The sequence below is a fragment of the Triturus cristatus genome, chromosome 10 (assembly GCF_964204655.1).
Source record: "Triturus cristatus chromosome 10, aTriCri1.1, whole genome shotgun sequence".
Classification (NCBI taxonomy): Eukaryota; Metazoa; Chordata; class Amphibia; order Caudata; family Salamandridae; genus Triturus; species Triturus cristatus.
The window spans coordinates 496,165,395-496,237,483 of NC_140593.1; the positions used below are offsets into that span (position 1 = coordinate 496,165,395).

A 72,089-nucleotide genomic window follows, 5' to 3' on the forward strand; every position below is an offset into this window, starting at 1 on the left:
CTCTTTGCCTGGGCCGGTTTTCGGACGATTTTGCCTGTAACAAAATTAGCCCCCAGGGGCCCAAAACCGGCCCCCACCCGTGCAGCGCACGGGGGATTGCCCGGTGCCCGCTACGGCCAGTCCGTCTCTTCCGACCTCCCAACTTTACTGCAATAGCGAATTTCAAATAAAAACGTCTGCAACCCACTACAACTTTGGGCTACATAAGATTAAAAATGTTACATTTGTAAAAGCATATTTAGCAAGCAGAGAGCTAGTGTGACACAAAGCATGCTTGCTCCAGTTTCATAAGTCGAAGATATTAATGGACATGATTTTATTTAAAATATTCGATTACACACATGAAATTATTTACAGGTAAATAAGTATCCGTATATTTTATGCAGGGTTTTTGCACTGGGGAGAGTCTTTCTGTGAAAGGGACCAGATTAAAACAGTGTGATATGTTGCTGCATCCCGTACTAACGAACAAGGAACGGTCCAAGTTCAAAGGATTTTGTTTACCTCTGGGACCAGGTGAGTGTCTGGACGACCTGTGGGGAATTGGACATGGCCCGTAAGTTATGTAGGGACATTGGAGACATCTGGGAGAGTTCTAAGCTCTCGGAGTTTCGGGCAGTCAATCAGGGGACTCCATTCTTTGAAAGTTGTTCGTGAGCTCAAGTCTGCTTAATGGGGATTTAAGCAAAGGTATGTGTCGTTTCCTGTCTCTTCGTGGGCTGGTCTAGGTTGCATGAAAGTCAAACAAAGGCACTCAATTGGTGTTTGACCGAATTCGGTTTGCTAATGCCTACCACAGTATATGGTATAAAAGGACCCCCCCACCCCCTTTTTGATCCAGGTGCCATCTTTACGTAACGTCCAATATATGAGGTGAACAAGGAGTCCCTGTGGACCCTGGGCCACTGTAGTAAATGTCAATAATTTGATTTCAGATTATTTCTTTTTGGTATGTACAATATTCCAATAAAATGTAATCACTGGTCAAATAAACCGCTGACCAATTCTTAAAACGTATGATTTGTCAATTTAGTGATGGTGCCAGGAGTTTCACTATATAACTTGTTAAAACATCACTTTTCAGATGAATGTATACACAAAAATGAATATAGCCACTACAACAGCGGGCACTAGTACCAGTACCATAAATGACCGGACTAAATATTGTGCTTCATATTCCTTAAAAAAAAGACCTATAGTATTCCTCGTTGTGACTGTTACATTGCTGTTGGAGATAATTCATTCGTTTTTAACAAAAAAGGAAGAATTCAACCATTTTCGAAATGGTTCATGTCAAGTCTAAGTATTCTTGAAGAAACTAGGAATTTTAGAGCAGAGTTGAAGTTGAGGTCATTACATAAACAAAGTACTCAATGGCATTCTTCATTGAAACACGAAGACATTACTCATAGCTGTGCCTCAAATAGCACTAAGGGGGAGTAAAAGGAAGGCAAGTGGGAGGGCCGACAATTACTCGGACAAGGATTAGTTGAATTATTTAACACGTAAACAAGACGGACTGTCGAGTAACATTTTGCCATACATTTTGCTGTATGCAGCATGTGTAGAATATTTACCACTGTCATCACACTACCATAGAGAATGCTCTGGAGAGAATCATTGGCAGATTGTTTACTGGTGGATAGTCGAGAAACAGTTTTCTTGTAAATGTATCAGTCATCCATTAAATGCTTATATTTTTGGAATAAATCGAATATAAAATGTACATTTTGCAATGTTTAGCCCCTGTAACATCTGTGGAAAGAGGGTTCTAATCCTAAACAGATTATAGCCTCATTTAACGTTTGGTGGATGCGGGGCATCTGCCAAAGATTGGGAAAATGCTTTCGTCACCATATTTAGAGACAAGCCATATGTATACACTTTAAATAGGACATACAATATACGTGCCAAATTCTAAATACTACTAAAAATGATAAATGTACTTTGCTCTTATAATCAAATGCATAGTAAAAGCAATCGATTAGGCCCATGAAGAATTGTTATTATGCTTGTAAAATTTGCAAATTTTTCATTATGTGGGACTCAAGATTTTGCATTACGCGTCTCAGGGAGTCATTACGATGACGGACGGACTTCAGTTCGTCCGCCATCGTATCATATTTGGGACCACCCGCCTACAAGGCGGCGGTCCCACAGGGCAAATTAATATGCGACCACCACCGTGGCGATCGCATTGCCCATGTTTTGTATTGAGACTGGTGCTATCCTCTGCAGAACCCGGTGCAAGACAAAACAGACACCCACACATATCCCTGCACTACGTGGCAGTCTCCATGCGGTGCCTGCCACATGGTACCGGGATATGTAGGGGGCACCATAGGTGCCCCCCAGGGCCCATTTACTAGCCCCATGGGGTAAGGGGTGCCCGCTACGGCCCCCCAAACCAGTTTCTGCCAGCGGTTTCACAGTGGGTTGACCGCCACAGAACAACTGGTGGAAAGGGATATTGTGATCCCCGTGGCGGTGCTGCCATTATGGGGATGGAGGGTGGTCATCCAGGCGGTCGGAATGCTTCCGACCATCGGGACCGTGTATGACACTCTTTCCGACCATCAACACACCACCCGCCATTGTAATGTGGCAGGTGGTGATTCAGTCACCGATGGCTCTTAGTGTCATTTTTTGCTCGCAGCACACTGGCTTGATCACAAAGCCTATTCGAGTAGAAAATATAAATCCACGAGTTATTTTCTACTCATACCAATTTCCAGTCAGCATCTTGAGTGGCAATTTTATGTAAGTTATGTCCTCATGATAAAATATGTTGCAATACACCAGCAACCAATATTGTGTGCAATTCAGGTAATTTTCACAAAATTTCACGAAAAAACATGCATTTTAGAGCATCCCACATTTTATCCAGACTAGTTTTCAAATATTCTTATTTGCTAATTGAGTGATCAGGTCATTGTAAAACTTGCTTGTAGGACATCTTTCACGTACTTCTGCATTTAATTAAAGTGGATGACACACCTAGAGCCTTCAAGGTTCGCATTTTCTACACAGCTACTGTTTGGACTTGTTTATAATGATCCAAGTAATTAGTGATACTTACTGGTAAATTTACATCCTCTGCCTCTCCCGGGTGCAGCACAGTACTTGAATTAAAAGATGCGTCCTAATATCTTTTAGGTACCTTGTTGCCCAGAGAATAAAAAACTGCTACTTTACGTATTAACTTTCTTTAGAGGTTTGCTATCTTTTTAGATTTCTGGATTTCTCTTAACTCTTGGATTTCCACAGGGTACCAAAATCCTACATGCAGTTTTCTATTATCCATTAAGTTCTCACCATCCTACTCATAGGATTAGTCTCTGCTCTGTGAGCCTCGGGATGTCATTTCTGTATTAGGACCCAGGCTACCTTAACTTTACCAGCTATCATTGTGCAGCCTTTTATTTCTGGCACTATGCCCCACGGTACTTTCAAGCCCTATAATGTTGCTCTACTACCAGGATGCTATCATTTTCAAAAAAAGGTCCCGCTGTGTGCCTGTTGTGCTAGGCTGACATCTATCTATCTATCTATCTATCTATCTATCTATCTATCTATCTATCTATCTATCTATCTATCTATCTATCTATCTATCTATCTATCTATCTATCTATCTATCTATCTATCTATCTATCTATCTATCTATCTATCTATCTATCTATCTATCTATCTATCTATCTATCTATCTCTCTCTCTATCTATCTATCTATCCACATTTCCTTGTTACATGCATAAGCTTTCTTATTGAGTGTATACAGTGGTTTTAAATCTCATATTTCACAGAAAAGGTGTCTAACTATGAATCATTTCCTGTGTTCTCTTAATTGACACTGCTGAATTCATAAGCAGGATAATTAGCTTCCTTACACAAATAAAAAAGTTAAGCACAGCATATCATCTTTCTTTTAGTGCTGGTGGAAAAATAGCTTTCACAACAATGACAATGCTGCTCTTGAACCATTCATGAGTACACCTGAAAAACTCATCCATGCAAACCCTTTCTTGATGCAAGCATCTACCAAATAATTCTTCCCAGTCTGTGAAAATAAACATTGTAAACGCTGCAAAAGTTATACTGTCCCACATTGCACTTTATTTCCTTTGTATATATACATTTACTCTATAATGTCAATGTACTACTAAAGAAAACCTTGTTTTAGAATGCCTGTTTTTAATTGTCTTACAATGCGCTTTACATTTAAAATGTGATTCATTACACATTGCTGCATGAAATACATTTGAAATGTTAGCACATTATCCCCAACAAAAACACACATTTTTCAATCCATTGACAGGCATACATGCAGTCTGAGGAAAACAATGATTACTGAACGGATGATGCTCAAGTTATTTCTAAGGAGTACTGAAAGTGGTCAGGACCTGCAGCTAACCCACACTGTGCAGTACCTTTGACTATGTGCAGTGTAGATGGTGGCAGTTCCGCAGCAGGTTGGTTGCCGGGTCTGGCCAGGCCCTTCTCATAGGCTCTGCTGCGCTCAACTGAAGGACATGCTCATCAGGTATTAGTCACTCATAGAGGGTTGGGCTCAAATGCTGCAGCCAACTCCCTTCTCAGCACAGCTTTGGCTGCTCCCCAGTGGGTATTGTGGAGGGTCCGCTGCAGGCCAGGTCCTATTGCTAACCCCTGCTGCATGTTGGGAGCAAGGTTGTGTTGTAGGAACAAACATAAAAATATCAAAGCTGTTCCTTAAGTGAGTGAGACGGACCATGTGGTGTTCAAAAAAGTTTGTTTGGATATAGGAACCCTCACACAACCATCAGGATGTCGTGCTTCACGCACCCATCAGGATGTAGTGCTTCATCATCGGGCTGCTCCACGTCGAGTCGGCTGGTGCAATACCCGACGGGCTCTTTGTTAGCAAGCATTCTTATGGAGATCTTTTTATCCAATACAGCCGTTAGGTGAGGTGGGAGTGAGGGGCTCTATTGTAATGTAGATGAAGGAGAGTAGTTGCTAGTTAAAATAGGGAAGGGAGTGCTTTCTCAATCAGTTTATTATGAAGCCTCCTTACCTAATTAAAAACTATGAGGTTGAGTGTTAGTAACGTAGGTTAATGTGCTAGGTTATAGACACTGCCTCATCGGGGTCAACATGTTTCTCGCTCTGACTGAGGATTACTCTAGCGATTCTTCAGGACCTAGTGTATTCTATCTACATTTGAACTTAAACTGTATATCCAATTGACAGTAAGCATTCTCCTTTGTAGCTGGTATTTTACCTGCAACTCGGTCTACCCTATAAACTCCATAGGATAGCACACTGCAGTTCCTGGTAGGCTACGCAAGGAGTTCCTCGCGTTAGACACTCCGAGTCTGTGTCTCCAGTCGACCTACCCCGCTCTACCAGGACTGGTAGAACAAACAACATAATCTTTTTAAAGCAGTAGTGGTTGATCTTTTAAGAACCCCTTTTCGGAAAAAAAAAACACGTTTTGCAAGCAGCCTAATTAGCTACCACCTGGTTCTTCTGAGCAGTGACAATGATTCTTTATTTGTATGATTAATAAAAACCAATACAAAAGGACGGTGAATATAAAAGAAATAGTTAAAATAGAATAATATATATACACGTCTTATACCTAAAAACCACCATTTGGTGTTTTTGTTTTATAAAATACAATTGGTATTAGTCCTTTAGATGCGTCAAAGCAAACTTTCAGTGGGAGCCAGATTGCGTGGGTCCCTCATCCAGATAGATCCCGAGCGGTGCCAAGGTTGACCTGTCCATAAGAGCTTGGCAGGCGTGATAGATGAACTTAGCAAAATTGGCCATGTGCTTCACTGTGTCCAGCAAATATAACTGTTGAACAGCCTCATTAGCCGTCCGCATGCTCAGTCGGAGAAAAATGGGCCTTAGATAAATTTGCCGGACTGGCAACAGAGCAGGACAGCATAGCAAGATGTGGGCCAGTGATTCACCCTTGTAATAGCAGAGGCGACACTCCGTAATAGATAGTCTTACTTTCACTGAAGGATACAGATATTTTAGAGGGAGCGAATGTAGTCTGGCTGCGAGAATCCTGTGGAGGGCGTGCCTCCCCACCTGCTGTGTAAGATGCGGTTTGAGGCCATGTGATGTGTGAGGGAAGCTTTGGGTCTTGTGAAAGCCTCTGGCTGTCAGAGCTTCAATGTCCAATATACGAGAGCATGATCTTACTTGCTTTTTTATTGATGTCTTAATGGTGGTATACTTAATTGTTTTGGGATCCCAATTCTCTGTGGCTAGTTTCAAAAGTTCTTTGGCTGAGGCAAGGCCAGTTGACCATGGGTTGCCAGGTTGTTGGAAAATGTTGTTTTTAGCAGTCTTCATTGAATTCTCTGGAGCCACAGTTGTTAGATAAAAGTATTTTGCCAAGCTCGCCAATTCTTCCAAGGATTGTCGATTGAGGTTGAAGTCCAGGCAAATTAAAGTATTCCTAGTGCATGCTGGAAGGCAAAATAGTTTTTGTAAGCTGCACAGTGGATCTTTTCAAGGTCCTGCGCAAATTTGCCTGGAAACGGCTGTATCGCATAATTGAGGGAAGGCAATAATTTTACCCTCAGGACTCGCTGAATGGCCGTTGTTGTTGATCTTTCTAAAACAGCGTGAAGTTTACAGATGGCGTACGTAACCATTTTTCCTTTCTGCTGGAGCTTATGGCGGTGGGCCTGTGAATGGCCAGTTTCACTGAACCAAACCCCGAGATAGTTGTATGTTTGAGTTCTGTTCAATATTAGTGGGCCAAAACTCCATTTCATCAATTTCTTTTTCGGATGGCGTCCAAAGATCTCTATCTTGGATTTAGTTGGATTTGCAACCAGCTTGTTTTTTACATTATACTTTGAGAGTGCAGTTAAGGCTTTTTGGAGGCCGACTTTAGTGTGGTCCAGAAGGACCAAGTCATCCGCATATTGTATCAGCTGGATCTTAGTTCTCCCAATCCTAGGAGTCGCTAAGGTGGCTCCGTGCAAAGCGCTACCCAAGTCTGCTGTGTATAAATTAAAGAGCAACGGGGCGAGATCTGTGATGATTTTTGCTGTGGCAGATTCAAACGAGAGTTTGACTCTTACCCAAGTTTGTGAATACAACGATCTGATGGCTTGTAACAGTTTCGGGCAGATGTTCCAACAGGCCAATTTCTTCCACAGGATGTTGCGATCTACCCCATCAAATGCTGCTGTATAGTCGATGAAACAAGCAAAAAGTGGCTGATTGCCGTGAGCCCTCGTTTGGTGTACTAAGTATGAAAGGGCAATGATGTTATCCAAGGTGGAGGCTCCTGATCGGAACCCGCTCTGGTAGAAAGGGAGCAGATCTTCCTTGCTGACCCAGGCTACTAGTTCCTTCAAAAGAGTGCTTGCATAAGTCTTACCCTCAATGTCCATTAAGGCGATCATATGATAATTCCTAGGGTCCGTTCTTGGCCCTGTTGTGTAAATTGGATGTAGTAGTGATCACCTCCAGGAATCTTCTGGGCAGTGGCACTCTGCTCACTGACATATACCACCTTGACACAGTCAAGAAAAACAGTGCCATCAAATACTGACAACATACAGATCAGAGTCCTGCTGTTGGGCTGCATAGACATCCAGGGGAAGTGATCCTCCAGGAGGCATCATGTGCTGGAGGGCAGTGGCAGATGTAGATGCCCCCTGGTCTTATTGTCTGTCTTTTCACAGTTCCTCTGCTGGACCCCTGGTTACAGATGTTTCATAATGACTTTTCCGCAGAAACCTTCTGCCCCAGCTTTCCTTCTTCACATATTCAGGGTCTTGATGTTCTGGGGTGTATCTTCCTGATGCCATTGTACTAATCATCTTTGGTCTAATCCTCAAAAAACAGAAGCAACCCCCAAAAAACACAAGGACAGAATGCACAAAGTGTAGACCAAGTGATATCAAAATCCCTAATGTAGGAATTGGGGCTTGAATTTGTAAAAATACAGTGACAGTAACCAATCAGATGTAGTTTTACTGTGAGCCCTTGGTACTGCTGTACCTTTTTTGTATAACGGTACCACAACACACTGGGCCTGCAAGGAAACCACTTTTCTCAAACTTGTAAAAAAAAGAAAATGCCCACTTCATAGTACACTTAACTTTATCTAAAACCTTTTTTGGTACTGCAAGACTGGAAAAGGAAATAAAGGCCTCACAAGAGTTCCACTATACTCTATCATTGCCTCTATGTGTATCGTTGGAGTTCTATGGTACCAATAGAACATATAAAAAATGAAAGCAGCCATCTCATTGTCCACACAGACTTCACCACTCAAAATGTAAGACCACAGGCTTCAAAAATAAACAGAAAGCAATTGCTTGAAAACCAGTTACACATTATTGTTTTGCAGAGGGAGATCGCTGTCCACACAATCCATCTGTACTACAACTTCAGGACAACCTCCAGAGCAGGAGCCACCTATCACTCCACCCAAAAGCCCTACCCCTGCTGGGCAATCACAGGATGATGATGTTATAGTGCTGCCATCAACATCTACATTGTCAGCTGTTACTCGTCCCTAAAGGGAATCTGTAGAATGGAAATTCTTCTCATTACCAGCTGGGCAAAAGAAAATCAATAGCCGAAATATTACTTTCACCCTGTGCAATCTGATGCTTCACAGAGGTCAGCTTGGATAGTGCTCATTAGGTACCGGTGGTATGTGGAAACACCATCCACCCTCGCCATATTGCCTGGGCAGAGATGAAAGACAAAACCAGGGAGAAGAAGAACAGTGAGAAACTACACCATCTCAAGTACTGCAAGAACAGAAGCCGGAAGAAGATCCTGACTTGTAGTTCTTCGCAACATACTGTAAAGAATGGATGCAGGTTGTGTCATCTGGATGAAAAAAATAAGAGTTTTCACTTCAGCATGAAAACTTATCTTAAAGAAATTCCCAAAGCTTTGTATAAACAGTTAAAAAACCATACCCAAGGTCATGTTTGTAAAAAAAAATGATAAGAAATGTTTTTTTTTTAAAGTTTGAGAACGTTTCAAGTAAAATGAACCTTTATAAAAAAAATGTAGTTCACTTCAAAGTATAGCCTGTGGCCAGGAACTGTACACAACATGAATCTGAGTAACCAAAGAATATGTGCTTTACACATTTCATGCCCAGAAAAAACAAGAGGTACCAATTTTGCCTAATGTAAACATTTGTAGCCATTTGGAATACACCAAGTACAAGATATTTATTTCACATTTCAGCACTGCACTTAAGTATCATTAGGCAATTTGTAATATGTGTGACATGGTTAAACATGATGTAAATTTTAAATACAGGAGGACTTCCAAAAATAATACAAAATATGATTTTAAAAAACTCAGAAATTCACTTAAAAAACAATGGGTAAAGTGACTTACTATTTAGGTATATTAAAAATATCTTAATGTATATTTAAAAAATAGAACTTAAAATACACAGAAAATGCTAAGGTTAAAACCCCTGTCATGTGTTGTGTTGTGAACTCGTGCCTTTTGGTGAGCTCATCGTGTTCTTACTCTCGAGTTCCCTCGAGCTGTGGAATACGGTGAGGTCAGCAGAAGCGAGAGCACCGGGTCGTGAGGAGCTTTTCTGTTGGGCTTCTCGACGCCGTACTAGGATTCAAGTTAATAAAGAATTGAAGTTACAACTCTCTGTCTCCGTGTAATCAACTTCGCAACAATGGTGACGAGCGACTTGAATCCTGTCGGACCCACTTAATTCAACCGACCATCTTACTTTCGTCAATTATTGAGTCCAAAAAAGCATTCGAGGTGATCCGTGATCAATTAGTGATGCGTTGCAACAACTCTCACCTACAAGATAAATTGTGGATCAATTGCGATGCCAGTTTACGTGAAATTACCACTATCATCTCTAAAGCACAACTTACTACACGATTAGTTAAAATAGTTTGCTTCAAGTAAGCTTGATCCTGGTGATGAAATGGTCAAAATGGTGAAAGGGAGCCACTCTCGCATTAACGAGCAAGGGAAAAAGAAGACTGAAAAGGTCTAGGGAAGAGAGCAGGGGGGATCCATGCCTAACATAAGAGACAAGTTAGTAGACTTAAAAGGAAAATGCTATAGGTGTGGTAGCTCATCCCATCTGACACATGACAAAAGACGCATTGGGACAGAAATGTGCCAAATGTAAGATAACTGGACATTACACACGTGTGTGTCGCAAAACCAATTCTGTGAAATGTATTGTTGAGGATTTAGAGCACGGGGAGGAGAGTTTGGAGTCCGATGTAGAGGACTCACAGATTATGTGTATATGAAAAGAAGAATATGGAGCTGAAGGTAAACTGAGGAAAAAACGGGTTTGCAAGGACATGGCTGGGGGGTGTGTCTGTTACTCTAATGGCTGACTCTGGTTCAACCTATAGCATTATCAATCAGAATACGTGGGTGGATTCGTTTAAGGAGCAATTGGGGCATGGGTTAGAAGTTCCGGATATCCATCCTGTTAGCTACACAGGAGAATCTATTGATTTATTGGGATTTCGCAAACTTCCTTCTGAGTTTAAGGGTAGATGTGCTGAGTGCAAACTTTATGTGACAGCCTCTGGTCCATGTGTCTTGGGGTGATGGGATCAAGGGGAACTTGGTATCTTACTTTTTTTTAAAAACTTTGTTTATTGGCATTTTGTCAGTATAACAATACAACAATTACAGAAAGCGGTAGACACTACATTGATTGTCAATGAATATTTCCTTTCAGTGCATATCTGGTATGAAAAGTACATCAGTCTCAGTAAATTACAATCATCAGTGTCATGACTAGAAGGAATGATATCACAACACACTCCTGATTGGGTAATCATTTTCCCATGTGATCCGACCATATTCGATATAGTAGTAGCCTAATATTTATAGGGGGGGTGTTACTACATTCGTAGTTCTTGTGCGCACCTGTCCGGCGCATGGCCGAGGCCTGGCATTCATCAGGACTGTGAGAAGTGGGGGAGATGTCTCAGTGGTCTCAGTTAGTGCCTGTCTATTGGCAATAGTGCCACTTAAGATGTAATTCAATCACCCTCCAAACCCCATGTGTGGTGTACTCCAGATGCATTGCTCAGCTATCTGCGGAATTATAAATATCATTAATCCCATGTGTCTCTTTTTTTTGGAATTTTTTTTTGGAATTTTTTTTTATTAGCCAATGTAAAAAAAAAAGATACATAAAGCATTTCAATAGAGCAACCACCCCCCCATCCCTCAGTGAGAGAAGAAACTGCGTATAGTTTAGAGATGAGATAAAAACACAGTAAACCAAGAAGCACATACATTTAAGAAGAGAAAGAACAAAATATGAAATACGTGAAAAACCACGAGGCCTAGGAGTCAGATAAAAAAAAAAAAAAGAAAAGAAGGAAAACCAAGATTTACTTTACACAGCACTTGGGAGGAGAAGCCGGACGAAGTGAAAGTTATCCTGACTGTGCCAGCCAAAAAGTCAATTTTTCCCACACCTCCAGTCCCTTTTTCCGTCCTTTCCTTCCTTTCTTTGCATACACAGCGATTTCTAGATGATACGTAGCGATAAATCTGGCTAGCCAATGTGAAAACGATGGGGGCTCCGGGTCAAGCCAGGCAGAGGCCACACAGAGCCGCCAAACAGTCATCGCGATGAAAATTAAACCATCTCTTTTCAACTGAGAGGTCTCGGTCTGCGTTCCTAGCAGAATAATAGTTGGATTCAGTGTTATAGGCTGAGTTGTGACTTCCCTTAAAAATTCCTGTATTCGGTTTAAAGTGATGGAGAGTTTTAAGCATGTGGAGAAAATATGGATAGAGTTGGCCCCATATTCCAAACATCTAGGACATAGGGTACCTTGGCCGGTCCCCCACTTTACAATTTTACTAAGAGTGAGATATAGAAAGAAAATAGTTTTGAAATGTTGCGCCTGTAGTTTGGCTGAGATTAGAATGTGCTGTGAGAGGGCAAGTGAGTTAAAAAAGTGCTGTTAGAAGTGTCAGTTTTGTTGTGCCATTTATCAGCTATGTTCTGTAAGTCGTCGGGGGTCTGCCTATTTATGATATTATATAACAGGCCAATTCGAGGGATTAATGGCTTACGTAAAGTATTAAGCAGGTCATTTTCCCTAAAACCTGAGGCCCCCCCTGCCTTCCTAGACAAGAAGTCAAATACAGAGAAATATTTGAATGCGTCTTCATTTTTTAGTTTGAATTTAGCCAGTAACTCAGAGATAGGGACTACCCCATCACAGGTAATGAGGTCTCCCAATTTCAATATGCCGGCCTTATGCCAGTCTGAGAGGTAAGCCCTGCCGAAGATAGCAGGCAAGCTGCCATTGTTCAGCGTGGGAGTATAGAAGTTAAATCTGCCCAACCCTAAGAATTTGCGGATACTTCGGAAGATTTTAAAAGAGTTTAGTAATGTCTTGAATCTCACCCTTTTATAGTATCCGTAGGTGGTTTCCCGAAGTAGACAGCCCCAGGACTGTTCTCCCAACAGTAGCTGGAAGGGCGTGGGGAGCCCTAATGTCTGCGGGGGTGGAGCCTCTTTTAACAATTCTGCGCTATATTGTAAAACCGAAGCCCAATAGTAAAGAGTGACGTTAGGAAAAGACCAACCCCCTCGCTCTTTTGGTAGACAGAGCTGCCTTAATGCCCTCCTGGGTTGGGAATAAGACCAGATAAACTGTGTGAATATTTGTTGAAATTTTTGCAGGTTACATTTACTGAATTCCAGAGGTATTGTGCAGAAAAAATATAGGAGTTTGGGAAAGTATGTCATTTTTATGACATTACATCTGCCAACAAGGGTTAAATGTAGGTTGTTGATTTGTTTCAGAGCCTTTTTAGTGTGTGATGCCAAAGGAGCTAGGCTGTCTGTAACAATTTCATCCAGATTTGATGAGATGGAGACTCCCAGATATTTGGCTTTGGAAACCACTCTGTAATTGGTCCATGGTACTTGGCTATTTGTTATTATTTGGGTTTTGTTTTGATTCAGGGCATAGCCAGAGAGCCTCCCAAATGTTAGCGCCTCATTTTCAAGAGCCACTATGGCTTTTAAAGGATAAGGTGAAGTGATGGCCAGATCATCGGCGTAAGCCATGATCTTGATGCAGCTGCCTTGGAAGTTGACTTGGAGAATCGTATTATTTCTCTCTATTTGCTTGATGAAAGGGTCCAAATAAAGGGCAAACAGCAGAGGGGAGCATGGGAAGCCTTGCCTGGTGCCCCGGGAGATCTCAAACTGCCCGGGTAGTTGCCCATTAACTGAGACACAAGCTGTTGGTTTTACATAAAGGGCTTGTACTGCCTGCGTGATCTTTGGCCCGAATCCCATTCTCCTTATGACTGCCCACAGAAATTGCCAGGAGACCCGATCAAAGGCTTTCTCAGCGTCCAAGAGTGTAAGTGACATCGGGTCTCTAGCAGCCTGTGCGGCGTCAAAAAGAGTAATGGCCCTTCTAACATGCTCAGTTGTTCCTTTTTTCGGGATAAACCCATGCTGCCACTCTGAAACCAAAGATTCAACCACTGAAGAAATTCTGTTAGCTAGCACTTTTGGAGAAGATCTTTGAATCACAATTAATGAGCGTTATTGGTCGATACAAACTCATCTCTGTTGGAGATTTATCCTTCTTTGGGAAAATAGATAATTCTGGCCATAGACCAGGATGCTGGTGGTAAAGTCCCATGAAAGATAGAGGTTATTACTTCTATAAGAATTGTCTTAATTTGTGGAGCGAAAGTCTTATAGAACTCTACTGGGATGCCAACCAGCCCAGTAGCTTTCCCATCAGGCAGGCTGTTGAGAGATTCCAGTATCTCTTCCCATGTGGGAGTTATGTCTAACATTTCCCTATCCTTTAAGGAAAGAGATCTGAGGTTGATTTCGCTAAGGTAGTTGGTGGTCTCGTTAGCGATTAGGTCACTGGGACCATGATTCTCCTCAGTATAAATTTTGGAGTAGAAGTCCTGGAATCCCTTTCGTATGTGATCTGTGTCGTTAGTCTCATCCCCTGATGGGAGTTTAATTGTGCGTATCTCACTACAGGAAACCTGTTGCCTGGTCCTGACAGCCAGATGATGCCCAATATTGTCGCTACACTTGTAATTTTTTCCCGGGTGCTTGCCCATTTTGCGGCGTTTTTTTCAGCAAAAATTGCCCCAATTTCGGCTCTGACCAGCACCACCTCTTTCTGCACTGTCTCAACATCTTGTCCTGTTTGAATGCAGTGAGTCAATTTGGTTTCGGCCACCCTTAGCTTCCCCTGTAAGCTACTTATCACCGTTTTCTCTTTTTTATTTTTGCGCACTGAGAATCCCAGGGTCTCACCCCTGATCCCCGCTTTTAAAGCTTCCCAAACTGTCATAAGAGGGGCAGAGCCAACATTAATCTCCAAAAATTCCTCTAGCCATCCTTGCATGTGTGTTTTATACAGCCGGTCCTGTAGCAAAGCTTTTTCAAAACTCCAGGTAGAGGCCTCTCTAACTTTCCCTAAACCTTTAATGTTAATGATAAGGGGATTATGGTCGAACATAAAGCGTGGGGCCATTTCAATAGTGCAATTGTTGATGATTGAAGATGAAAGGAAAAAGTAGTCCAGCCTAACAAGGGTGTGATGCGGAGCAGAAAAAAATGTATACCCTGGCTGGGAGGGGTTCAGTCTTGCCCAACAATCTCTTAGACCATGCATCTGCGCAAGATCTATCAAAGCCTGATATACCAGGGGTTTCCTACCCTTGTATTTCCAGTGGCTAACACTATCCCAGTTAGAGGGTAGATGCAAATTCAGATCACCGCAAAGGACAACGGGGGTGGGCCAGTGTGCTAATTCCCCTGAAACCAAGTTGATAACTCCTGGGTCATCTACATTACTCCCGTAAATTGAGCAAAGGGTAAAAGGGGGGTTATTAGAAACATGACACTCAGTAATCACCCATCTGCCTAAAGAATCAGCCTTGACCCGGGGTGAAGAGATGGAAAGTCTTTTCTCAGCCAGTATACCCACCCCCCTGATTTTGGAACCCTGTGTGGTGGCCCCCAAGACTTGGAAACCCAAGGAGTCTAATAAGTGCCTCTGGGAGCCCTCGATATGAGTTTCCTGTATACAGTTGATATCCCCCCCCAGAGAACGAAGCCCAAGCGCCACATTCTGCCTTTTTGAGCGATCGTTTAGTCCGCAGATGTTAACAGAGACAATTCTTAAGGAGTTTAGCTTAGCCATTTAAGAAGGAAAAAAAAAAGACCAAAGAATAATAACACAACAGACTCCTAACGTCTTGTCCTGTACCATAGCAAGTGTGTCTTAGGTATACATGTGTATGTGCAAGAAAGATTAAAAAGCTTGTGCTTAATTTTTCTGTGCAGAACTCTTCTCTTGAAGTGCCTTTCCCATCCCCCCCCTTCTTCGAGCAATCAGGCAAAGCCTGAGTGATGATAATCAACTTGAGCTCCAACTGCCAGCCACACCGGATTGATAAAAACTATAGCTCTAGTTTATCAGTTCGGCCGCGTGCCCCTTTTTCTTGACTGTGCTCAGTGATAAAGTGAAATAGTGTGATAATAACATAGAAGAATAAAGAAACCACATGACAGAAAATAGAGCGAATATCAAATAAAGTCAAAATAATGCCAAAGTCAAGGTCACGGAGAGTGCGGCTTAGGTCTGGTTTCACTTATTGGACAGAGTGAGCAAATGTTACTTCTTCCTGAATTTCAGTTCCTCCAAATATTCCCCTGCTTTAATCTTGGAGAGAAAAACCTTAGTACTCCCGTTTAAGATTACTTTGAGCCTTGAGGGAACCATAAGATACACTTCCGCACCCAGCTGTTGAAAAGGGGAGATTAGCTGTCTCATTCGCCATCTCCGTTCGACAGTCTGATGGCAAAAGTCTGGTTTAGCAAAGAATGTTACACCATTTGCTCCTTTCTTGGAATTGAAGCGGGCCTGGTCATAGATCATCTGTCTAAGTACTCCCGTTTAAGATTACTTTGAGCCTTGAGGGAACAATAAGATACACTTCCGCACCCAGCTGTTGAAAAGGGGAGATTAGCTGTCTCATTCGCCATCTCCGTTCGACAGTCTGATGGCAAAAGTCTGGTTTAGCAAAGAATGTTACACCATTTGCTCCTTTCTTGGAATTGAAGCGGGCCTGGTCATAGATCATCTGTCTAAGGAGGAAATTTCCAAAGTACACGAGAAATACCCTGGGTTGCCCTCCTGACATGTTGCCACCGCTGTGTTGTCGCTTTTGATGAAAAGGAAATCGGTGCGCCCTCTGAACTTCATAGTCCCAATCCCATCCTGGATGGTCTGAGAAGGAATCCTTTAGTAATTTAACTATGAAGAGCCTGGGGTCATCCCCCTCCTTCCCCTCTGGGATACCGAGTAGGCGGAGGTTGTTCCGGCGCTGACAGTTTTCCTGCTCCTCCATTTTTATCATCAAATCCATCATACAGGCAGTATTAGACTCCCCCTGCTCTTTGGTGGCCAGAGCGTCAGTTTCCAGATGTTCAGTTCATGCCTCTACCATTGTAACCCGATCACTGATGTCTGCGCAGGTTTTATTCAAACGCCTCAGCCCGCCCTGCAGCTTTTTGGCAGCATTCTTAGCAATACGGTTGTTCGCCCGGACTTCTTCGTGGAACTCCTTGATGGAGGTCAGGATGGAAGCTAGAGAGGGTTCAGAGGTGTCAGCTTGCAGGCTCTTGGTGCTTCCCCATTGAGTAGAGTTTAAATCGTCTTCATCTAGGGGGTATGATACCTGAGAGTCAGAGTAATCCCACTTTAGCTGACTGCGGCGCTTACTTTTGCTGGTGGGCTTTTTGTGTCGCTGCACTGTGCCTGTGTTTTGAAGTGAGATCTCACTGTCCCCTTCGCTGGCTTCCTCAGAGCCATCTTCATTGGAAGAATTTGGAGTACTGTCTGACACGGAGTAAAAAATCTTCCCCTCCTGCTTCGGGTGTCCAGGGAGTCTGGGAGCCGGGGGGCACCATCAGGTTTTGGATCACTTTGTTGGTCCCTGCTTCACCAGGGTCAGGGTCAGGGATGAGCCGTCGGGCCTCCATACTATTCTCGCCAAGTATATTATCAGGTGCCTGTGCCTGTTGGGTAGGCTGTGACAAAGGAGTTGTAGTGTCTGCGAGTGGGAGTGCTGACACCGGGACTAGGGAGGGCCCATCCTGAACACCTGTAGGCTCTGTTAATTCAACCAAGTCATTTTCTGGTATAGTGGATGGAGCAACGCAATCCATTCCACTCCCTGCTTGAGGTGCCCCCGCCTTTACGTTATCTGCAGGGAAGTGATTGATGAAAGAGGATGGGGGTTTCATATTGGGATTTAACATATTTTTTTGATTCCCAAAAAGATTTTTGCAGGGGGGGGTTGAACAGTCTCAGTGCTTTCAGGATCTCTAGGCGGAGCCCTCCCCCCCCCCCCCGGTTTGCCCCACTGTTTTCCCTGCGTTTTCTTATCCCCACTGACCTCAGTTTTAGGTTTAGAAGCTCCCTCAGTGGCAGAGGCGGCATCTTTGGCAGCTTTGATATCTTTAGAGTCCAAGGCAAGGTGGCAACAGGAGTCTTTTGCTTGGAGCCTCTTCGGGACCCCCGAGCACTCATAGTGGTCCTGCTGGATTCAAACAGCTTCGCTCCACAGAGGTCTTTAAGAAGAACAATCCAGAGGTCCCAGAGTTCGCTGACCTCACTAAAGGTTATGAGGGATGCGAGAAAAGCCGGGCATAGGGTTGGATTTGTAAAAAAATGCAGAGCGTCCCGTACTTGTGTCACCAGCTTCTTGCGAGCAGAGAGGGCAGGCTGATTACCCTTTGACCGGCACACGATCACTAGAGCAAAGCCCCCTTCGAAGAAAAGCAGCCTCGGGGCTCGCGTTACAGAGCAGAACTGGCGAACGTGACGATCTGGCATCTCTGAAGGCGGCGCAGGGCAGCTATCTGAGCATTACGCGTCCGGCGTGAGCAGCTGAGCAGCGTGAGCTCAGGCGGATTCCATCTTGCTCAAGTGTTTTCATCATCCCATGTGTCTCAATGTGTGTAGCGGCCGGCAGTGGTGCGCCCTCTTCATCCGTGTCTGTGGCGGCCATTTTGAACATATATTGAGTGAGTGGCTCCCAAATATCACGTGGTCTCGAGTGAGTGGGAAGTAGTTTGGCGTAAATATTATTTTGCTCCTGGCAATAAGTAATATCTTTCAGCCATTCCTTAAACTTAGGCACTTTGCCCCGTCACCACCTACAGGCTATATTGCGTTTGTCAATTAGTAAGCCTATCGCCAAGAATTTTTAGCAAGGCCTCTGTGGTCTGGAAGGTATCCCAGGAGACACATTTTGGGCGTCAAATCCAAATATATCTCCAGCATGCCACTTAGTGCATTTCCAATCTTCATGCTAAATGTAGGAAGCCTGCTCCTTCCCGCCCACAGCGGTCACATCTATCACTGTTTTATAATCAGAGTTTATGTATCCGCGCCGGAGTATAATACATTCTGTGGAGGAATTTAAAGTGGATAATTCTACATCTACTGTTAGCGGTGATGCTTTCGGTTTGTTGACAACTGTATGTCCAAGCCTCTTCTGTAATAGGATGTCCCAAGTCCGTCTCCCGTCCTTCTTTAGCTTTCAAGGTATTGTGTGTCCCTGTTCCTATGGAGGCTTTGTATATGCGGGACATGGCATGTGTTGCCCTTCCCCGTATAAGTTAGTGCAGTGGGAGCAATGTTGGAGGTTCTTCTGGAAACGTGGGGGTAGCTGCTTTGACAGCTTATCGCAAATTAATATATAGGAATCTATCCATTGTGGTGGGAGGTGTGTCGCCCATAAATGCAGTAGCATCTTCGAATTGTCCCTGATGGCACATATCCCCCCACTTGTGAAGCTCCAGACGGAGTCGCATGCGTTTACAGTGCTAGGTTAAAACCTCCTCCCCATATGAGGTGTGTTGATCCTATATTTACTATGCGCGGCCAGAGGGTGATAAAATAGTCTTCGTCATCTATATTGGATCCGTAGCTGCACACCAATGTGACAGAAGCCGATGCCAGATTTTCCCATGTTATGCAGTATCTACCTTGTGGGTCGCTCTTGGATCCCTCCTCTATCTATGGTACCATTTTTAAAATTAGGATGGCTGTCCCTCTGGAGAAGGCGGAGTATGAAGAGAAATATCTATGCGAAGCCCACCGAGTGGCAAATTGAGGCCGCGCCTGAGGAGAGGTGTGCGTTTCTTGCAGCATAGCTATGTTTGTGTGATGCCTGTCTAGATATTATAACTACAAACAGGAAACCTAGGGTCAGAACAAAAGAATAATGATAAAGCAAGTAGATACTTCGACAAGTGAAAGTAAATCCCATCAGCCACTTAGGTAGCAACCCACATCATTTGGGATTTGGTAGCCCTTCGAGTGCTCTCCAGTGAATCAGGGCCACACCATGAAAGGGCAACAGGAACCTTTCTATCGATTTAAGATATAGTATCTACCATGGTTCCTAATAATGTGGTTTATTTGTTAATGGTGGTGAGGGAAGCAGTGCAACAAACAAAAAAAGTGAATATTAAAATCATCTACTGAAACAGATATGGTACTTTATTGGTTCTGTTCGAGTGACGAAATTAAAACCAGTGCAGGAGCAGTTTGGAAAAAATAACTGCTCAAGTCCAGCTTGAAAAAGGTCTACATGTTTCAGCCTCACGATTATATGATAATCAGGCTTTCGTCAGGACCTAGGAACTTATGCTACTGCTATATATTCGTGTGTGATCCACAAAGTAAAAACACACCAATAAAGGAAATTATACAACCTACTTGGGTTGCAGATTTTTTCACAATACTCTATGTCAATTTTTCAGTAGTGTTCATCCATTTCCCGTCAACGTACGGGAGCTCTCCTCACCTCACCTGGCATCCGCTCAGAGAAATGAGGCCCCGCTCTGTCCGTCTGTACCTCGGTCCTAAACAGAGGAGGATGGGGAGACCTTTTTTGAGCTGGACTTGAGCAGTTATTTTTTCAAAACCGCTCCTGCACTGGTTTTAATTTCATCACTCGAACAGAACCAATAAAGTACCATATCTGTTTCGGTAGATGATTTTAATATTCACTTTTCTTGTTTGTTGCACTGCTTCCCTCACCACCATTAACAAATAAACCACATTATTAGGAACCATGGTAGATACTATATCTTAAATCGATAGAAAGGTTCCTGTGGCCCGTTCATGCTGTGGCCCTGATTCACTGGAGGGCACTCGAAGGGCTACTGAATCCCAAATGATGTGGGTTGCTACCTAAGTGGCTGATGGGATTTACTTTCACTTGTCGAAGTATCTACTTGCTTTATCATTATTCTTTTGTTCTGACCCTAGGTTTCCTGTTTGTAGTTATAATGTATTGAGAATCAGGGGATTAGAAACCTATTGGTCAATAAATATTTTTCCCTTTGACCCTCTTGATATTTCTGGCAAATTTTAGATATATCTAGTTATTTAGCCTGTCTAGATATGCCAGGATATGGCGTCTCTTCCTGGGATTACCCAAACCCCTAACATTCTAGGTAAGGAGAGTGAATTGCAGTGTTGTATCAGTCTTACGGCTCTTAGCCACCATCCCTCCTTAGCTTGTATTTATATGATCTATCTTGGATTACCCGACTACTTTGGCTGTGTGGTACCCCCATGCTTTGATTGTCTGAGTCATAGTGAAGTATTGTCACTTGAGTAGTGTCTTCCTGGTTACCCCAACATTCCTCCCACAACGACATTCCCAACTTGCCGTGCATTTGTCCCTCCCGCTGAATCCCTTCCAAATTACCTCCAAATAGTCTGGACATGCATATCACCATAACATTGATCATGTGGCAGTCTATGCTTACTATTGAATGATACATCATGCATGGCAGCTCTATTTCCCAACATAAGACCATAACTATATTATGCCATAGCATTCTCAAGCGTGATTCTGCCTTAAGGTAATTTAGAGTCACTGGTGACAATGTCCATCGAACAAAACAAAACAGGCAAATGCCTAACAGTACAGTTCCCGCTATCGGGAAGTAGGGGTGCTCCCTTAGAGACGGGTGTCCCAGGGGGTGTGGCGGCTCCTCCCACTACATGATGTCATGCGGGAGGGGTCCCTGAAATAACATTACAATATCTGGTAGCGTCTTTACCATCAGAAACATAATAAGAATAGAAGTTCACTGAAAAGGTATAGTTCAGTACCTGAGTTGGGCTGTGCGTTACCTTCTTAGTGAGGGCAATGTCACCAGCCGCAGGAGTAACAGGACATCTCGCCATCCTTTGTATGCTCAGTTGCAGTCCTTAACGTCATCGTCTTCCTGTTGCGCCGTAGCACCTCCGCCGGTTGTGGGTGACCGCACCGCGGCGCTCTCCTTGTTCCCAGTATTGTTTTTTGAAGAACTCTGTTGCTTGTTGTGGGGTGTTGCAAATCTGGTGCTTGCCATCGTATGTGATCCGTAGCCTCGCCGGAGACAGCATCGCATATTCTTTTGCCTTGCGGAGCACCGTGTCACGATCGCAATAGTTGAGCAGTCTCGCACCGGGCGGGGGTCTTGGCGCCAGCATGCGGTGCACTCGCTCTACTATGAGCATTTTGGAGAGGCCTCTTGTCCAAAGCACTTTGTTAACAGTCATTCTACATAATACTCAAGCCTCCCAGTGTTTGCGGACTCAGGCATGCCCGTTAAGCGTATGTTGTTTCTTCTTGAGCAGGCTTCGATGTCTTCATTTTTGGCTTCTATCACTTTTAATAGTTTATTAATGTCTGTGAGTTGTCCCGCTGCTTGCGCATGATCGTCTTCTAGAGTGGATATTCGCGTTTCAGCCTCTTTAATTCTCCATCTTGTTTATCGAGCTAGTGAGTAATCTGTTCCATTCTGGCACACATAGAATCCATTTTGCCCTCAATGGAGGAGAAGCTTGCTTTCATCGTCTGAAGGATCGTCCTCATGTCCACCCCGTCCGGGCTGCTCGTCTTGGGGCCAGTGCTATCTTGCTCAGTGTCTGGCGGTTGTCCTCTGGGCGTTATGAGGGTGTCAAAGCTCAGTTTAGGTTGTTTGCCATCTTGTTTTCCCATTGTCGTATGCCTCGTGGTAGGTGGAGTTCCCCGGCGTCTATGCGGAGTTGATCGGCTGTCTTTTCACCCCATACAGTATAGCCGGAGTATGGATAGTCCTGGATCTAGTTAGCGTATTCCCTGGTGCTGCCCAGCCCCTCAGTGCAGGAGTTGGGGTGGTCACTTGACGTCTATGATGGTTAGCTGTGGTATTATGGCAGGGGTCCTCTGCAGGGCCTCGGACCGGGACCCGGAAGGGATCGTGGATTGCACTTGCAAAGCTAGTGGCATAGAGCAATTCCGTTCAGGGACTTTGAGAAGGGTGCTTCTGTCACTTTCCCACGCTTGCAGGTTTTAGGTGTTTTGTGAGTCTCCATCCAGATGCCGTAGTCACCTCGTGTGTCTCGGTGGCAGTCAATAGCAGTTGACCGCTCCAGCAATGAGGGGGGCTCCCAGGGACAGTCCGGGCGTCGCTCAATTGCGGGTGTGCTCAGTCTTGGGCTGAACCTGGGGCCGGAGCCTGTCGGGCAGCGCGGCGTCAGGCGATTTCCATACGCAGCTGCGAAGTCCGTATGAAGGAGAGGTCTTGATGCACAGATTGCACTTCCCTCTAGCAGTGTTTCTCCCTCACTACCGCAAGGAGGTCCCTGGGGGCCGCCGCGCATCTAGACCCGTGGCCTTGGTGATAATCTCGGAGGAAGTGGCAATTCGGTGCAGTATAGACAAGGAGAAGGAGCAATCAGGCAGGCTCAGAGTGCAGCTTGGCAGGTTTAAGAGTGAACAGCGGCAGTTTAACTGAAGCACAGCGGGCTCAGGCTTAACAGACCCAAGATGAAGCCTGGCAGGCTTGGGATGAAGTCCAGCAGACCCGGGGGAAGCTCGGCAGGCTTGGTGTGTAGCTCTTGGCGCTCTCCAAGTGAGCAGCGTATATGGCGCTGGTCTCAGAGCCTATGCGCACATGTGGGCTGCACCACTAGCGATTATGGGGCGGCTTGCAGGTAAGAGCTTTAGCAGTGTTCAGCAGGCGTTTCTATGGTAGCGCAACTCCCGGGGGCTCACCTTTGCCGTACGGGGCAATGCCGCTTTTCCCAGTCGCACCGCGGTGTCCAGAGTGAAGGCCGGCAGATTCCGGGTGAGGTGCAGCAGTCCGGGTGAGGCACAGCTAGCTCAATCTCGGCAGTCTCAGGGTGAAGATCAGCAGGATCGCGGTCAATCCCGACAGGCCCGGGGTGAAGCGCTCTGTGATCTTTCTGAGGTGTTATCAAGATGGCGGCCATGGCAGCGTTGGGACCAGGGTCTATGAGTTCATGCGGGTCATATCACCAGTGATCATTAGGCGGCCTATAGGTAAGGGGGTGTCGTGGTGCTCAGTGGTCGTTTTTATAGCTGCCCATCTCCTGGGGGCTTGCCAGTGTTGTGCGGAACAACGCCACCCTCCCCAGCTGCGCGGCAAAACTCGCAGCACACGGCAAGTTCTTCCACTTTCATTCAGGCCCCAGTCTCCGGTCCGCCGCAATCCCGACCCGCACCTACCTCTCTGGGACAATTACTCGCCTCGCGCTCCCACAGTCGCGTACCCTTGAGTGCAGCGCTTGTCTCTAGCGACTCACCCATTGTCCAGCAGTCGTCGGCTTCCAGCTAATGAATCGCCGCTGAATCTCTATCCCTGGCTGTTACGGGTCCGTTACTAGCAGTGCGGCCTTGGCAGTCTCTGTGGGGCACTCAGCTCGTGGCGCAGCCTGATAGTTTTTCGGGGCAATCGTTGCTCCAACAGCCTTGCAGACAGCTATATCGATTGCTGCTGTGCTTGCCGATTCAAGAAGAAGGGTTGATGGCAGGATCTGCCGCCAGATTTAGGATAAATAGTGAATGGTGGGTTTAGGGCTGACAGAGCCTCACTACAGTGCGGCCATCTTGTCGCACGCTCCCTAGCGTCTCCCGGGAAATTGGTATCTTACTTGATCCTAACAGCCCTGATCCCGTTCTCAGTTTGAGTGATGGTGAAGAGTATACGCATATGTGTGTCAAAGTTGTTTCTAAGTTCCTTGGAGTTTTCTTTGGGAATGTGGATGAACTCAAGGGATTTTCACACAAAATTATGCTTAAAGAGAATACATGTCCCTGTATCCATAAGGTGAGGAACATCCCTTTGTGTGAAAGAAGAGGTGATTACTGAAATTCAGAAATTGGTGGACAATGATCTTATTGAACGCATCAAATCTTCAGACTGGGTCACTCCTCTTGTTGTCGCATGCCGGGCTAATGGCCGAATGCGTCTATGTGTGACTTAAGGGAGCTTAATAAGAATATTTTTGATGATGTTTTCCCTCTTCCCAGAATATCAGAATTGTTATCTTTTACTAGGAACATGCAATGGTTCTCAACTATAGACCTAACATCTGCCTACCAGTAGGTACCCTTACATAAGATTTGCAGACATCTTACTGCTTTTGTGATCTCTGTTGGCATCTTGCAATTTAAGCTAGTCCCATTTGGTTTGGCATCTGCTGCCTCCATGTTTCAACGTATCATGCACTTAATTTTTAATGACATGAAGAATGTAGACTTCTTTCAAGATGACATTCTAGTCATGGGGTCAAATGAAGCTGAACATAACAGTACTTTGGTTAAGGTACTCCAATCCTTGGAACGGAATGGTTTAATTGCAGAAAAATCTAAGTGCAAGTTTGGAAGGAAGAGTGTGACATACTTGGGGTATGAAATCAGCTCTGTAGGTATTTGTCCAAAGTCTGAATTAGTGAATTCTATTAAGAAGGCCCCTGTGCTGCAGAACAAAGACGAGGTCAGATCTTTTTTGGGTCTGGCCGAGCTTTATTCCAAATTTGCACATAATTTTGCCAGCATGATATTTTGCATCAGGCAATTGTTAAAAAAGGGGTTCACATTTTTGTGGACTGAAGAGTGCCAACTCAGTTTTGAGAGTATCAAGATAGATATTTACACAGCCCCTCCTCTTAAAGGAGTTGAACCTGGTCTTAGGAGTTTCATCACCACTGATGTCAGTGGCAAAGGCCTAGGTGCGGTCCTATCCATGGTGCAGGAGGATGGCAAAGAATGTGTGGTAGCTTTCGCTTCCAGGGCACTTACTCCCACAGAGGAAAGGTATTCGGTTATTGAGAGAGAAACTCTTGGATGTGTTTGGGACTCAAGTATTTCCAACAGTATGTGTGGGGCACGTATGTTACGGAGAGAACGGACCACAAACCCCTCACAAAAGTTCTCACTTCAAAGGGGCTTGGTAATGTTTCTCCAAGAATTTCTTGCATGTCGATGCAACTATTCGATTTTGTTTCCGAAATTAAGTACGTACCTGGCATTCGCAACAGAAATGCTGACTTTCTCAGCAGGTGTCCTTTGCCTGTAGAAGAAGCTACAAAGAACGTTTGCGATGATTGGCTTGTAGCATCTATTTTTGGTGAAGAATTGTGCAGGATCTCTCGTGATGAATGGGTCATTAGTTTGTCTCAGGGTGGTAATTTGTTGTCAGTTATCGACTATGTTTGTATGGCTGGCCTGAGAAAGTTCTTTTGAAGTAGTGCGTTATTACCTTTTTGGGAAGTCAGAAATGAATTGTCGGTGGAAGAAGGCTTACTACTCAGGAGCGGCAGGTTGGTTCCACCACTGGTCTTCATGGACGAGGTAGTTAATCTTTGTCATGAGGGTCATCTTGGTATCATATCATTAAGAGTAGGTGTAGGGTTAAACAATTTTACTGGTGGCCCGGACTTGAGAAGGATGTGGAAAGAGTCGTCAGGTAGTGTGTGCAGTGTGTCAACTCTTAAAAGTGTTTGGTTACCCACAAATCTCCATTACACCCTATGGTTATTGCCAACATGCCTTGGGAAAGAGTGGGAATAGATATTTTTGGTCCGGTGAGAGAAGGTAATGGTTCACAAAAGTACATTTTGGTCTTAATTGATCATTTCTCCAAGTGGCCAGAAATGAAAGTTGTGGAAAAGGCTGATTCTAAAACAATTTTAATTTTCTCGGCCGAAGCCTTTGGTCATGAAGGTTTGCCCAAGGACATAATATAAGACAATGGTGGACAGTTCATTAGTGAAATTTTTAAACGTTTCATCAAAGAAGCAGGTATTGTTCATAGGACTACTTCCTTCTATCATTCAGAGGGAAATGGCAGCGCTGAGCACTTTAAAAGAGGTATTAAAGGTATTATTGAATTAGCGTTTAGCAACCGCAAGGATTGGGTAGATAAAGTAAGAAAGACTGTTTGTGCTTACAGGGTCACGTGCTGCCAATCTACGGGCCACTCTCCGTTTGAGTTGATGAGAGGTAGATGCCCTCGCACTAAAGACAACATAGGGTGGTTGAATAGTACCAAAATCATTTTGTGGTCCGCCAAGAAAGTAAGAAATTCTCTTGTGGAAAATCAAACTAAGTATAAGGACAAATATGACCAGTCTCATGGTACTAAAAAGGTGTGCTTACGTGTTGGGGACATCATCAAGGTCAAAAAGGGGAGATTGACGTGCAAAGGGGAGAGTATGTTTTCTGCTCCTCTCAGAGTTGTTAAGGTATTTATGCAACTCTGCTGTGCTAAGTGATGGCAAGGTGTGGCATGCTAACCGGATCGCTGTGTTTAGAGGCATGGAAACAGGTGTGAGAGCTAACGGTAACAAATCTGTTTTGGAGGCGAGCACTCGTCCTTTGAAGTATGATTGGATCGATGATGTTAGCTCTTCAGGAAGTAACTGTATTCCAGGACCCTCTTTTGAGGCCATCTACAGTGGACCAATTTTAGGTACGACTGCTGTACAGAAATCCACAGGTTGTTCCAGTCTAGTGGTGCACAGGGGGAAAGCATGAGTGTTGGGCAGAGAGCCACAGGATGTTCCAATTCAATTGGTACAGAGATGTAGAGTGTGAGAGTTCTGCCTAATTGTGCTAAGAGTGGGGAAGTTAGCAGTGCCCGGAGGATGTGTGTTAAGCCCAAACATTTAGAAGATTATATTACATACATCTGTCAGATTTAATGAAGTCTTGTTTCCTTCCTAGACTCTTAAAGAATTTTATAACACAAGTTGTTATGGCAAATGTTTTGGTTATGTCTTCTTATGCATGATATATCCTTACTTATAAAACTACGTGGCAACGTTCTCTTTGTTTCAGCACAGCCCTTTTGTAGTATTGCTGTTAATTGTTTTTATCTTTGTAGGGATGAGGAAGTGTTCTGTTGTGAGCTTGTACCTTTTGGTGAGCTCATCTTGTTCTTACTCTCGAGTTCCCTCGAGCTGTGGAATATGGTGAGATCAGCAGAAGAGAGAGCACCGGGTCGTGAGGAAGTTTTCTGTTGGGCTCCTTGACACTGTACTAGGATATATTGAATGATATTATTGATGACATCACTGACCACATCTTCAATATCTGGTGTCATTTCAACACCTCACACTAAAGTTCAACTTAAATCTTTGATTTTATTCAATGAATATGTATTACATAGCAGTGGTTGTCACTGTGTGGTTAGAGGTAGTTCATAGTTTCCATAGACAGAACATTTTTTGTGCCGCTAATAGCTTTAGTGTTGTTGAATGAATCTTCACAAATCGTTGCCAAAAAAATTCATTTACCTCTGCTCCTTCCTGGAAAGTGTCCAGGTGATCTGTCAAGCAAGGCTCAAGAAAAAAGGGGGTATCCCAAAACATTGGTTTCTCTTGTTAATTGCTATGTAGGTTGCACTTAGAGAAAAGATGGCTCAATGGAATTACATCAAATTTGACAACAAGTTAGAACTTTACTGAATGTTTTGTGTGATTTGGCATGAATCTGTTTAGCCGTTTTTGAAACATTTGAGTTTAAAGAGGTGCTTGGGTGTGCATGGAGGAGTTAAAAAATTATATATTTTGCCTGCCCAGATATGCTCTAATTGGCCACGATAAAGTGAACTAGTAAATCCTGTTTGGCTTGCCACAATCTGAAAAATATGTTGTGGCAGCCATTACAGAACACAGGAACATAGTCACTGCTTCCTGAAAATGAGTAAAAAAATTAAAGGGGAAAACTAAGCACACCTGACTCTTAGGGAAATGTGGTATGGTTCCAACATATGCCCTCCTTGATTGGCTGGCTATAACATGGACAAAATGTTGTGACAACCATTACAGCACTTGGGGACATGGTCTCAATTGAAATGCATGTAGTGAAAACCTGCTTTTAAGGGTCACAAAGGGAGCACATTTAAAGGGGGATAATAGATTTTATTCACTTTTTAAATCATTTGTTGGTGGTATCATACTCATTTTAGGAATTGTTGTGTGTTCAAAGGTGATCTTATCCTGTAAAAAATGCTGATCCTCTGCTGTGAAGTGATGAGCCATGTTGCAATAATGCACCTACTTGAAAAGGAGAGAGTTTAATACTTTATTCTTCAATAAATCCTGGCACCCTACCAGGAGACACAGCCTTTTCCTCGACACTCTCACTTCCAGCTCCATGTTCAATATTTAATTTTTTTTATTTTACAAAGTTTTATATAGCGCAAACTTGACCCAAATCGGGTATCAGAGCGCTTTACATAGCACCAGTTGCATTACATGAGGACACATTCGTTTTTGTTAGGCACGGGTAGATTAAGTGATTTGCCCAGAATCACAGGATGTTCAGCATCATTGCCGAGACTTAAACCCAGTTCCCCAGATTCGAGGTCGACGCTTTAGCCGTTAGGCCAACTCCTCCTCTCCATTACATCACAATACTAACATTGTACTGGCTACTATCAAAATATGGCATCTCGCAGTGTCCAGAACTATCAATATTCAAAGTATAAATGTTCATCATAACACATCTTTCCCTCAAGTAATAATAAGGATAATAATACATAACATTGGATTAAACAAATCTATACTTATTCAAAATAAAGAACAAAATAGGAATCTACAACTAAATGCGAAATTATATCACCTTTACACTGACTTACAGAAAATATGGAGTGAACAACATGAGCAAATTTATACAATAAGTTCACTTACATAAATAATCCTCATATCTAATTTGTTTCTTTATTATATGACCAAATCTTCCAGTATGTACTCCCAAGCTCTTATTTTCTCTAATGTTATTGTTATCACCCATGGCAGAACTGTTAAATATGGTAGTGGCAGTTGCAGTCGATAACCTTTCAAGTATTGCCCGGCGGTAATCGCCTCTTATACCACTCAAAAATTAACCAACAAAGAGGCAGGCGCCGGAGACTGGAAGGCAGGAAACAAAGTTTTTATTCCGTCGGAGTAGAACACATCAGATCAGACAGCAAGGTATCGTCACGAGGCCCTCTAACTGCATCTCTGAGACCTGGTCTCTTATACACACGTTTATGACTTTATTGCAGGTTTATCATACATGGCACATTCTTGAGATCGCTTTGATACATGAAAGAACATCCTCAGAATCCCCGGCTCAGATCCGCTCCTACACAAAGCTACAGTAGAAGTCCCTACCCCACCCACAGTAGGAGATGGCTATCACACAGCTGGACATTCCGCCAATTCCCGGGGGTGTGTGTCGGGTCTCAGGGGGTGGGGGCCTTGATCTACTGTAATCCCTTTGATGTGGGGTGTTTCCCTTACAGTAGGGGCAATAAACTGCATCCGCAGGGCTAGGTGATGGCCTGGGATCGGTTCGGACAATCGGGCACAGAGGAAGGGGGTTATCAAAGAGATGTATGACCATGTATGGGATGTCGGTCAGGCGTGGGATGTGGTTCCATGGCAGGGTCGCGCAGAAGGAGAGGGTTTATGGCCCATGTATGAGAGAGCGGGGGTGGCCAGTGCGCCGGGGGATGTTCGCAGCGCCAGGGGAATGCGCCAGCGATCGGCAATGAGCAGGGAGAGAGACCAGAGTGCCTAAAATGGCTGCCGTGTGTTTTTCTGTGTGTCGCGCTGGGGAGAGACAAGATGGCGCAGATAATGTTCAGTTACGAGCTACATTTCCACAGTCCTCCCTTTTAACATATCTCGCCAGCTTGTCTAGTTCGGATCTATCCCCATAATGCCACGAACTTCTACCTCGTATAAAGCTTTCATATGTTCTGCTTCAAAGTTCGGAGTCTTAGGGCAGATGCAGTTTATGAAGAGCGAACATAAGGGTGGCAAACACTGAATCCCTAGGCAACATCCACATAGGATCACAATTGGTATTAGGATAAACGTAAACAACCTCCACCCCCAACTTTTAATAGTGTCCCAAAACCAACTCCCAAGCGTCCATCCTTCTTGTTCCTGATGAACCTCTGCGGAAAGTCTGTGGAGGTGTTCAATCGCTTTGTAGACTGAGGGTGAGTTATCCGGTACGTAGGTACAACAGCTGGACCCAATGATGCGGCATGCTCCTCCACGATCAGCCAGAACCACGTCTAGAACGAGGCGGTTCTGAAGAGCTACCAGGCGGACGGCCTGAAGCTCAGCGGTCTTGTTGGTGAGGATGCCGGCTTTAATGTTCATTGTGGTTTCGACTGCCTGGGTCAGGTGCCGGATGGCACGGCTGTTTGCCATTGGACCCCACAGTGGAACAAGTCCCTTTACTGCATCCATGAACTGTGCTCCAGTGGAGTCGGCTTGTACAATGTCCTTTGCACGTTTCTGCCGGTGATGGTTTGCTGGAGCCACATATGTTGGAGGAAGGATAAAAGCGATGTAGCAGGTGCCTCCCCACCCTTTCGGAAGCCAGGTGTAGGCCTTAGTACCACAGACGAAGTACATATTTGGGGAGGTAACAAAGGAGGGTGGGTCAACTGAGTCCAATGTTCGGGTGATGAGACAGGAACTGTGGCCCACCAGCTGCGTTCCCAGACCTTCGAAACACACAAGACCTGTGATGTTGATGACGGATAGGGCCACCGTCAGGGTGGCGGCCGTTCGTTTCCGGAGGTAAGAGAAGGTGGGTCTGGCTGGGTTGTTGAACACCTGCATTTCGACTCGCTCTTTGGCAGGGATGTCCATATGAAAGGAAGTGTTTGATTTCAAAGGACAGAAGGGAGCAGAAGTTTTTCCAGTTCTGTTCAGCCAGAACCCATGGTAGAAGTGTGACATAGTTTTGCCGGTAGTAGCATTGTCCTTGTAGCTTTCTTGCAGGAGGATTAGCCAAGCGAGGCAAGAGCCATGGACAGAGAAGGGTGAAGGGATGAAAGGGATAGAATGTCCAGTGGCATGTGGCAGCAGTCCACAGATCCAGCAGTTGGTTGCATTGGCGGCAAGATTGTGTTGGTGGAGCAACTGTACAAAAGAGTTATTCCAGAACTCCTTACGCCTTTCTCGGAGTTGGGGTGAAAGTGAGATCAGATGGTGTTCTTTCATGGTGGTAGGTTGGACAGTGGTCAACAATGTCTCATGAGCGGGTGCACTCTCTTCCACGATCCAGAAGGTGATCATGAGGAGAAGGCAAAAGAGTAGGGTAATAAAAAGCGCGATAGTCTTTGAGCTGTGCATTTTGTTAGTCTTTGGGTTTTTGTAGTGGGTATTCGGACGTCCGGTTGCTTCCATCATCTTCATGTCGGGCGCTTCCATCACCTTCAAGGGACTCGGTAGCGGGCAGAAACACAGACTTTGTTTACTTTCTCTTCTGGAGGCCTTTGAGGTGATTAGGCTCCCAGTTCGAGATTTCAACTTAGTTCGTGGTCTGTTTTGCCGAAGTTCCCTCCTTTCGTCGCAGGTTATACCCTTCTTTGGACGGCAGAGTGGGATCGGGACATTTCATTAATTCAAGTGTCTCTGTATCCGGGTAGCAGCTCAGGGATGGTCGGTCTTCGTCCAGGAGTTCTTCTTGGCCGGCGACGTTTTCAGTTGTCGTCAGGGTCGGTGATACCTTTTTGCAATGATGTGCGTGCAGCCAATTGCGCTTCCCCTCCACTCGAAGAGCTGTTCGGGTGGTGATCAGGACTTGCAGGGGGCCCGTCCACCGGGGTTCCAGACTCCTTGCACGCTGGAAATTACGCACTAGGACGAAATCTCCCGGTTGGATATCGTGTCCGGGGCCCCTGGAAGCATCGGGAATGGCTTGCAGCACCTGCTGATGGATAACAGACAATGTTTTAGTTAGGTTGTACAAATAGTCAGACATGAGGACGTCCGGGACGTCGTGAATGGATGTTGGTTTTGGTGCGGTCCAAAGGTTCATGGGCCGCCCGAAGACGACCTCGTAGGGGGTTAAGTGGTGTTTGGTGGGAGTGGAACGCATTGATAGCAATGCTAGCGGGAGAGCTTCTGACCATTTCAGTCCTGTGGTGGCAACTATTTTGGCTATTTTGAGCTTCAGTGTGGCGTTATGTCGCTCAACCAAGCCTGCAGATTGGGGATGGAAGACCGCATGGAACTTTTGTTTTATACCCAACCCCTTTAGGATGAGTTGGATAACTTCGGCCACAAAGTGGGGGCCGTTGTCGCTCCACAAAATTCGACAAAGGCCGTAATGGGGGAAGAATTCTTTCAGCAATACCTTTGCGGTAGTCATAGCAGTGTTGTCGCGGGTCGGGTAAGCTTCTACCCACTTGCTGAAAGCACACACAACGACAAGTACGTACTTCAAGCTTTGGCACCTTTCTAACTGGATGTAGTCCATCTGTAGGACCTCAAAGGGATGATTAGGAACCCCAAACCCTCCCCGGGGTACAGCAGTTCCTTTACCAGGGTTGTGTTGGAGGCATACCAGGCATTGTTGGACCAGACGTTTGGCTGAGTCTGGGATCTTGTCGTTGTGCCAGACCTTGGAGATGAGTTCGATCATGGGGGAAGACCCTATGTGCGCGGGGGAGTGTGTCATGGTTAGCATGGGAATCAGGAACGAGTCAGGTAGCAACCATTTGTTCATGTCTTTAGTTCGTCAGCAACCGTCATCGTCCTTCAATCCCACCCGTGCCCATTCAGTCAATTCGCGTGGTGAGCTGGCTAATTGGATGTCCCTAATCGTTTCCCTAGCATCCTTCCATTTCTCAGTTTGTGACCTGGTCACGTACATGCGTGTTGTTGACCTATTCTCGGCTGTGGTTCGGGCAGTGATGTCAGCCAGCACATTTCCCTGTCCTATAATGTCTGTCACTTTCTTGTGTGCCTGGCATTTGATCACAGCTAGCCGTGTGGGGAGGAGGACTGCTTCGGTCAGAGCGGAGACTAGATCTCCATGTAGGATGGGTGTGCCATGGGAAGTCAGGAATCCCCTCTCCTTCCATAGGAGCCCAAAGTGGTGAACCACCCCGAAGGCATACTGGCTGTCGGTGTAAATGTTTGCGGTTGTCCCTGCTGCTAGGATGCATGCTCGTGTGAGAGCAATCAGTTCAGCCGCCTGTGCGGATCGCTGTGTGATGCGGGCTGTCTCGACAACTGTTCGTGCCGTGGTGACTGCATAGGCGGCTGAGGTGGTGCCGTCGGGGAGCTTGATGCATGAGCCATCTACCCACAGCTCTCCGTCAGGATCTGGGAAGGCAGTATCTCGGAGGTCAACCCTACTCTTGGTCTGTTCGTCGGTGAGGGTCACACAGTCATGTATAGGGGACGCATTGGGGTCAGTGTCAGGGAGAGGTAGCAGAGTAGCTGGATTCAGAGTGGTGCATCGTTTCAATGTGATGTGGGGTGCAAGCAGAGTCAGTTCATAACCAGTCAGTCGTGCGCTAGTTAGGTGTTGAGTCTTGGTCTGGTTCAGGAGGGTGTCAACTGCGTGGGGTACTAACACAGTGAGGGGGTTCGAGAGCACGATCCCCTCGCTTTGCCGGATAGAGACAGCAGCGGCGGCTACTGCTCGAAGGTAGGCGGGCAAAGCTCTGGCTACAGGGTCAAGAGTAGCAGAGAAGTAGGCACAAGGGCGTTGTTTAGGACCTATGGACTGGGTTAGGACAGACAACGCGCATCCCTCCCGTTCGTGGGTGTAGAGGGAGAAAGGTTTGGTGTAGTCTGGGGTTCCTAGGACTGGTGCTGAACAAAGGGCATTTCGCAATTCTTTGAAGGAGGACTGGCATTCGGGTGTCCAGGGGAGGGGGAAGGGGGCGTCTTTAGCTAGCAGGGAAAGCAGAGGCTTTACAATAAGGCTGAAGTTTGGCAACCACTGTCGACAGAAGGAGGTGAGGCCGACCAGGGACCGCACTTGCTTCTGAGTTTTGGGGACAGGGGTGTCTAGGATGGTCTGAATTCGGTCAGGTGTAAGTTTCCTCCCGTCTTTGGATAGGAGGTGGCCTAGGTATGTTACTTGGGGTTGGCAGAATTGTAACTTTTTCCTGGAGACCTTGTGACCGTTCTCCGCAAGGAAGTGGAGGAGGTGAATGGTGGCTGTGACTGCAAGTGGAGTGGTGTCGGCCGCCAAAAGAATGTCATCGACGTACTGTATTAACACCACTCCATCTGGTAGTTGGACTGCATCTAGTTGTCTCTTGAGTGCTTGGCGATAAATGCTGGGGCTCTCAGTGTAGCCTTGGGGTGCCCTACAGAATCTGTAAGAATGGGCTTTTAAGGTGAAGCCGAACAGGTAGCGGCTGTCTGGGTGGATGGGGATGGAAAAGAATGCGTTCTTGAGATCAATAACGGTAAAGGTGGTGGCAGTGGACGGAATCAGGGTGAGGATGGTGGTGATGTCCGAGACCACGGGGTACTGAGGTATGACTACTTTGTTAACCTCTCGCAAGTCAACAATGAAGCGGTATGCTTTCTCATCTCCCTCGCCTTGCTTCTTAACAATGGGTAGGATAGGGCTGTTGCAAACATTACTGACTACTTCTTCTACCACTCCTGCATCGACTAGGGACTGGATGATTTCCACCAAGGCCTTCTCGCCTTCGGGCGATATCCGATACTGTGGAAGTTTTGGGAGTACCGCATCCGGTTGGACAGTTATGTGTACGGGGTCGATCACCATGCGTCCTACGTCCGAGTCGGTCTTTGCCCATAGGTGTGAGGGTAACGTGTCGAGTAGGGACAAGTCAGCATTGGTTATGGAGAACATACGTTGTGTGAGACAAGACCTGAACAGATCCGGGTTATCGTGCAGGATGACTCGCACTCCGTCTGGGGAACATCTGATGGTAGCTCGGAAATGTTTTAGCAGATCAAGTCCCATAATAGCATCGGGGGTGTTGGAGGAGAGCAGGAATGTCGTGTCAGTGGTGTTATCTTCTAAGTCAAAGGAGATTGGTGCTGACAAGGGGTTAGTGGAGGGCGTTCCATCGAAGCCTATTGAGGTTACGTGTGAGCCAGACAAGGGTGCCCTAGGAATCAGTCGTTTAGATAACGCACTACGTGTCGCCCCAGTATCTACCAGAAATGGGGACTTTGTGCCCAAGACCTTAGCAGTGACGTAAGGACCTTGATGGTCAACACGGAGTTTGACTGGATCCCTCCCTTGCCCCTGGCGGTCCTATGCAAAGTCATGGGTGTTTTCGTAGTCGGACTGCTGGCACTGGTTCTATCGGGGGCGATCAAAGGTGTTTGGTCTGCCTGGCCTATCGTTGGCGGTGTCGTTCGTGTACCCTCGTCCCTATCCTCTACTTCTGGGGTCATATACTATGTCTCTGGTGTCTCTATTTTTGTTCATTTCCAGGAGGACCGGGCACTGGGATTTCCAGTGTCCGAATCCTCTACAGAACGCACATTGGTTCCCGTCTAAGTCTCTTCGTCCAGTGTAGGGTGCAGGTGTATGGTCTCTAGGGGGTAGCTTTCTAGGGGCGGTTGGTTGGTAATTTCCTTTAGGGGGCTCCCTTCCTATGGTCACCCCTTGCAACTGTGCTATCATTACCCTCTCCTTTAGTTCCTTTTTCTTTTTCTCAGATGCCCTATCGTTCTCATTCTTCTGATGTTCGTAGTATTGGGCCATCTAGAGGATAGCAGCGGGTTTGGAGGCTGCCCAACTACTCTCGCTGGTCTGTAGCTTCTGGGAGACTTCTGGTGACAGACCCTTCACATAATTCTGGACAAAGAGGTGATGTCCGGTTGCAGTGGTCATGTCCTGGCCACTATAATCGGAAACACTGTCTCGAATCGAGAGAAGTATTCAGACACATCCTCCTGGGGTTTCTGGCGACAAGCCGTCACTATTGACCAGTCTACCTTTCTTTCTGGGATTAGAGTCTTCAATTTCTGTACAATCTTGCCTGGGAGTTCCAATATGGCTTTTAGGGGTTTTTGTCCAGGTTCTCGCTGCTTATCTATGGTATCGACTTGTACCCAGGTATATTCGAACGGCTCAGCGTTGTCGACTCTCCGGATTTGCTTCCACACATCAGCCGGCAGACATAACCCTAAGAACAAATCGATATCCGCTAAAGTCATTATGGTTGAACCTAAGGCCGTACCTAGTTCGGTGTAGAAGGCCGTCGGGTTCTTTCTTAAGTCGGGTAGGTTTTTCTAAAGGTCAAGATGTCTTGTCGGTCCCATGGCTGGTAAACCCAGTTATATACAACCCTCCCCTTCGCATCTTGGTGGTTGATGTCGTCGTGTGTTCCCTGACCTCGTGGGGGGACCCAGTAGGGGGCGGCTTCTTTGATGGGCATCATGGTATCAGCCTTCCCTGCTTGGGGTTCAGTCGCTATGGGGGTCTCTGCTTTGGTTTTCTGTCTGTTTTCTCTAAGATGCCGGAAGACTTCGGGTGTACGAGTGAAGAGGTTCGTTACATCGCCCTCTCCTTTCTCCCCAATGTCTACCTTCCTATACAAGGTCGCTAAGCCTTCGGGACCTCTATCTTGGTACCTATCCTCATAGGCATTTAGGGTGTGATAACAAAGTCGTACGACAAAGTGTCGTCTGCGGTTGTCGGCATACGAGTTATACATGTCTGTTACATATTCCTCACTTTCTTTTCGTTCTACTAGTGTCCTTACTACCTTATCGATTCCGGCTTGTTCATCCTTTGTTAGTCGATTCATTCTGGCGGAATCTTTCTTTCTCATCTCAGGGTCATCTAACGTTATTGCTAACGTTGTGTTCAGTACAAGAGGCTCGGCCGGCGCGGAGGCCGTGAGGACCGAGGCCCTGGTACTGCTTTCACTTGCGTTTGGGGGTTGCGGGTGCTGTACTACAGGTTGGGAGGGGGCGTATGGAGGGGGCATGTAGATGATCGGGGGACCTAATAGCAATTCGTCATTCGCTCGTTGCTTGGAAGGCAACTCAGGGTAGAGTGTAGAGGAAGTCCTAACAGGGCACTGGCCTGATGTTTCAGACTCTTGTTTTAGTTTAGCTTCCTTTCTCTCCTTTATCTCTTCCTCTAACTTTCTAGCGGCAAGGTGAGCTGCCTTTCGTAATTCCCTTTCTGCCTTTACTTCTTCCCTCTTTTTCCGTTGTGTTGCTTCTTTGCGCCACATGCCAATACTGTCAAGCATAGTAGGCGTTGTTTTATTACTACGTAGAGCTATTTCTAGTGCTTCTATTTTATGGTCATCAAAGGATCCCATCAGTGGCCACTGACTTTCGGAGTCCTTCTTTGTATATTTATGCCATAGTTTGCTATCTGCTACAGCGACTAGTCCATATTTAGTAAACATGTCCTTATTAGCGGTCCGGGCAGAACCAACTACCAATCAGTGGGGAGAAGACAGGCATGACGGGTTACAACGGGGACAAAAGTCTGCACTACCTATCTTTTCACTGCTTGCAAAGACTAGACAGAATATCTCTATTCCACGTTATTTGTAAGCAGAGAATACCTCCAAAGAACCAATATCGAACAACCAGTGTTCGGACAATCAATCAATCAATGGTGAGAAAGAGATAGGCACGACGGGTTACAACGGGGGACAAAAGTCTGCGTTACCTACCCTTCACTATCTGCAAAGACTAGACAGAATATTTCTATTCTACGTTATTTGCAAACAGAGAATATCTCAAGAAGTACTATTCTTTAAAACAATCAATATTCGGTCAATCAATCAGTGGGGAGGAAAATAGGCGCGACAGATTACAATGGGGGACAAAAGTCTGCGCTACCTACCCTTCACTATCTGCAAAGGAAGAGAGAGTATTTCTACTCTTCTCCGTTTGTAGGCAGCGAATACCTCAAAAAGAACAATCAATAAGTAATACTAGTATTTTCAATCAATTAGTCAATCATTTAGCAATTCGTCGTATTTCACGACCTTACCCGGACCGCGTGGACAGTTTTCTCGTCTTCCGCCTCCAGCGCCCGATCGTCCTCTACTCTCTGTTATTGCTGCGGCACTCCTGATGGTTCCCACTCAGGACCGTAGATCACTCGAGAGAGGTCTGCTCGTAACCAGTGAAGTTCGGATGATCGGCTGCCAGACGAGGGTCTATCAGGCAGGAGCTCTTCCCGATCGTTGCAGTCGTTCACTTTGTCGTCAGGACCTCTCCCTCTGGATCCACGTGTCACTGATGGGCCCCACGTTTGGGACGCCAATTGTTAAATATGGTAGTGGCAGTTGCAGTCGATAACCTTTCAAGTATTGCCCGGCGGTAATCGCCTCTTATACCACTCGAAAATTAACGAACAAAGAGGCAGGCGCCGGAGACTGGAAGGCAGGAAACAAAGTTTTTATTCCGTCGGAGTAGAACACATCAGATCAGACAGCAAGGTATCGTCACGAGGTGCTCTAACTGCATCTCTGAGACCTGGTCTCTTATACACACGTTTATGACTTTATTGCAGGTTTATCATACATGGCACATACTTGAGATCGCTTTGATACATGAAAGAACATCCTCAGAATCCCCGGCTCAGATCCGCTCCCACACAAAGCTACAGTAGAAGTCCCCACCCCACCCACAGTAGGAGATGGCTATCACACAGCTGGACATTCCGCCAATTCCCGGGGGTGTGTGTCGGGTCGTCTCAGGGGGTGGGGGCCTTGATCTACTGTAATCCCTTTGATGTGGGGTGTTTCCCTTACAGTAGGGGCAATAAACTGCATCCGCAGGGCTAGGTGATGGCCTGGGATCGGTTCGGACAATCGGGCACAGAGGAAGGGGGTTATCAAAGAGATGTATGACCATGTATGGGATGTCGGTCAGGCGTGGGATGTGGTTCCATGGCAGGGTCGCGCAGAAGGAGAGGGTTTATGGCCCATGTATGAGAGAGCGGGGGTGGCCAGTGCGCGGGGGGAGGTTCGCAGCGCCAGGGGAATGCGCCAGCGATCGGCAATGAGCAGGGAGAGAGACCAGAGTGCCTAAAATGGCTGCCGTGCGTTTTTCTGTGTGTCGCGCTGGGGAGAGACAAGATGGCGCAGATAATGTTCAGTTACGAGCTACATTTCCACAGAACCACCATCTTCCTCATTATTGTCCACAAAACTTCTTCCATTACTACTATTCATATTATTATCCCCTCTCTCATCTGTTCATGGAATGATGCCTGATTCGACCACAGAATTGTAATTATATTGCCATTTATACAAACTGAGATATGACCCATATACTAAATCCTGCCATCACTTAGGAGTGCAATATGGCAAAAAAAATTCTTTACTTGTAAAGATTTTGAGCACCTGTTGTCACATTTCCTCGAGAAACCATGAAGCTTAACTTTAATAATATCACCTACAACAAGTTGAACATTCTTACAACCATGTTTTTATCATAATACGTTTTGTATATTTTCTGGGCATGTATTAGCTTTCCTATAAGCAGTGATGGTGACCAATCTACCTTCCTGGATTCTGACATTCACCCTATGTTATTCTTTGAAAAGGGAATACTCCCCCTCATTAGTTCAAAAGGGCCTAGTTCCGTAGAGGCACATTTCTTATTTTTCAGTAACTGTTTAATTAATTAGGTTTTGCATGAAAAATTGTTAACAAATTTTGAATAAAATTCTTCCAATCCCAAAAAGGCCCTACCATTATCTTTAGTCTTAGGTGAAGGTGAATTTATTTTAACTTCCACCAGATCCACCTTGGGTTAGGAGCAACTCCACTTACTTCATGACCCAAATCCATCACCTTCTCTCGGACAAATTTACATATTTACACTTAGAATACTCAGCAGTGAGACCCTTTGTTTGCAAAATCTGTAACATTTGTGAAAGTCCATCATGTTCCTCTCTTGTTTTTCGGTTGGAGAAAAAACTCCTAAATTCTAGTTACATCAGTACGTTTCGTATAGTTCAAACACGTGTAATCGAGGTAATCATACTTGAAAGGTCGTTTATTTAGTGGGTCACATATTAAATCTTCATAGTAACTCCTTTGTGAAACGAAGCATTAAGGAAAACGATTTAAACAACATCCATGGATCTATGCATTATCCCTATGCATTTCGGGCGGAGCCCTTCGTCAGGGGATAGCGAAGAATCTGCAAGTAAATAAATCGATATCAGGAAGGGGAGCTCGCAACCACAGATAAATACAACGTTCTATGTGGGTGAAATGAAAACATGCATGTATAAATTGACGACTGAAAAAAGGAAAAGAAGCGAAAAATGAGCCAGTGTCGACCATATCGTGTTGTCAGGAGTTAAAGAGAAACCCGAAGTGGGTAGAAAAGAATCACCGAGTCATAGATTAAAAAAACCGGAAAGCACCCGATAGATCCGAGAACCGTTGCGTGCGTGTAAAGTTGGTGACAATCGGAAACTGGAACTTCAAATGGTGGAGTTTTAGCGAAGTACCAGTGAAAGAAATAGCCATACGAGTAAGGGTGAGGAGGAAAAACGCTTACCGATGGGTCAGAGTCGCAACGCGCCAAGCGCCGTGTTGCCAAAGGTTGGTGAACAAACGAGGGTGATGCGGAAGGAAATAAACTACCGTCAGAGTAAAAGACGGACTCACGAAAGTGTGGGTGGGTGGAAATGTCGTATCTGTAAATACTCAATCAAGTTAAAAACATCATAAAGTACACAGGAAAGTGTTGTGAAACATTAATCCAACGTTTCGGGTGAGGATAAAAGCCGAAAATTTGCGTGAGCTTACACGACACTAATACTCGAAAGTGGCGGCCATCTTAAAATGGGCTCTGGGTGGTATACATACACAGTAGTAGCCTTGCTGATATAACGGTGAATGGATGAAAAATAGACAGAAGGTATAAGTGAATAGTAAGTGAAACAAAAAAAGGTGGAAAAACAGCTGGAGTAAATAACAAAGACCAGAAGTTTAAGAAAAAATAAAAAAGGTAGGGAAAATTCTACCAGAGAGATTATAGACAGGGGGAAAATAGAGTGTACAAAGTCAGACGAAAACGAAGCGAAAAATTGCAGTGAGAAACCACTTAAACAGAAGAAGAGGGGAGAGTAGGGAAGGTGAGAACGTGGAAAAACACAATGTAAGCATGTGGATGTATATGGGTTGGGAAAACGATTATCTATAAGAAGCAACTATATTCCAGTCTGTCATTAAGCCCCTTAGGCTGGCAGGCATCCAGTCTCTTGATCCACACTGTTTCCCTTTGGAGTAGTAGTTTCTTGTTATCTACGCCTGCTTTCAGTGGGACAACCTCCAAAACAAGGAACTTCAGTTGGCTCACGTTGTGCTGGTGTGTGGTGAAGTGAGCAGCTAATGGTGCTTTAGTTGATCTGTTCCTGATAGTGCTTTTGTGTTCGGTTAAGCGAACTTTAATCTTTCGTTCGGTTTTGCCTACATAAGGCAGTCCGCAGGGACATTTGAGTAGATACACTAAGTTCAGAGAATCACAAGTGGCGTTGGTTCTCAATTTGATGGCTTTTCCTGACGATGGATGGTTGAAGATATTGCCCGGAATTATGTTGTGACAATGACTGCAATTGTGGCACGGTATGGTGCCGCAGTAGTTGGTGGAAGTATCAGTAGGTTTGGTCTCAAGAATGTTCTTTAAGTTTTTAGCTCTCTGGTATGCAAAGAGTGGTCTGGTGTTGAAAATGCCATGAAAGTCTGGTTCAAAGCGAATCATATCCCAACTCTTGAGGATGATGTTTTTAATGGCCTTGCTTCTGGTTGAGTATTTGGAGACGAAAACTGGTCTCTGTTCGTCAGTTAATTTGATGTTGGTTCTTAGAAGTTCTGCCCGAGTTTTGGTGGCCACTCGGGTTTTTGCTGCTTGTAATGTGACCTCGGGATATTTTCTGTCTCTGTACTTATGTAGTATTTTTTCTTCAGAACTTACATAGGCTTCTGATTCTGAGCAGATTCTTTTAGCCCTTAGAAGCTGAGAATATGGCAAATGAGTTTTGAGTGGTGTCGGATGACAACTGGTGAACATTAAAGCATTGTTCCTGTCCGTGGCTTTGACGAATAGATTAGTTGTCAGTTTTTTGTTGAGTAATGTAACCTGGACGTCCAGGAATGGCAAACTTTATGTGTTTCAGGTTGGCCAATCCAAATGAGGAAAATGTCATCTATGTACCTCCATAGGGTGAGAATGTTGTTGATCCATTTGTTGTGACTCAAGATGTGATCTAGTTCCATCCGGTGCATGAACAGGTTGGCGTAGCTGGGAGCAGCACAACAAATGGATCAACAACATTCTCACCCTATGGAGGTACATAGATGACATTTTCCTCATTTGGATTGGCCAACCTGATGAAATTTTGGAATTTCTGAAACACATAAACTCTTTGGATGATCATATAAAGTTCACTCATTCCATCAGTCCTCAAAGTTTGCCATTCCTGGACGTCCAGGTTACATTACTCAACAACAAACTGACAACTAATCTATTCGTCAAAGCCACGGACAGGAACAATGCTTTAATGTTCACCAGTTGTCATCCGACACCACTCAAAACTCATTTGCCATATTCTCAGCTTCTAAGGGCTAAAAGAATCTGCTCAGAATCAGAAGCCTATGTAAGTTCTGAAGAAAAAATACTACATAAGTACAGAGACAGAAAATATCCCGAGGTCACATTACAAGCAGCAAAAACCCGAGTGGCCACCAAAACTCGGGCAGAACTTCTAAGAACCAACATCAAATTAACTGACGAACAGAGACCAGTTTTCGTCTCCAAATACTCAACCAGAAGCAAGGCCATTAAAAACATCATCCTCAAGAGTTGGGATATGATTCGCTTTGAACCAGACTTTCATGGCATTTTCAACACCAGACCACTCTTTGCATACCAGAGAGCTAAAAACTTAAAGAACATTCTTGAGACCGAACCTACTGATACTTCCACCAACTACTGCGGCACCATACCGTGCCACAATTGCAGTCATTGTCACAACATAATTCCGGGCAATATCTTCAACCATCCATCGTCAGGAAAAGCCATCAAATTGAGAACCAACGCCACTTGTGATTCTCTGAACTTAGTGTATCTACTCAAATGTCCCTGCGGACTGCCTTATGTAGGCAAAACCGAACGAAAGATTAAAGTTCGCTTAACCGAACACAAAAGCACTATCAGGAACAGATCAACTAAAGCACCATTAGCTGCTCACTTCACCACACACCAGCACAACGTGAGCCAACTGAAGTTCCTTGTTTTGGAGGTTGTCCCACTGAAAGCAGGCGTAGATAACAAGAAACTACTACTCCAAAGGGAAACAGTGTGGATCAAGAGACTGGATGCCTGCCAGCCTAAGGGGCTTAATGTCAGACTGGAATATAGTTGCTTCTTATAGATAATCGTTTTCCCAACCCATATACATTCATTTGTTTTCTGTCTGAAACCACATGCTTACATTGTGTTTTTCCACGTTCTCACCTTCCCTACTCTCCCCTCTTCTTCTGTTTAAGTGGTTTCTCACTGCAATTTTTCGCTTCGTTTTCGTCTGACTTTGTACACTCTATTTTCCCCCTGTCTATAATCTCTCTGGTAGAATTTTCCCTACCTTTTTTATTTTTTCTTAAACTTCTGGTCTTTGTTATTTACTCCAGCTGTTTTTCCACCTTTTTTTGTTTCACTTACCATTCACTTATACCTTCTGTCTATTTTTCATCCATTCACCGTTATATCAGCAAGGCTACTACTGTGTATGTATACCACCCAGAGCCCATTTTAAGATGGCCGCCACTTTCGAGTATTAGTGTCGTGTAAGCTCACGCAAATTTTCGGCTTTTATCCTCACCCGAAACGTTGGATTAATGTTTCACAACACTTTCCTGTGTACTTTATGATGTTTTTAACTTGATTGAGTATTTACAGATACGACATTTCCACCCACCCACACTTTCGTGAGTCCGTCTTTTACTCTGACGGTAGTTTATTTCCTTCCGCATCACCCTCGTTTGTTCACCAACCTTTGGCAACACGGCGCTTGGCGCGTTGCGACTCTGACCCATCGGTAAGCGTTTTTCCTCCTCACCCTTACTCGTATGGCTATTTCTTTCACTGGTACTTCGCTAAAACTCCACCATTTGAAGTTCCAGTTTCCGATTGTCACCAACTTTACACGCACGCAACGGTTCTCGGATCTATCGGGTGCTTTCCGGTTTTTTTCATCTATGACACGGTGATTCTTTTCTACCCACTTCGGGTTTCTCTTTAACTCCTGACAACACGATATGGTCGACACTGGCTCATTTTTCGCTTCTTTTCCTTTTTTCAGTCGTCAATTTATACATGCATGTTTTCATTTCACCCACATAGAACGTTGTATTTATCTGTGGTTGCGAGCTCCCCTTCCTGATATCGATTTATTTACTTGCAGATTCTTCGCTATCCCCTGACGAAGGGCTCCGCCCGAAATGCATAGGGATAATGCATAGATCCATGGATGTTGTTTAAATCGTTTTCCTTAATGCTTCGTTTCACAAAGGAGTTACTATGAAGATTTAATATGTGACCCACTAAATAAACGACCTTTCAAGTATGATTACCTCGATTACACGTGTTTGAACTATACGAAACGTACTGATGTAACTAGAATTTAGGAGTTTTTTCTCCAACCGGAGTGCCCCTGGAAACAGTGTAAGCCCCCCTTGCACTCCTTCGTTTGTTGTTCAAATTCTAGTCCCTACCGGCCGGAAGGGACTATTTCCTGGCACCCTAAAATACTTACCATTGGTTTACTTTATTCACTTGATGAACGTTGCACACTCCGAGTGCCGCCATCTTCTATTCATTTTGCCTCTCTTGTTTTTCCCATGACTAAAATGTCATCTTGGAAAAATAATACCTTTTTTATTCCTTTAAAATGTTTATATATAAAACAGGGGAACATGGTGGCCGCTAATGCCAATCCCAATCCCAATCAAAAGGAAACCTTACAAAGTGGAAACATCTAAATAGAGTGACAAATGCAGTCAATCTCCTGCAATTAGGGTGTAAAAGTATTTGATGATACACTGAAATTAAGTTTATGGATGAAAACCACTTAACACCTTTAGTTAGGGCTAACATCTCATTAATTCTCAACAGCAGAAATTGATCGACTAAGATTTTTGTATTTAAATCTCTTAGGTCCACACACAATCAAATGTACCCATTGTCCTTTCATGCAACTACTAAGGGGTTGACCAATTTGAGGACTCGACTGCTTCAATAAGCCCAGCTGATTTCAATTTTTCCAATTCTTTTAAAACAACTTTTTTAATTGTAATAGGAATGTTTCTTGCTTTGTTTACACATGGTATGGTATTTTCTTTAAGAGCCAGTTCATGCTGGAATCCCTCAAGTTTTCCAGTTTCACCAAAGAAAAACCCAGTGAAAGATTCCATTTCACCATCTGGTTGCATCACTAGTACTGGTTCTGGTCTATTGGGATCAAGTATTATTCCAAGATTTCCTTGATCATTCCATCCCAAAACAAGCTGACTTTTTTCGAAACATATAGTTTACAAACAGTTTCTCTATTTGTTAGCTTGATGATTCCTCTGGAATGGTTCAATGCAAAAGGTGTCCACCTCTCGATAGTCCCAATCCTGAATAATATATTAGCACAGATATTTGAGATTATCAAGCTGGGGAAAGAAAGGGTAGGGTTCAGCAAGGGAGGGAGATCTGTAAAGTAAACAATAATAATAATGCAACAATTCATCAATGGTAGGTACTTTGTGAAAAGTGGGTAAAACAGAGAGAGTCTTAGTGCTCCCTTCTACGATGCTGCAGGTTCGTTGCCCCTCCCCACACTACTTTCTTGTATATTAAATATGTGGCACATATAAACATACACACCAGAAGGAAAATAAGGATCCGCTTCACAGGGGAAGAAAAGAAGGCCGTCTCTTGAACCCCCTGTTAAAGAAGAAGCACAAACAACGAGGACCAGTATACCTCCAATCAAGTATATCCCATTCAAGACATAGGAATCAAGGTAAAACGATACCACCAGGTAGTAAAGTTAAATGATAATATCTCAAAGAATAAATGTCTTGTCTTTCTCTCAGAGAGCAAGGCACCTGTATCCTCAGCGCATAGTATCTCTCTGGGTACAGTCTTGCTATTATTGATCTGCCATGCCCATGGAACGATCAGCAGCAGAGAAAAATTGATAATTCAAGGAACGCGTCCCAGTGTGCAGAAATCCTATCACAGCACGCGGGACTGAAGGCAATGCAAGTCAACTTTTCGAAAGCTGTTTGGTGCAAGTGCACCCTTACCAGACAGCAAGCAGGAAAGGGCAGCGTGCGGAGCACTCTGCTCGGCTGAATAATCAGCAGCATTTCTCTAACCCGGGGATTCTTATCTACGGTCATCCACTTCCAGATCATACTCGATTCTTCGCATGCGAAGGCGGTCACTTCCGCCTTGCCTCATGGGAATGGTAGTTCTGACTCACTTCTTCCTTCATTGCGCGTCGGACCCCACGGCCTTGAACGAAGGAAGGGGAATTGTTTTCTCTGTGTGCAATCATTCTTGTCCACCACCCCACCAGGTGGGAAACCTTCTCTCTATACCAGGTGAGGCTGGTGTCAAATAATACCCATAGTGAAAAGTCTCGGGGTGATTACACTACATCAGTGTCTATGGGTGTAGCAGCACATCCCTTCTCTGAGGAGCGCAGACAGGGACTGGGCTTTGTAGGATTTCGTTTATGAAAAGCTGCTGTCAGGCGAGGAGCATGAACGCTATTGACAGGCTCCCATGAATTCTCAGGACCATAGTTTTTCCAGGATATTAAATACCATAGAGATGCCCCTCTTCTTTTTGAGTCTAATATCGCCTTTACCTTTGTTAATCCATATAGGATAACTTTTTTTCTTAACTGGTTTACCTGATGGTTTAATAATGAGACATGGAACACCAGATGGATTCTCATGTTCGAAGGTAAAGCCAGCTTAACTGCCACAGGATTAATACATTGTGTTATTTTGTACGGGCCAATGAATTTTGGGTTCAATACACTATACCTTTTAAAACGTATATATTTGTTTGATAACCACACAAAGTCCCCTTTTTTGTATTCTAGACCAGGTCTTCTGTGTTTATCCGCATATCTCTTATATCTGCTCTTGGCTTCTTGCAAATGTTCTCAGGCAGCTCTAAAGGTACTCTGTATTCTTTTTGTTCATTTCTTGATTTCCAGAACCCTGTCTGTAAGTGGAGGATGGTCCAAAGATATAAATCTAGGATGAAATCCGTAGTTGCAGAAAGACGGAGCCATTTTGATAGAATTATGGTGGGTGCTATTGTAGGCTATTTCCACCAGCCATAGCAACTTTACCCAGGAGTCTTTTACATGATCTACATAACAACAGAGATATTGCTTCAGTGTTTGATTCAGACATTCGGTTTGACCATCAGTTTGGGGATGGAAAGCAGTGGATGTGTTAGCAATGATTTGGAGAGAGGCCGTCCACACCTTCCAGAATTGACTGGTGAATTGCGAGCCTCTGTCAGAAACAATAACTGATGGCAGTCCGTGTAAACGTACAATGTTCACCAATAACAAATGAGCCAGCTGGGCAGACGAAGGAAGTTTTGCACATGCTACGAAGTGACCCATTTTTAGAAGGCCAGCCACGATTACCAGTAAGGTGGTACATCCTTGGTCCTTGTGTAAGCCTACTATGAAATCTAAAGAGATATGCTCCCATGGTTTTCCGGGAGTAGGCAAAGGCTGAAGTAGACCTTGAGGTTTTCCATGGTCGGTTTTTTCTTGACTGCATGTTTCACATCCTCTAATAATTCCTAATATATCTGGATGAACAGTAGGCCACCAGAACTGGCATAATACTTTTTCCAGTGTCTTATCCATCCCAATATGGCCAGCACACGGGTTTTTGTGACACCACCGAAAAACCACTTTCTGTAGTTCTTCACAAGGAACCAACAGCTGTTTCCCTTTTATGGGTAATCCTTCCTTCGGTTGCCAAATGGGATTGTCACAAAGCCAGTTCCTCCACCTAGGTGTTTTGAGAGTTTGTTTTATTTGTTCAAATAAGCGGTCCGTCTGGATAAGGCCTATTATCCTATTTGAGGGTATTAATGGCCTGAGTTTTTTGTTCTTTCGGTTCTACCATTGATTCTTGATGGGTGAGAACATCAGCTTTCTTATTATCCACTCCCGGATGATATGTCACCATAAAATTAAATTCAGCAAAGAAACGCATCTACCGTAGGTGCCTTGGGGTAAGTAGCCTGGCTGATTTCATGAGCTGTAAATTTCGATGATCTGTGTAAACTTTAATAACTTGTTTTGCTCCCAAGTTCTGTTTCTGCGATGGTATAATGCGATTCTGCCTTATTCAATTTCCGAGACATGTAAGCCACAGGATGTAGCTGTCCAGTGTCTTTATTGTGTTGGGATAACTCTGCCCCTACTGCAATCTCAGAAGCATCTGCTTCAATAACATAGGGTATCTCGTTATCAGGATGAGCTAGGATTGGAGCAGGTGTAAAAACCTGTTTCAATACAAGAAAGGCTTGTTGGGCCTCTTCGGTCCATTGGAAGGATACGTTTTTCTTCAACAATCTGGTGATAGGAGTCACTACTCGAGAGAACTGGTTGATGAACCGACGGTAAAAATTTGCGAATCCCAAGAAACACTGTACATCTCATACAGTTTGTGGTCTGGCCCACTCCATTACCACCTGTATTTTATGGCTAGCCATTTCCTGTCCTGCAGCAGAGAGCATAACTCCTAGGAACTCCACTTTCTTCACATGGAACTCGCACTTACTAAGCTTGCAGAACAGCTGTTTTTTCCGGTGGGTGTGAAACACTGCTCGCACATATGATGTATGGTTTTCTGTCTTGTTGGAGTATATTAGGATATCATCTATGTAAACGGTGGCAAACACATCAAGATAATCCCTTAGAACATCGTTCAAGAAAAACTGGAATGCCGCAGGGGCGTTACATAACCCAAATGGCATGACTCGGTATTCATATAACTCATGCCGCGTACGAAAAGCGGTTTTCCATCCGTTTTTTGCATTCTCACAAGATGATATGCCCCCTTTAGATCCAGTCTCGTGAACATTACAGCTTGTCTAACCTGGGCCAGTAAAACGAATTAGAGGAAAAGGGTACCGGTTCTTCACCGTAACATTGTTCAAACCTCTGAAGTTCACCCAAGATCTTAATTCGCCATTCACCTTGGGTTTAAAAAAAAGGTGAGGCCGCAGGAGACTTGGAAGGATGTATGAATTCATTCTCTATGTAGGTATCCAGATACTTTCTCAGATGCTGATTCTTGGGTTCTGAGAGAGTGTAAATTCTTCCAAAGGGGATCATTCCCCCGCGAATCAAATCTATCTGGCAATCATACACTCAATGTGGGGGTAAAACATTCGCCTGTACTTTGTTGAACACATCCCTGAGATCAAGGTATTGTACCCGCAATTCCACCTCCTTCTCTTTGGCGGTTGCTATGACATGTTGAGATGATAATGACTTAGCCAAATTTGTCTGTGGTCTTTGACAGTGCTCCTTGCAATAATGGGAATTAAATTCCAACGAGGTTTTGTTCCAGTCGATAGTGGGGTCCTGGGTAGGTAACCAAGGTAATCCTAAAATTGGACCATACTGAGGTGCTTGAATGATGTTAAACGTTAGAATTTCCCAATGTTCATCCCGGCATGTGACTTCCACCTCCTTGATGTTATAACAGATCGGCCCTGAGACCAATTTTCTCCCATCCACTGCCACCACAGTTTCTGGTTTTGATTTTTCAAAGAGTAAAAGCCGCAATTTCCTGGCTAACATCTCATCCATAAAGAGCCCAGTGGCCCAAGAATCCAGCATAGCCTTAACTGGGTGCCACTGATTGTTTACGTGTATATGAACCGACACATAGAAATGTACATGGGGGTAGCTCTGTTCTCGGTTTTTGGAAGGGATAGAATTTACGCCCAAGAACTTCTCTTCCTGTCTTCTTGAGCTCCGGAGTTTTCCGTCTTCCTTTTCTCTGTGGAGGCGCTGGGTTGTACTTCTCGAAATTGGCCTTTAAGTTTAATCAAACAGTCCATTACATAATGTCCTTTCTGCCCACTGTAGAAACATAATCCATTTTTCTGCGTTGTTCTCTTTCTTCAGTAGTTAGAGATGCTCTTACCGGACCTATTTCCATGGGCTCTGTGGCTACACTACCGCGCCCAACTGTATTTTTACTTCTCTCAAAACGAGGAACAGGCCTGTCATTTCATTTTTTCTCGTTCTTGAGTTCGACAAGCCTGTGATCTAGGCTTAATGTAAGGTTAATAAGTTCCATACACAAAGTGAGTTGAGGCACGATACGCGCTAGAACATCTTTCAACTCGTCTTTCAGGCCTTGGTAGAACAAGGCAGCTTGTTTCACTTCTGGCCAGTCTGTCTCAGCTACCAACCTTTGGAAAGTGTTTATATAACCCAACAAGTCCTGGATCCCTTGTTTTAATTCGAGTAATTCTCTGGCCGCAGAAAAGGCTGCAGCTCTGTGATCAAACACCCTCACGAATTCGGTATGAAATGCCAGCCAGTCGTATATCAGTGGATCATCACGGTGTACCAGCGGGACAGCCCATTGTGCTGCATCTCCGGCCAGATAGGAGATCGTGAAGGCAACTCTTGATTGATTAGTGGGAAAGGTCTTAGGTTTACAATTACAAATGTAACGGATCTGCATGAGGAATACCTGTACCTTATTGGTGTCTCCTGAAAATCTTTCTGGTGCTGCTAAAGGGATAGGAGTGGGCATATCCACACTAAAAGGTACTGGTTCTGCAGAAAACCTCCCTGAACCCACATCGAAAGGATTCCACTGCATTTATTCTACCTTTACTCTAAGGGCTCCAGTTTCTGCTCGAGAGGCAGCTAAGTACTGTTGTAACAAGGCCAAAGCTCCTATCACATTCTCTAGGGTGGCCATTTTTGCCTCGAACCCCCAGGAGGAATTAATTCCGTGGGCTGATTATTCTGTTGGCTCGATGTTTCCCTGGGAACTGTTCGATGCAAAAGGGGTCCACCTCTCGATAGTCCCAATTCTGAATATTATATTAGCACTGATATTTGAGATGATCAAGCGGGGGGAGGAAAGGCTAGGGTTCAGCAGGGAGGGAGATCTGTAAAGTAAACAATAATAATAAGTAGAGAATCTCTGCAAAGTCCTTTCTATTGAAGTACGTAATGACATTTTGTACCTCCAAACAATAATAACACTCCTCCGTCCTAGGTGGCGGAGATGTAAAACCTCAATGCAACAATTCATCAATGGTAGGTACGTTCTGAAAAGTGGGTAAAACATGGAGGGCCTTAGTGCTCCCTTCTATGATACTGCGGGTTATTTGCCCCTCCCTACACTACTTTCATATATATGAGATATGTGGTACATATAACCATACACACCATAAGGAAAATAAGGATCCGCTTCACAGGGGAAGAGCAGAATGCCACCTCTTGAACCCCCTGTTAAAGAAAAAGCACAAACAACGATGACCAGTATACCTCCAATTAAGTACATCCCATTCAAGACATGGGAATCGAGGTAAAACACTACCACCAGGTTGTAAAGTTAAATGATTTTTTTTTAATAGCAGATTTTATTAGATTTTTGTTTTTCTTCCATTAATAACATCTATTACCAAATACACAAATATATGAATTGCATTAAATGTCGTAGTACAGTCTGGATTGGAAAAAGGGGCTGTTAAGATTACAATAGTAGTTACGTGTGTATGCTAGAGCAGGTAGTACAAAAGTTTGTATACCCCCCCATTTCTGCATGTTTATATTAATCTGAATAATCTATTAATTATAATATTATTAATCTGTTTGAAGTGATTTCTAACCAACTATAGTAATGAAAGAATTACATGTGGGATTTGCATGGCTAAATTAATTGTATACTAATATATGTACGCATACTAATGGTAGAAAATTAGAATTCTGCATGATATATGTTGCTTTTGTGACGTAATTGTAAATTGCACCAGATGACATCGTTGGGTGAATATAAATGCTTTAAATGTTGCTATCATGATAGATAATTACATATACATAGGGGAAGTAGTGAGGGTTTAACATTTTATTAGCCATTTCAATGTTTTAATTACGTTTTGTGTTTGTTTTGCTTAAGTTGACCACTTTGGGCCTTCGTAAAGATGGCTGACTCCGACACGACGGCCTAGTCACTGTTCTACGAGGTTTCGGGTGAAGTGCGCCTGCGCCACAGTCAGCAACAAGTGGCCTCGTCTTGACCTCATGTAAGATGTACCCATCAAAGACGCACTGGGAGAGTTGCCAAGTTGTCAAACAAAAGGACTGTCTTTAAAACTGGAACCAGCAAGTGTGATGACATAACCTAATAGACTATGTGAGAACTTCACCGAATGACCCCAAATCATCCAATCAGGACTGTCTAAAACTGATTTTTGTTGCATCTTGACATAAAATTCAATATAAAAGACGGTAGACTAGTGAGTTAAAAAAAACTTTTTTTCTTTTTCCTGACGTTATGCTGACGGAGAGGACGGTGACACTACTGGACAGCTGTTATCCTGAATCTTTGACAGACTGAATTGCTGCCTGACTTTGATGAATTAAAGACTTTTCCACGACTTGATTGACTTAGAGGACGACTAATAGCCAGATTAGGTAAAAATGATGTTCGGTGTTTGGGTTTATGATCTTTTAGATTGCAATTGATTAGATAAACAAAATTATTATTCTAACAAACAAATGTGTCGGGTGAGTTATTTGAAGAAATTAGAATAAGATTAAATGTAGATTAAAGAATTGAATCACCAAATATCCAATATCAACTAACTGATTCATCGACTAAATGGAGGGAATATCTCGAGGTTCTGAGTTTAATAAAGGTACTTAATGTATGTTCATGTGAATTAAGTTCTTTAGGTGAAAAGGTATTCCTTTCATGTCAGCGTTTGGAAAATGTATCTGTCCCATGAGAACGGATCAATGAAGTGCGAGTGTTGGTGTTATGGGCCCCACCAATGAATGTATTGAGTGAATGTGCTAGTGTGATATTTGATCTGTGACGAAGGGAGGATTTAAAATTCCACGCTGCATCATGTATCCAGCAGCATTACTTTTCCTATTGTGTCCGTGCTTGATACAGAATTCTGTTCAGATGCAGTCTGAATTGGTCCATTTCTTGCTGCCCTTCAGCACTGCTGCATGTGATAAGAAGATTAGTGTAATGCATTAATCAAACTATCCCGTCCCTCCCTCCCCACCCCAACTTCGTCTGGCCCTTCCCACATTAACTTATTTGTCAGAGTGCTCTGCTAGCTGCTCCCATTTGCACTCAAACATTTCAATATATGTACTATACAGTGTTAGATCTGCAGGATGTTTGAACCATTAACAGTGTAAGCTAAAAGAGGGCCTGGACAGTAAAGCTTCCATTAGTCCGGTGCTACAGGGACTGGTGGCGGTGCCAGGGCCTTGAACGCTTCCAGTATGATAGCCCAGTCCAGACAGACAATGTCTCAAAGAATAAATGTCTTGTCCTTCTCTTAGAGAATAAGGCACTTGTATCCTCAGCGCATAGTATCTCTCTGGGTAAGGTCTTGCTATTATTGATCTTCCATGCCGATGGAGCGCTCGGCAGCAAAGGAAAATGGATAATTCAAGGAACGTGTCCTAGCGTGCAGAAATCCTAGCACAGCACATGGGACTGAAGGTAATGCAAGTCAAGTTTTCGAAAGCTGTTCGATGCAAGTGCACTCTTACCAGACAGCAAGCAGGAAAGGGTATTGTGCAGAGCGTGCTGTTCGGTTAAATAATCAGCAGCGTTTCTCTTACCCGGGGCTTCTTATCTATGGTCATCCACTTCCGAATCATATGCGATTCTTCCCATGAGAAAGGCGGTCACTTCCGCTTTGCCTCATGGGAATGGTAGTTACTGCTCACTTCTTTCTTCGTCGCACCTCGGACACCGACAGCCTTAAACGAAGGAAGGGGAATTGTTTTCTCTGGGTGCATCCATTCTTGTCCACCACTGCACCCACTGGGAAAGCTTCTCTCTATACCAGGTGAGGCTGATGTCAAATAATACCCATAGTGAAGAGTCTTGGCTTGATTGCACTACACCAGTGTCTATGCGTGTAACACTATTCTTAAATTTAAACAATAGACTCCTATATCCAATGACGTCAATATTTTCTCCAGTAAAATTCTTTGATGAAATATCTGGTGCTTCTAAATGTTCATCCAGAATACCCTTAAATGTTTCGGGCTATACGTCCTCATTAATAATAATGTATGATGAATCTGAATCTGCAACAATTGACATAGAAGCCTCTCCAAAAGACATGCCACTGGGAACGCCGGATTCTTGTTCTCATCTAATTATCTACAAGAATCCACTCAGGTCGCCAGGATCTTTTTACTTGCAAAATAGCGTAGAGGGAAGAAACACAATTATCAAATCGTATTTACCGCAATTTGACATTTCAGAAAGGAAGACTCATAATCTGGGAGGTTGACCTTTTATTATCAGCAAAAACATCTGAATATATAGGCACCTCAATACAAGGCACAAAAGATAAATGGGGACTAACACAAATGCTAGTCTACGAAGTATCCGCATACGACTAAAGATAAACAGGATTACAGCTTCCAAAAGCATCAAATACCCTATGGCAATTGTGATATCGAAATTTAAAGTCATGAATCAAATCATTTCTGTCCCTACTCTGTTCTAAGGTGACATCCCTACTCAACATTCCCTTCCAGGTGAGGATCGCATAAAAGATGTCAGCAGTGAAACTTCCTAAGAAGTCTTCACCATATGAGAGCTCGATCTAAAGTGCTCCTTTCAGTCCCTCTCCTAAGTCTCGTCTGCTCAACCCACGGGGCGCTGTCCCTAATACAAAACCCGAAAAAGCTGTACACGCCCTTCAGCACACCGCTCCAGGCAGCTTCTTCCTTCAGTAGATTTCCATTTGGATCCTTTCATCTTCCTTTCCATGAATTCGACCTTGGGTCCCAGGCCTTTTCTGTACCAGGAGTTGCAACTTTACATTCCAATCCACTCCCTTCCTGTCTACTCCTTCTGTCTCCATTCCATTTGAACAAAGACTTATTCTAACTAACGAGCTACATGGCCTTGTACCTGCAGCCAAACGCTGAACAGAAAAAAAACCCTAACATCATGAGGTTTCACAACTCACTGCAATTTTAAGCTTTGCTAAAATCCTGTTGTCCTAATAAAACATGGCTAAAATAAACGAAGGCCTTCACTTTACATACATGGTTAGGCCTCAAACTAAACACATTACAATTACCAATTCTAATTATTCGTCTCATACTTAAGAGAACTATCTTCTTCATTCTTCTAACATGACTTAATGTCTCTTAATGCATGACATTATTATAACTAAGCATTACACATACACCAATACATTTCGTGATAACTGGTGGCCTCTTCTTTTCTCTTGAGGCCTGTTCTCATTTCTACTTTTCTATTTCAATGTATATATTTCTATTACCCTTTAAACATTCTTATTTTATAGGCGGGTGCTGACTAACAATGAATATGGTGCACCCCTACAATTTTCGCATCAGCAACGCTCTATCACCACAAACAGGTTTCTTTTTCTTACAAACCTGTAAATCACAAACCTCTGCTTCCCTTTCATAGTCAATACTCAAAAGGCTCATATTAGTATCACTGTTTCTTTAATTATCCAATTCTTGACTGAAATAATTCGATAACGCTTTGACTGCAACATCTGCTCTCTGACAAACTTTGTAAAAATGCCCTTTGATTCTACAACCAGAACCCCTCTGGTTACAGGCAGTACATTTCAACACCTAAAACATTTCCCTTTGAACTTTCTACTAGCAGATGTTTGTTTTCTTATTTTAAGCTTTTTCTTTATTTCTTGAGTATTTTGAAATTGTTGAAGTAGAAAAACTTTTCTTAGATTAAATCTTTGCGATGGTATCTTTGTCGTCCTTTAGTTTATCATCAGAAAGAACTGCCTTTGCACATCTACCTGTTAATCCAGTTATTTTAACAATGTCAATGACTTCTTGAGGTGATGATTCACCTTTAGGCCATGGACTTTCTTGAAGGCTGATTTACTTTATTGTTTGATTAATTAAATCATTACAATCCATATAAAAAAGAAGAAGCTTAAAACATTATTCAAACGTTTTTCACTGAGGTGCTCCCATCGTTCTCAATAAAAGTAAGGCAGTAAAATTATTGAATAAAAGTTCTCTTCTAGAACAGGGTGACCTTTGCTTATGTACAAACATGAAGTGGCATTGTATCAATAAATACATTTAATAAAAAGTATAAGTCCCTTCTAAAAACAACAAATAAGCCACCAAACTGGAAAAAGTGCAACATAGCGCTAAGGGGGTACATGTTAGTGGACCAGCGAGAAGTCAAAGAGTGTTAAGCAGCTGGCGGACTTAGGAGTGTGTTATCCGACAATTCAGCCATAGTTTGCTGAATGGGTTCAATAAATCAGATTTAACTTAATCTGTTTTATGCCACCCCAATTTTAGTGTAAAATTCAGAGTTGCCGTAGTCAAAAGAAAAACAATGGTGTTACATCTTTTCCTCAGCCATGCAACTTAAAGATTCTGCTGTTATCATGGGGGCACAGATTCAAGTTTGATTTTGTGAGGCTGGGTCAGGAGACACCTGGTTACTGGGAGGCAGCTTCAAACGTGTGCCATTGGACCTGAGATTTCTGGTTGAACTTACGATATAAAACTTGGACAAAGATTGTAAAGCTGATTTTTAAAGGCGTATTTTCCGGGTTCAATGCCGCGATAATGTCTTGCCTACAAGACCAGACTCCCAATCTGTTCCACTCTGGCTTCAGTTTTGATCTGCGCAGGGTCATCAGTGCTGGGCAGAGACATACAACATGCTCCAAAGACTCGTCCGATTCCCCGCAACCCCTGCACAGAAGCTCATCTGATGGACGCCGCCAAAGGGGTAGATGTTTCAAAAGGTGCCACTCGCCCAGTCTAAGTACTAGGAATCTCTGTTTTAAATACAAGGGGTATGTACAAGCTTGATATAATGGAGGAGAAGCCAGCTTATAAGAATTGACAACTGCCCATGCATGCTTGCGTTTGGCAAGGGACACCTTGTTAGAGGAGTAGGAACACAATTGGGTGCGCTTTTTAATACTTATTTTGAAAGCTGCTTAACTTGAGTTAAGGTTCCAGAGGTCACTTGCTGATAATTGCTGTACGCATTTGTGAAAGAACCATCTGTATGACCCCACCAGGATTACTGGAGCTGATGACTCAAGGGAACCAGCTCTAGCCTGTCTTAACTTGTGGCAAAACTTTTAAAAAGCACCTGCGCTTGGCATTTTGTAGTTTAGGAGGCCTAGCTCTAATCGGATCTCTGGCAGCTGAAGTACCTTTTTGTAGATTTTAATCACATGTTGGTTTAGTGTGGAGTTGATCTTACCTAGGGAAATTTTGAAGTCGTTCGCTAAGGTAGGGACTATTTTAGCTCACATAAGCTCCAACATTGGAGCCAGGCTTGGACCTGTCAACTTTTTGGAAAGTTGAGAGAGGCTAACTTGAAGAGCCATAGCTTTCATAGCGGTGTCACTAAGATGCTTGACAAAAGTGCCTCTAGAGTCGATGTTAATCCCCAGGTATTTATATGATTTTCCTACTGAGAGTTCAGAGTTGTTGTATGACCAGCCACCACCTCTGCAGCATTTCCTGCCAGATATGACCACTTGGGTTTTCTTTAAATTTACCTTCAGGTTTTTCATGGAGGTGTAACTGTATAATTTATTTAGCAGGCATTGCAGCCCAACTCTCGTAAGGCTGAGGAGGGCAAGATCCTTGGCATACAAAAGATTGCTGAACTGAACACCACCAATCTTGGGGGTTGGTGACTGTTTATTGCATCTAGCTCTGCTGAGAGGTCAGCTATAAACAGGTTGAAAAGCAGCAGAGCTAGCACCCATCCCTGTTTGACTCCCCTCGATACTGTAATTTTTCGAGATAGGTGTGAGCCGATGCCTAGCTTAACTTGGATCCAGGTATTAGTGTGCAGTTAGACTATTGCATCCAGGGGTTTAGCAGGGATTCCCCATTTCGGTAGCTTGGCCCAGAGTACCTTCCTTGGAAGCTGCTTTAAAATCTACAAAACAGCAAAAGAGTGCCTTAGAAGAAATGGTCACTTTATCAACAAGTGTTGATAGGGCTAATAGATTGGACGAAGTGCCTGAGTTTGCTATGAAGCCTGTTTGATTTTTTGGGATCAATCCTTTCGAGTCAGCCAAAAGCTCAGCTCTTCAAGTAAAAGACTCGCAAAGTGCTTTGCCTCATTATCCAATAAGGCTATCAGCCTATAGTTGTTTGGGGATGAATGGGAGCCAAACTTATAAATTGGATGGATTTTTGCCCCGCGCCAAGAGTCAGGTATGAATGAGCTCCTTAATAAGTAATTGAAAAGATTGCTCACTGTTCTGACAAAAAAGAGATGTTTGATTTAAACAAGGCCTGTGGTAGGCCATTTGGACCTGGCGCTCCATCTGATCTTGGTTATTTTAGTATTTCAGCCAGCCTTGTTTGGGTGATAAAAATGTCCTCACTTAGGTGTTGCTGCATCTCTTGCGGGTGATCCAGGCACTCCTTGAGGTTGTCTCTTGTCTGTGTGACATTGTTGATCAATGTGGGTTTAACTCTATTGTCAGCCTGGAAGTGACCAGTCAGGAATGTTACCCATTCTTGCTTTGAGATATTTGCACTCTCCTGGCTGGTGTTTCCGTTGCTTTGCCTATTTACTAGCACCCAGAATTTTCTTGAGATCAGGCTTTTGCATTCCCAATAGAGCGTACACCAGAATTGTTCAAGGTTGTGTTCGTTCTATTGGTATGCTTGTCTATATTTTTTTTTAGTGCTGTTTTACACTCATTCAATAGTTCTTCATATTCAGAATGCTTCCTGGCTGCCCTGAGGGTAGTATTTCTCATGTTCTTTAATGCCATGATTTGGGTTGATGTAGAGATATGTTTGTTGCGTAAATCGGCATATGGTTGTGGGGGTGCTTGAAATTGTCTTAAAAGTTGGGAACAAAAATGTGTCCAGTCAGTTGTTTGGAAGGCTTTCAGCAGGTAACGACCTGTAGTGAGTGACAGACATTCCTTCATGATGTTTGTACTGATATTGGCGTTCCATCTTAAGTGTTTTATATTTTTGGAGGGAACTCCCCTGTATGTGATTTTGGTTGGGTCATGATAAACTAAATTTAGGATAACAGTAACAACTTGGGGGCGATGAACGCTCTTGAACGTGCAATGATACTGTAATATTCTAAGTATGGAAGTAGGTCTAAATTACAGATAGTATAGTCTAGGTAAGAGTGCTTTCGGCCGTTTGTCCACATCCAATTTGGTGGGATGTCCTGTGAAAATCTGCCGTTCATTACAATGTAGCCGGCACTGTAGAGTTGCAGTACACAGTGTTCCCCTAGGCTACCTTGCGGTTGGAATTTGGGTTTGACCTGTTCCTTCAATACTGGCGGTGGAAATGGAAGGAGGCTTTCTGAGTCCTCTGGGGTTCCCTGAAAGAGGTTGGTGTTAAAGTCCCCCGTAAGCAGATAATCTGCGTGAGGGAAATCCCCCGCCAGATCACACAGAATTGCGAGCAACCGATTTAAGTGAGACCTTTTTGTTCGGGCACTTAGATTAATGTAGACGTTGAGAAGCAGCAAAGGATGCTGCTGTCTCCACGGATTGATTTTGACTCCAAGAGGCCAGTCCTCGTCAAAGTGTAGTCGATCAATAGAACCTTTTAGGCTGCATGAGGTATATATGGACAGTCCCCCCTTAGGCCGACCGAAGTTACAATCCTTTACAGCTGATTTCCAGTGTTCAATGTATCCTGTCAAGGGATAGTTTTGAGTAGAATTTGTTTTTAAAAAGTGTGAACACGCTCACCTGAAAATTGAATGAACTGATAAGTTGTTGTGTGCTCCCGGGGTATCACCCCTTGACTTGGGTGTGAAAGAAGATACTGGAGTTGCGGTGCTTAGATTAAGCGACGGCCCCCTTGTGCACCACATTGGGGTCTCGTGGAGATTTCTTTGGCGTTTTCTTCTCGCTCATTATGAACACTTTCATCACCCCACTATCACTCATTACTTTTCGGTGATCATTCTCACCATTCACGGTTCACCGTGACCTTTCGATGTAATTAACCCTTGTTATATATACGTCATTAGTAAGGTATCATTCGCTGTTTATTTTTTCAGACATAACCCCTGAAGAAGGGCCAAGAGTCTGAAATGCATAGGGAAAGTTGAACATTTTGGCTGTGCACTTTTTCTGAATTATTATTCTACGTGTCAACATTTGAAAGGAATGAATTAAAATTCCATTGATGGTCTAAATTTATCCAGCTTGGACATATTTTTATTTCATCTTTAATAAATCCCCACAAGACCCCAATGTGGTGCCCAGGGGCCCGTCGCTTAATTTAAGCGCCGCAACTCCAGTATAGTTTTGAGTAGCTCATGTTTCCTGAAAGGCAAGGAGTTCATGTCTGGAAATAAAGTTTTGAATCTCTGGTGAGTTCAATTTATGTTGAAGGCCACTGATATTCCAGGAGCATAAAGATGAGGAGGACTTCAACTGCAGGTTAATGGTGGTTATGGGTTGAGGGAGAGGTTCACTATGTTTGAAGGCTTCCTTTTGCTTTAGTTATTGTAAATATTGCACATCAGGTCAAACTGGGCTTTTGTTGGATGGAGCTGCTGGCAATCATCCCCAGTCTTGGTCTTTATTCAAATTGAGAGTCATCGTCCATGATCTGTCTTTTGTGACTGCATGACCTTCAGCGTTTTATAAGACTGAGTACAGGTTGATTGTAACTCCTTCCAGTGTCCGTCAGGAACTTGGCTGCGTAACTGATAAATTTGCTATCTTTTGATATGGGTAGATTTTGATTCCCCATGACCGGGAAATGTCTTTGCTGGCTAGGAGGGCTTGAGCCCAGGTGGAAGATTTAAACGTTGTCAATGTTATTTCTGAGGGTTGATTCCCTCTTGGAGGGAGAAATTCAATGTACTCGATATCTCCAGATACCAGTGTGTCAAACCCCGGTGCTCTTTTTAATAGTTTGATGATGTTACTCCTACTAAGGACATCATGCTGTCCTTTTGACTTTCAGGTACGAGTTTAATCTTGATATTCTTGGAGTCGCGGGCAACTAACTCCCTGATGCCGAGTGCCCAATTTGACTGGATCGTACTTTTATGTTGATCAACCTAAGGCTATTCCTAATTTGTGCAGACGATTTTCTCGAAAGTCTAGCTTACTAATCGAGCATTCCCCAGTGACCGTGGTACATTCTTGATAGTTACGTTTAAGTGGTAGTCTCCAGCAGTAGGTGGGGGGTTCTGAGGTCAATGGTGAGTAAAATGTTGAGTGGGAGTGATCAATACGGTTGTCCAATTTGTGTCTCCACCTCCATTTTTTTTTTTTGGGTTCCAATTCAAGTCCCTTTTGGTTCTTCAATAGCTGCCATGTCATAGGTGTTTGATGAAGATCTCCTTGAGTGAGGAGAGGAAGAATGATGGACCTGGTGGCAAGCGGTTGTGAACTGTTGAATATTTAGTGTTTGGTTCACAGAGGTAGCTTGCTGTTCATAATTCTGTAAGCTGGGACTTAGAGCTTGTTTGTTGTCTGGTGTTTTGAATAATGGGTGCAGCTGAAAGGATTCAACTGTGGTTTTGTTGTTAACTTGTTTCTTAGCTCATGCTGACGTTTCCTTTTTTTCTTACTGAGAAGGCGAGATGATTGAGATTGGATTTAGAATGTTGTAAGTCCAGTGTGGGTGACATAGGGACCTGCTTGGGGTCAGCTGGATTGATTAAGTCACTCCCAACTTGAGGACTCTGCAACAATGTTATTGGACTCTTGTCTATAGATGTTAAAACTTGATCGTTATGGAGTGAGTTTGATACTACACAGGGGTTTGCATCACTGTTCCGTCACCTAATGATCCGCAGGTGCCTGTGCTATTTTGTTTGTCGTAACAGAGTTTGATCCTGTACACTTTGGTTGGCCCTTTTCCTGCTGTTACTATCAATTGCTTTACTTCGTCTAGGACACTGTTTAAAAATGCTGGGAAGGCTGATAGACTGTCAATAGTTGGTGAACAACAACACACTGACTGGACCAAGTTTGAAGATGATTGAGCCCTTATTATTAGGTTGTTCAGGTTCTCAAGCTTGCTGTTAATGCTTGCCATAAACAGGGCTAAGGTGTTCAGAAGAACAACTTGTATGTCCAGTTTATCCGAATGATAATTTAATGCTGTGACTGTAGTTTGGAGTGTTTGCAGCAGTTGAAATAGAGACTCTTATACCGGGTTCAGGTTTCTGGTTAAACGGTCGGGCCCTGTTTTTAAGGAAAAAAGATAGCTCTAAAAATGATTGGTCATTTAGGTGGGCTCCTGTTTATTGCTTTACTGTGACCGGGTTTGGAGGGGATTTGGGCAAAAGTGGTTTAATATTTCCCTTCAGTGATCTTGTCGTACTCTACTTTCTCGCACCGCGTAGGGGACAGGGCCCTACCCCTGTCTATCTTGGTATTAGCGAACCGCAAATGGTGAATGCGGCATGTACGAGTGTTTTATATACCGTTCTAGTCATGAATGCACTGTGTACACGTTATTCTGCTACACTACGCGGGTTCCATTTTGGAAGCAGTGGCCATCTTGTCATTGCCCTCACATAGGCTATAATGGAGCAAACACGGGCCTCACAGTACATGTGCTTTCCCGTGACTTCTCTGTGACCTGGGCAGCTGGCTCTGCTGCCCTGGGTCAAACCGGTCTCACGAGCTCCCCTTCCTCCGTCCACCTGTGATTAGCATCAGGGCTTGACCCATCATAAAACCCTTTCATTCTACACAAACCTCCGGCTAATCTCTTCCACACCTGCTTGTTCCTGCTTTATGACTTGTTTCCCAAAACAGGAGATGCTCATGTTTATTGGGGGGTCTGCCAACATCAGATGTGGGATCTGAACCTTACTGTGTAAATCATTGTGGGCTGGCCGAACTGGAATGTGGGATGGTCATCATGACTCTGCCTTTTCTTTGTAATATATACTTGTATATGGCCGTATCATAAAACCTAGGAATGTATGCTTGAGGCCAGAAAAGGCCTATTTAAAGTGAAGCCCGTTTCTATGATTTTCAGCAGTCTCCTGAGAACATACACGCTGTTGTACTTCTAGGATACCTGTCATTGGTCTGCAGCCAATAAACGATTCTTTGACTTCCTCCAGAAGACTCTGTGTTTCTGTAGGTCCGGAACAGGGTGAAACCCAGAAGTCATAGGGTGTGTGCCCCTGCACCGCTGGGACTAAAATACCCAGTACTTCAGTTTGGCGCCCAACGTGGGGCGATTTCAGCGGTACCAGTCCAAGCCAGAGGTTCGTGAGGAGCTTCGTGTGGAAATTCTGGAGGAAGGCCGCCACTTCATCGACCCCTGCATGTCGACGTGGTCCGAAAGTCTTTTCTGCGAGGTTCTCCGCGTCCCGACGGCTACGAAGGACTGCTGCCCTGATTAATCGACCTGTTTTGGACCCTTGACGAATCTGAGAGAGCGAAACAATCGAGAGAGTCTTCTGGTGACGCCATCGATCAGCAATATTCAGTTAAGTATAAGTGGAGCGTCTCCCATTTGTTTTGGTATCCTTCGGGATCATTTGAATTAGTGATTTGGAGTTTGCAAACGCCAAAGCCAGAGAACTCGTGTATTCACGAGAATATCGTAATCGATAATCCTTTGACGTTTGGATCTAGACTAGTGAGCAAAGATGCCTGGTTCTGGACTATTTGGTAGATTATTCTGTTTGGGTTGTGGAAAAGATTTCCAGCTAGAGGAATCATGTCCGGTTCCTCCGGTTGGAACTCCAACTTATGAGCTCTATGTAAAACATGGCGTAGGCCCCATTGCATATAACGAAGTATGGATCCACTACACCAGGAAAGATGGTGTTTTAAAATGGCCCCAAAATGGTAGTTTCGATACTGATATTTTAGATAATTTGGAAATTAAATTGTTCAAGAAGAAAGCCCGGCCGGCGATGTTTGACTCTTTCCGCTTATGGCGAAAGGAAGCCAAACAAAAGGAAATTAAGCTAGCGAAAAAGAATAAAAGAGAGAGAGGTATGACAGTAATGCAAGCAGCTGTACAATTTAAAGACAATGAGGAGGAGCAAATGAGTGAGCAATTACACAGGCAGCGCAAGTTAGGTATCGACAAATGTTACCCAGTTTTACCACACTCTAAGCAGAATGAGTCCGAAGAAAAGGAGAAAGATCCCCTGATGTCACATTTGTTGAGTTCGCCACCCCCGTATGCTCAAAATGCCACGGCGCCTCCCCAGCTTGTAAATATGCCACCTCCAGTGAATATACTGCAAGCCTTGCCGCAGCCGCTAGCGGTGTTCCCGACTGCCCCCGCGCTCCCTGCGACTTTGCCTAATTCAGCAGCTGCCTCTTCTGACACTTTTCCTTGCACTACTTCAGTACCTGTTTCTACATCCTCTTTTCTTCCCTCTGTTTTTCCCCCTGTTTTCGCCTCAAATTCTCCTTCGGCGCGACAACGTTTAGCTAATGTGGTTACTACGTTAATGTCGCCTCTCTTTGATGCGTCTGGTGCTACTCCTGGCTTACAGCGTAAGCAATTGCGTAGTCAGTTGCCTAACCCCGATGAGAAAAAGGTAATAGATCGCATGGCGCGCAGATGGATTGTTTTCCCTTCACTGTATGATGTGGAGTCAGTGGTTAATGTCTTCCATCAGTGGGATGCCCCGAAACAGAGATATGTGTTCGAGAAAATGTGTGAGATTCTCTGTGAAGAATTGGAGGATAGTGGTAAAAATCCGAACCCGCAGGAGTTGTGTAGAGTGAGGTTCGATTTTGAAACTGGTATAATTGTGGATCGCGAAGTAGATAAAGCAGTCGCGGTTGTATTGTCCTTCAGGAATGGTGATTGTCAACAGTCGTTGTTTGAACCTGATGTCCTTGTGGGGAAAAAGGTAAAAGCGCGACAATACCCTATGAGAGAAGTTCCCCCGGTATGGAAGGAAGCGGTTGCAGCTGCCGGTGGTAACCCCGCTGTGGCAGCACATTTCCAGCGTGTTTGGGTGCATGTTCCATGGAAGCGCTCTGAGGTGTTAGCGCTTAAGCAGTCCTTGCCCGATCCCCGTAAAAACCCAGCAGGTTATTATAAAGAGTTGTCACAGACGGCAGGGTCATGCGTTATGAATCTGGCCGACATAGACATGTTGTTTGGTAATGTTGTCCCGCAGCCCCTATGGGGGTCAATCCGTAATGTAGATCACGATGCAGAACTAGGGGACACATGGGCTAACATTGTTGCTGCTGATGCTAGACAAACTGGTGGTGCGAAACCAGAACCTTTAGTAGCTGAACTGCCTGGTAGAATCATTACGTATATGAAGACAATAATGCCTGCGATGCGCGTAAATTGGGACAAGCTATCTGCCTGCAAGCAGAAGAAAGATGAGACAGTGTCAGACTTCTTTACCAGGTTTGAAGAAACGTTTATTGATCACAGTGGGCAGGATATGAGTACTGAGGGTGGCCAACGGTTATTTGTGGATAAATTTGTGCAGAATTTACTTCCTGATCTGTGTAAAAAGTTGAAAGATTCAGAGAGTTCTTGGGCTGTTTCTTCTTCAGCGCAAATACTGGCTACTGCACAGTATTACGAAAATCGGGATAAAGACGAGAAAGATAGGACAGAAAAGAAAACGAAGGAATTGAAGACAAAGGTCCTTTTACAGCAGGCCTATCCACCACGTGGAGGTCAGAATAATTATAGGCAACCCCAAGGTGTCTATCACCAACCCCAACAGCTTCAGAACAATCAGCAAATGAACGGGTATTATCAACCACGTGTCCCTGTAGGTCCCAACCAATGTTCATACTGTAAAGAGGAAGGTCATTTTAAATATAGTTGCCCTAAATTACTACAGCGGAACGGTAATATGTATGGCGCAAGAGGTAGAGGTGGTCAGCAAGCTCCTAGAGGCCGAGGGCGTGGAAATGCTCCCCAGAACGCGCGTCCTCTGCCGCCTCAAAATACCATTAATAGCTTCGATCAGCAACCTAATGCGACTAGTAATACAGCTCAGTATTATAATAATGATTATTATGCAGAGGACGGTGATGCAGAAAATAATGATTACTAGGACAGCCATAGACAGAGAGAGGGAGTTGTTTCAGTGCCAGTGGATCAGAGTGGACCGTACGTTGAGGTGACTACAGCAAATGTAACGGAGCCTTTTCTGCTAGACACTGGTGCTGCAAAGAGTTCAATTATGCATTCCAAACTCCCTGGCGCACCTTTGTCTGGCAATATAAATGTTTCAGTAGGTTTTTCTGGCGCCCCTGTTAGGAACCCGATTTCCAGTCCCATGTCACTTTCTGTTGGACCTTGCGAGCTGAAAGCACCCCTGATTCTGACAACAGGTTGTGGTGAGAATTTGTTGGGATTAGATTTGTTGAAAAGATTGCATGCTACACTGTATTGTTCTCCTTCAGGAGTACAACTTACATTAGGCAAGAAAGTGATTTCCCCGATGTACTTGTCCAAAAATACAATGCCGCCTGAACTGTCATCCCTTCCGGATGCCCTCTGGGCTACTGGTCCCAATGATGTGGGCCTCTTGGAGATACCGCCATACGTGGTGACTTTAAAGGCTAATGTCAGACTGCCACGTATTCCCCAGTACAAGATCTCTAATGAAGGGCAGAAAGCATTGTTAGACATTGTCAGCGACTTGATTAATAAGGGTGTGATTGAAGAGACAAGAGGCAACGTTTGCAATAGTCCGATTTTACCTGTCTTAAAACGAACGGACCCTTCACAGCCACCTGTTTACAGATTTGTGATCGATCTCAGAGAGGTTAATAAGATTGTTGTACCACAGTTCCCGGTTGTCCCTGATATAACTGCCTTGTTAACAATGATTCCAGCCTCTGCTGCATGGTTTTCAGTGATTGATTTAAAGAATGCTTTCTTTAGCATCCCAATTGCGGAAGAGAGCAGAGACATTTTTGGTTTTAGTCTGGGAGGCCGAAGCTTCCGCTTCAAACGCGCTCCCCAGGGCTACTGTGAGAGTCCATCCATATACAGTCAAGCTTTGAAAGCGCAGCTTGATGCACTTGTTTTACCCAGTGGCGCTATCCTGATTCAATACGTGGACGATTTACTAATCGCCGCGGATACTGAAAACGTCTGTAAAGAAGCCACATTGTCATTGTTGCGCCATTCATCTGCTTTCCATCATAAAGTGTCTCTCTCTAAGCTGCAATATTGTCGACAAGAAGTGACCTACTTAGGTCATCTCTTATCGAAGGAGGGAAGGAAACTGACCCCAGAAAGAATTCAAGCCATTGCACAGTTGAGTGTGCCGAAAACACAGAGAGAAGTGCGTGCTTTCTTGGGCATCACTTCATACTGTAGGCATTGGATCCCTAGTTTTTTTTTGTTGGCAAAACCTTTGTTAGCATTAACATGTAAAGACACACCAAATCCTATCCCATGGTCTGAAGAGTGTCAGAAAAGTTTTGTGGAATTGCGAAATGCATTGTGTTCGGCTCCTGTGTTGGGCACTCCTGACTATAGCAAACCTTTTACATTGTATGTTCACGAGAAAGATGGATGTGCGTTGTCAGTGTTAACACAGCCTTTTGGCGACAGACCGCGCCCATGCGCATATTTTTCATCCACCTTGGACCCTGTAGTGAGGGCATTGCCAAGCTGTCTGAGAGCGACAGCCGCTGCAGCAATGTCTATCCGACAATCTGCTGGTTTTGGTTTGGTAATGGACAACACATTGATTGTTATGGTTCCACATGCTGTAGACACATTATTAAATAGAACCAAGACACAGCACTTGACTAGTGCGCGATTATCAGGCTATGAGCTCACACTGTTAGCCAATCACATACACATAAAGAGATGCAATACGCTGAATCCAGCTACATTGTTACCAATTCCAGCAGACTCAGATGAGATTGAGCAACATGACTGTCTGTTCAGAACAGAAGAAGAGACGAAAGGGAGAGTGGATCTCAAAGATACTCCCCTGACTGAGTGTGATGGCACTTTATGGGTGGATGGTTCCTGTTTCAAGCTCCCTAATGGTGACACGACTGCTGCATATGCTATCACGACTTTACACACGATCGTGGAAACTGCACGAGTGCCACATAATTCGGCCCAAGCAGCGGAATTAATCGCCCTCACGAGAGCGTGTGTGTTGTCTGAAGGAATGAGAGTGAATATATACACAGATAGCCAGTACGCCTTTGGCGTGGCTCATAATTTTGGGCGACTGTGGAAAGAGCGTGGGTTCCTGACGTCACATGGAGCTAAAATTCAGAATGGCAAGCTGGTGAATGATCTCCTTGAGTCACTGACCCTACCGTTGCAAGTTGCGATCATGAAATGCAGTGCGCACAGGAAAGTCACAGATGATGTTGGACGTGGGAATGCGTTTGCTGATGAGACCGCGAAAGAAACAGCACAGAATGTGAAGACTAGAATGTATGTTGCAGGCCCCGCAAGATGGGTTAATGATGTCGGAATGTGTGAGAACACAATAGAGAGTGTGAAGTCGCTTCAAGCTGAAGCCACAGAGGAAGAGTTAAGCAAGTGGAGAGAAAGTATGGGTAAGTTGGATGAGAATGGTTGTTGGATTGATCTGACAGAACATAGGCGATGGTTGTTGCCTGACGCATATGTGCTTCCAGTGGTTACTATGGCACATGGAATGGCACATATCAGTACGAAAGGTATATGCAAGTTGTTGGCTCCAGTATGGCAGAATGCTGGGATTCCCAAGTGTGCAGAGAATGTGGTCAAGAATTGCATGGTATGCTTGAAGTACAACCCTGGTAGGGGAACCCCAACTCCAGCTGGTCACTTTGCACCCCCATCATGACCATTCGAAGTTTTGCAGCTGGACTTTATTCACATGGAAAGATGTAACAACCTGAAATATGTACTGGTGGTTGTTTGTGCTTTCTCGAAATGGATAGAGGCTTATCCTCTGAAAGATAACACTGCCCTATCCACAGCTAAAGCCCTTGTGAAAGAGTTTTTCCCTAGGTTTGGGATGCCAAGAATGGTGTGGTGTGATAATGGAAGTGAGTTTGTGGGTAAAGTGATGAAGAATGTATGTGAAGGGCTAGGAATAAAGCAGAAGTTCCATGCTGCAAATCACCCCCAATCAGCTGGACTAGTAGAACGCTACAATGGAGCCTTAAAGCTCAAGCTGGCCAGAATTCAGGCGAGCACCGGTCTTAAATGGCCTGACGCTCTGCCTCTAGCACTCCTGTCCACCAGAATGACCGTACACTCACGAGTGGGACTTAGTCCTTACGAGGTAGTTTTTGGCCGTCCGGCCAACATATGGGGTGTACCGAGGCCTACGAAGTTCAGTGAGATAGAGCATCCAGTACTGCTCGATTACCTGTATGATTTGACTGTTAAACTGCGTGTTTTGCACCAACAGGTACATGATACTCTCCCTCAAGCCTCTGAAACTCCTGGACACCCTATCAACCCTGGTACGTGGGTGCTAGTCCGAAATTTCCAGCGCAAGAGCAACGACGAGCCTCGCTGGATCGGCCCTCATCTTGTTCTACTGTCGAAAAGATCAGCAGTGCGAGTGAAAGGGAAGAAGCACTGGATCCATGGCACCCACTGCAAAGTAGTCCCCTTGCCTCTGCCATATGACCAGTGGGTCCAGGAGGGTATCGCCGACTCTGAGACAGACACTGTACCTCGTTTTATACCATCCAGTGACGCACGCATAAGAGGCACAGTTTCAGATCAAGAAAGTGACAATATTCTGCAGGAAGCTGTGCCGCCATCAAATCGACTGGACACTACTCAGCCTGAACTTTTGTTCCGAGACCAAACAGCACCTGGCCGTCTCCGTTATAATTTGAGACCTAGGCCCATGGACAAATAAAGATTTCCTTACTATTTCCTTTTTTGACATTTTTTGCTCTCCCATCTGAAAGACTTTCTTGATTTTTTGTTTTTCGAACCACCATCCGGGTTCTGCCGCAGGGTCGCGGTGCCAAGACTTTGGGGTACAGGCCGAAGACGCTAGGTCGACGGTTCTGGTTGGTCGAGGGCGTTTCCCTGGACTGACAGGCGTACTCCTTAGCAGAAGAAACTCATCCGCCGCGAGCGGCCCGAGTAGAGGATGGAGTTTTTTAAGATGGAGAGACCCATTGAGGAAATGAACTTTAAAGCAAGGATATGTAAAATTATGAAAAGTAAATGTTTTGTCTTTTTGTGCCTTTTTACACTGTGTAGTACAGTAATGTTTATTGTTGGATTTATGTTTTTCTCCGCTCAAAAGCCCATTGCACCCACTCAACAGCCTATATCTCCTTCTACCGCCTCCTCTCACTCTTTTCACCCTTTGCCTGAGCACGAGCAGACCAGACGATCGGAGTTTGTAAATAACTCGTTTATCCAGCTCTTGCACCAGCACCAACTGGTAATGAATACGACCAATTGCTGGGTGTGTGGGTTAATGCCACATACCATTAACAAGTGTATTCCCTACCTGGTGCTGCCGTATAGTTACAATGGATCGTCATGGGCATTCCAGACCATGTTTCTCTATGCTCTAGATACGTACTCCCCTCGCCAACCGCGTTCCATCAGACCCATCACCAATAATAAGGCTTTAATGAAAGGAGTTGCCGATATGAGTAGAGATATCGACGCATACTCGTCCATTCCCAAAGAAGAGTTGAGACCTTATGTAGGATGGAACGCGACGGGGTATAGTATTAGTCTGGGTGAAAGACAGCGAAAAATCTCCTCTCCAATCTGGGTCGTACCCCACATGGGACGGTTCTGCTTACAGGGTAATGGTCAGAATCCTAGAGCTCAACTGGGAAGAAGTGACTGTACTGAAACGTACACTTTCCCGTCACAGTTCTCCCCTGCGTTTCTGGCTGCCAAGGGCACATATTTCATCTGTAATGACCGAGCATATACATGGTTGCCCCCTGATTTTTCGGGCACATGTTATATTGCGAACTTGCTACCGCCGACATTTACTGCTGCCTCTGACTATCACAAGACCAGAGTTGTGAGAGGTGTGATTAGTAAGGAGGATACTGCCGGTCAGGAAGCAGGAGACTTCTTCTTGGGTTTCCTGCCGTTTTGGGGACCTATGGTGAATAGTAGAAACCTGCGACAACTGACACGTGTGGTTGAATCCACTATAAATGTAACGGCTGGTGCCCTTAGTAATCTGACAGCTGAGCTCCAAGCGGATCGCCTTATGACTCTGCAGAACCGCATGGTTCTAGACGTTATCCTTGCAGACCGCGGTGGAGTATGCAAGGTTATTCAATCCAGTTGCTGCATTTTCATACCAGATAACGCTCCAACAGAGTATCAAGCCATCTCCAAGCTCCATAAAATATCTGAAGCCATACACGTGGATAAGGGAGACTGGTCACTGATGGGGTGGTTCTGGGAACTGATATCTGCCTGGGGTTGGAAAGTTCTGATGGTCATTGGAATGATCTTAGCCATTCTTTTCCTGTTCTGTCTGTGCATACAGTGTGCTCCTGCGATATGTGGCCTCTGTGCTACCTTATGTGTAAGGAAACCTGTATCGAGGGACGAGCTAAGTAATAGGATGATGCTACAGCAACATCTCCATGACTTTGCGGACATTGACCTAGACTCGGATTGAGATGGGTATAGTGATTGCCTATGTAAGGGCAAAAGG

At 44.3% G+C, this 72,089-nt stretch overlaps 1 protein-coding gene across 1 annotated transcript; it reads right to left on the minus strand.

Moving 5' to 3' along the window:
- Nucleotides 1-30,072: 30,072 nt before the first annotated feature.
- LOC146789642 (endogenous retrovirus group PABLB member 1 Env polyprotein-like) lies at nucleotides 30,073-31,611 on the minus strand. The gene has a single exon (XM_085630114.1). It carries the CDS (start codon nucleotides 31,606-31,608, stop codon nucleotides 30,073-30,075), a length of 1,536 nt encoding a protein of 511 aa, XP_085486240.1. The 5' UTR covers nucleotides 31,609-31,611.
- Nucleotides 31,612-72,089: the final 40,478 nt, after the last annotated feature.

Bases quoted from the DNA above. Each gene is read 5' to 3' on its own strand.
- LOC146789642 (XM_085630114.1), bottom strand. From the start codon at position 31,608: ATGGAAGCGCCCGACATGAAGATGATGGAAGCAACCGGACGTCCGAAT.